The sequence below is a fragment of the Telopea speciosissima genome, chromosome 2, assembly GCF_018873765.1.
Source record: "Telopea speciosissima isolate NSW1024214 ecotype Mountain lineage chromosome 2, Tspe_v1, whole genome shotgun sequence".
Classification (NCBI taxonomy): Eukaryota; Viridiplantae; Streptophyta; class Magnoliopsida; order Proteales; family Proteaceae; genus Telopea; species Telopea speciosissima.
Window position 1 is genome coordinate 13,033,171 of NC_057917.1, and position 72,089 is coordinate 13,105,259.

At 43.8% G+C, this 72,089-nt stretch overlaps 3 protein-coding genes across 3 annotated transcripts; all 3 read right to left on the bottom strand.

Annotated features, from left to right (window-relative positions):
* Positions 1 to 18,425: 18,425 nt before the first annotated feature.
* On the bottom strand, positions 18,426 to 20,249 carry LOC122650465. The gene has a single exon (XM_043843880.1). The coding sequence runs from the start codon at positions 20,247 to 20,249 to the stop codon at positions 18,426 to 18,428; it is 1,824 nt and encodes a 607-aa protein (XP_043699815.1).
* A 12,846-nt stretch (positions 20,250 to 33,095) lies between these two features.
* LOC122650466 lies at positions 33,096 to 33,797 on the bottom strand. The gene has a single exon (XM_043843881.1). It carries the CDS (start codon positions 33,795 to 33,797, stop codon positions 33,096 to 33,098), a length of 702 nt encoding a protein of 233 aa, XP_043699816.1.
* Positions 33,798 to 62,802: 29,005 nt separating this feature from the next.
* On the bottom strand, positions 62,803 to 64,656 carry LOC122650467. Its single transcript, XM_043843882.1, has one exon. It carries the CDS (start codon positions 64,630 to 64,632, stop codon positions 62,803 to 62,805), a length of 1,830 nt encoding a protein of 609 aa, XP_043699817.1. The 5' UTR covers positions 64,633 to 64,656.
* Positions 64,657 to 72,089: the final 7,433 nt, after the last annotated feature.

The window sequence follows — 72,089 nt, forward strand, 5'->3', positions numbered from 1 at the left end:
TCCAGCCACTGGTGGACACGTGGCCGAGGCCATAAAGGCACCTCGATCGGGGCTCTTGCCATTTTGACTTTGCGACCTTTGACTTTCCGCCCTAGTACGACTGCGTGTCCGTGGGCATTATGAGGTCTAGGCTAGGCCTACCGTCGCTCGATCTCTGCAGTGACAAGGCATCCATTAGGACTTGGGCATGTGGCCTATGTGGTTATTACATCTCGGGCAGGTCCAGCATTAGTTTTCCTTTGCCCTACAATGGACTTGCTTTCCGATCGTTGGATCTGGACGCTCGCTCTCCCCCTCCTGGTCTATAAATAGGAGTTGTCTTCTTCCTTAGAACCTTTTATTGTCACTCCGCGATTTCAAATTTCCTGTTTTCTTTGCCTTCTGTTGTTGCTGTTTCCTACCACCGCATTTGCTCCGATGACTGCCACTTTTCGCAGCAACTCTCGAGCATCTTTATTGAAGTTCTTCCCTCGCGAACTCGTGCCGCGTAACTTGCTCGTGCTGCGCTTTCAACCCCGTTCTCACTTCCTATTTCTGTAACTCTTTACTAGTAAGTTTTCTCCAGTTATGTCTTCTTCTTCTTCGTCTCAAGCGGAGTCCAATAAGGGCTCCGACGAGGGTGCCGGCATGAGTGGGGGCTCTGACCTCGAAGTGAGTTCAGAGAGGACCCAAGAGGAGCGATCTGCACTCTTTGGGTCCAAAAAGTTTGCCGCCCAGGCTTCCTTTGCCCAATCTAGTGGGGGTATGCAGGCCTCAGTCGAGGGCCTAGCGGAGCGTACAGCCGTCGTTGATGGCGCTCCCGGCGTGGAGGAAGAGGAAGAGGTCTTGGTAAGGCCCACCGGTGTGGCTGTCTTTGAGAGCACCATGACCGAGGACTCATTAGCCGTTTTCAGGGCCCAATATGGCTTCCCCTCATGGGTGGAGACATGGATACCTACCAGAGCTGAGAGGGCGAACACCCCACAGCCTGACACTGTATGTCTGTACGAGGTTGCGTTCCCGTGCGGCCTCCGTTTCCCCATCCATTATTTTATTTTGGACGTGCTGCATCACTTCACGATCTCCCCCGGTCAGTTAGTGGCAAACTCCTGGAAGCAGCTTTTTGGTTTTCACTTGTTCTTCGCCCAGCTTGGTCGTAAGGCCTCGTGGGCGCTTTTCATTTATTTTTACCACTTGAAGAGGACCACCGATGAGTGGTTCTATGTGGTTCTGCGTGGTACGAAGGAGCCACAGAAGCCCAAAGCGTTCATATGCCATATGCCCGATTCTACAAAGAAGTGGAATTACCATTTCTTCTTCGCGCGCGTCAAGTCCGACCCCTTCAAAGCGGAGTAGGGGTTTGTGCGGATGAAGTAAGTGAATCAGGTCCCCATGTTGAGCTCATATGACTAGCGGTCTCTCAAACTCATCTCGCAGGGTGCGGCCTTCGACGTGAGCGATTTGGCAGATGAGGCCCTGTTGGTTAGGTACGGGTTGAGCTCAGCACGGGGTGAGTCCTTTTTCCTGTGATCTTATTTTCTTTGCACCGTATGGTCCCGAACTTGTTTCTGAATCGTCTTTATTTGTTTCTTCCAGTGGACTACGAACCAAACTTTGATGAGCTCCACGAAGAGGCGGAGGTGGAGAGGCAGAAAGTCTTGGAGAAGCAGCCCAAGCGACAGACCCGCACTTCCTTATCGGGCGTCACTATCAAGGATTCCGCGGCCTCCACCACTGGTCAGGAAAAGCAAGAGCTCCCTTCAAAAGGGAAGGAGAAAGTGGATAGGGGCAAGGACAAGGTGGAGAAGTCCAGCAAGGCCCTACCACTAAAAGTCCCCGAGAAGCGTTCTCGCGACGAAGTGGTGGTCCTAGACCCTCCTCCAAAGAAGGCAGCGTTGGGGGCAGGGTCCTCGGATAAGGCTCCCCCGGACACGAAGCAAGCCCCCCAAGATCCCGCAAAGGGGGGTACCGCCAAGGGCGAGAAGGGCTTGCCCCCTCCAAAGGGGAAGAAGCATCTTCATTTTTAGTGGGAGGTCTATGAGGGCGAATCATCTTTTGATTTTCCCCAGGTCGCTAAGGAGTTGATGGATTATGGCCTTCCTCAGGACATGGCCGTCATTCATGCCCCATCTAACGACGAGCTTATGGACTCATTCGCAATGGACTTTGCCAGGGTGAGCCTCGAACTTGGCTTTTCCCATGCTTTCTTTACTAGCCATCCCTTAACGTTGCCCTATCCTTTGTAGGTTACTCGTGGGGCGAGCGAACTCCGACGGAGGGTGGTGAGCTTGTCTGCCTCCTACGAGGAGGAGAAAAGGATGAGGAAGGTCACGGAGGAGCAGGCGGTGATTACTGGGACCACAATTTCTACTCTGGAGGAAGCGGCCAAGGATCACAAGGAAATGGTCTCGTCCTTTACTGACCGCCTAGTGTAGCTGGAGAAGTAGTTGACGGCAGTGGAGACGAAGAAGGAGCTGGAGAAAAGAAAGACCACCTCAATCAAGGAGGACTTTACCAATTTCTAGAACTGGCAGCCCCAGGCGATCGAAGATGCTGTCAAGAAAGCCCTAGAGGCCTTCAAAATTTCCTAGGAGCTAAGGGATCGTATGAAAGAGGTGAGCCGCAAGGGTTACCGGGGTGCTGTGAATGACACGATAAAGCACGTCCTCGAGAAGACCCCGAGCTACGACTTCTCGGGCTTTAAATATTACATCCCCAGTGTTCCTGTGACTCCCGTGGTGCCAGCGGCCTCCGAAGACCCTACTATCGGTAGCGATCTCTCTGCTCCAGTGCTTCCTCCTGTAGCTACTACGACCACAGTTGATGAGACTGCTCCTTTTGATCCTCCTCTGGTGGACCAAACTTCCAATAATCCTCCTCTAGCAGACTCGAGCTCGGCCCATACGGCCTTTGCCTTAGATCCACCAGCCAAATATTGAAGATTTCGTAGTTCTTCTTCTTCTTTTTTTTTTTTTTTTTTTTTGGTGCACTGTATTGATTCCAGCCCGTCATCAATGAAGAATATCTTTCTTAAGTGTTGGAACACGTTCCTTTTCCTTCGTCTGCCTCTTTCTTTAGATCGCTTGTTTTCGAAGTTGGATTCCTGCGTATGCCTTTCATGATGTTTGCTCTTCCACATGATGTAAGCGTCATCATGACTCTGGATCTTCCCTTGAGATTTCTTGGGGATTCCCTGCGCAAGCATTTATTGTCTTTCCTTTCTGATTGACATACGATTTATACCTGCCATTAATGGAATTGGCATTGAAGTTGAATTACCGCTTTGGTAACGGTGCCCTTTAGGTTTCTTGGAGAGGCTAAGAGCCAATGGGGCTCAGGCACGTGGTCGGGGTGTAATGGCGCTGGCATGGAAATTGAATCATCATCTTTGTGACTGCCTTTCCCAATTTTTTGGGGTGGTGCCAGACCAAGAAAGCTAGGACACGTGGTCTCAGACGTAACTTCCCCTCCACGTGGTTTTGGATCTCGAACCGTCGCTTGACCCTTTAAATAGGGGCTATGCCCTTTGTTCTATGTACCTTTCACAGATCCATGGATTCCTTTTCGTCATTTGGCTGGTTTTCTCTTGAAGGTTCATACCTTCTCCACCGCCCACGATGTCGACACCTTTCCAGATACAGGGGTTACAAATTTTGAAAGTCTTATTCATCCTGTTGATGCCTCTTTCGGCTTCAATTTTTGATCGACAGTGACCCTTACAACCTCAATCATCGATCGACATGCAGTGTCTTTTGGGTGACTAGCTGTGAGGGTTCCTCTCTGTGCAGCGTCCCATTGCCAACTCTTAGGAGTGGGAACGTTACATCAAAGAGGTGGAGAATCTTGAGGAGACTGCCCCTTCCCGATCTGACTGTTAAAGGACTTGGAAGGTTGTGATGTGGAGCCATCAGTGCGCTGGAGGACCCAAGCCAACAATATGCTCATGCTCTTTAAGCTCTACGCTCCCTTCGGAGGTAGGAGAGTAGAAACAAGGCTATTTTAGCGCTCTAGCCTTTTGATGGTGAATCCCACTTGGCAGAGCAGTCTGCTCTTGATTTTTGGGGTCGCTCCGTAACATGTGGCATTGCATCATGAATGCCGAGCTTAGTATCGTTCTATCACTGCTACTCCTGTTTCACACTTCGCGACCCCTGGTGCTTGTGCTTCATCAGCCTTCTTTTGTTCGAGAGCACCAAGACGCCCTTCATCGAACTTGCCTTGCTGGTGGGTTTTAGTTCACCACGTTTTCTCCCACAGTGAAGGGGAAATTGGACCATGAATTGATCTTTGTAACTGTTCTTGGATATTGTACTTTTCTCATGTACTTGTACTTTATGCTTTGAAATATTAATAAAAGAGCCTCTTTCTCTTTCACTTGAGTTTTTCTTCGTGATGCGATCTTGTTGTCTTTACTACTTTAACGTTGATCTTGAAGACCAGTTTTTAGTGCTGACCATAGAGGCTAGACTTTGGTGCTGACCTTAGAGGTCAGTCTTTTTTGCTGACCTTGGAGGTCGGTCTTTGGTGCTGACCTCAGGGATCAGTCTTTCGTGCTGACCTTGGAGGTCAGTCTTTCGTGCTGACCTTAGAGGTCAGTCTTTGGTGCTGACCTCAGGGATCAATCTTTCATGCTAGCCTCAGGGATCAGTCTTTGGGGCTGACCTTGGAGGTCAGTCTTTTGTGCTAGCTCAACGAGCTAGACTTTCGTGCTGATCTGTAGAGGTCAGGCTTTCGTGCTAGCCCAATTAGCTAGACTTCAAGAACAACCATTTTAGGTCACCACGAAACTGTGAACGCCACTGTAAACAAAACTATGACCAGGAACTGATATTTGTATTTGATTCACGAGCAACTTTTACAACGACCTTAATGACTTTACTAATAAAATTTTTTTAGATTCTCTGTCGGTTGAAGGCCTTGTGGGCGCTTTTCATTTATTTTTACCACTTGAAGAGGACCACCGATGAGTGGTTCTATGTGGCTCTGCGTGTTGCGAAGGAGCCACAGAAGCCCAAAGCGTTCGTATGCCATATGCCCAATTCCACAAAGAAGTGGAAAGTCCGTTTCTTCTTCTTGCGCATCAAGGGCGACCCCTTCAAAGCGGAGTGGGGGATTCTCTGAATTCTAGGGTCATGGTATCTTGTTGCCCCCCGGGGTCTTCAAGCGATAGGTGCCTGGCCTGATCGGCTTAGAGACCGCATATGGTCCTTCCCAGTTTACGTCCAGCTTGCCTTGGTGTTGAGGTTGGGAGGCGCTTACTTTGCGCAGCACTAGCTCACCAGCCCTGAACATCCTTTCCTTGATCTTAGAATTGTAGTAGCGGGCCATTCTCTGTTGATAGGCCTCGTTTCTCATTAACGCACCCTCCCTTACTTCATCCAGGAAATCCAGGTTTGCCCTCAGCCCATCCTGGTACGTCCTTTCATTAAAATTTAGGCTCCTGAGGGAGCCTGCTATTACCTCGACCGGTGTTAGAGCCTCAGTTCCGTAGGCTAGTCGAAACGGGCTCTCCCCTGTGGGTGTTCGAACTGTAGTTCGATACGACCATAAGACACTGGGGAGCTCATCAACCCATCTCGCTTTGGTCTCAGTTAACCTTCTTTTTACTCCTGCCAGCATGGTGTGGTTGGTGACTTTCGCCTGGCCGTTTGCTTATGTGTAAGCAACCGAGGTCGTTCGGAGCTCAATGTCGTACTGGGCACAGAACGCCCCAAACTGTGGATTGTTAAACTGTGTTTCGTTGTCTGTTACCAATATCTTTGGTAGCCTGAACCAGTAGATGACCTTGTCTCTGAAAATTTTTTCCATTTGTTGTCGCGTGATCTTTGCTATTGGCTCTGCTTCTACCCATTTGGTGAAGTAATCCACCGCGACCACAAGATATTTCCTTCCCCCTAAAGCTGGGGTGAAGTTACCCAGGATGTCCATTCCCCACATCGCAAATGGGATGGGGCTGAGTATGGACGCTAGCTTTGTGGCAGGCTGACGCGGTATGGACACGAATTTTTGGCACTGCTCGCACCTTCTCACATACTGGATCGCTTCCTTCTGCATATTGGGCCAGTAGAACCTTGCTCTGAGCACTTTATAGGCCAGATGGCCCCCCCATGTGACTGCCAGATATGTCTCAGTGAACTTCCGTCAAGGCATTTAGACCATGTGTGGGAGTCAGACACTTTAGTAACGGACCATAGATCGATCTTTTGTACAGCTCCCCCTCCACTATTGTATATCAAGCTGTGTGACCTTGAACTTTGTGCGCCTTGACCCTATCTTTGGGTCGAACATCGTCCCTCAGGTATGCGACGATGCGATCCATCCAACTAGGTTCGACCTCGATTGGCGTAACCTCTCAGACTTAGTGGGAGGGTTCAGATAGCTACTTAATGTATACTGACCCGTCGAGTTGAGCTAGTGCTTCTGTTGACAGGCATGAGAACGCGTCTGCTTTCTCATTCTCGTTCTGGGGCACCCGACTCATTTTGAATGCATCAAATGAGATCACCAGGCTCCTAGCGACTTCCAGGTATGTCGCCATATGGTCATCTTTATCTCCATAATGCCCGTTGACCTGGTTCACAACTAGTTGTGAGTCAGCTTGTATTGTCAACCTCTTAATTTATATGGCCTTGGCCGTCCTCAGTCCTGCACTCCTGCTATTAGTGCTTCATATTCCGCTTCGTTGTTTAAGGTTGAGAAGTTAAGGCGCAGCGCGAACTGCATCTTGAAGCCTTCCGAGCTCTTTAGAATGAAGCCAGCCCCCTGGACCTCTAAATTGCTTGACCCATCTAGGAACATGGTCCACGACGACACTGGGTTGGCCTCTACTTCCATCTGGTCCTCGTGCTCTGGCACATTCTCGTTCTGAGTACACTTGACCATAAAATCTGCCAGGGCTTGACCTTTTATGGCCGTCCTGGGCCTGTACTCGATCTGATACTCGCTTAGATCCATAGCCCACGCGGTCAACCTCCCAGACACGTCTGGCTTGTGGAGCACCTTCTTTAGCGGTTGATTGGTCATGATCGCTATGGGGTATGCCTGGAAGTATGGCCTTAGCTTACGGGTTGCCTTCACTAATGCGAACACAAGCTTCTCGATTTGGGGTAGCGAGTTTTTGCATCTAGCAATACGTGGCTAACTTAGTACACTGGTTTTTGTACCCCGTCTTCTTCTCGTACCAAGGTTGCGCTCACTGCTACAGGTGACGTGGCTAGGTACAGTAGCAATTCTTTTTCAGGAACTGGCCGCGCCAGCAGTGGCGGGTTGGCTAAGTATGCCTTCAGATCCTCAAAGGCCTTCTGGCATTCCTCAGTCCACACAAAGCCTTTGATGTCTTTTAGATTCTTCAAAGTCTTGAAGAACGGTATGCATTTGTCTCCAGATCATGACACGAATCGGGCCGATGCTGCAATCCTTCCATTTAATCTCTGTACCTCGTGGATGGTCCTGAGGGGGCTCATCTCTTAGATGGCCTTTATTTTTGCTGGGTTGGCCTCAATTCCTCTTTGGGATACCATGTAGCCCAGGAAATTGCCAGAGCTGATCCCAAAGGCACACTTGGCTGGGTTCAATTTCATTTGGTGAGCCCGTAATACTTGAATTGCTTCGTCCAGGTCGGCCAGATGATCTTGAGCTCTTATGCTTTTCACCAGCATATCATCCACGTATACCTTCATGTTTCCGCCAATCTGTGCTTTGAACAGCTTGTTCACCATTCTTTGATAGGTTGCCCCTGCGTTCCTCAGGCCAAGCGGCATCAACAGGTACCAGAAGTTCTCTTGGTCTGAGTGGAATGTTGTGTATATCTCATCTCCTTTCTTCATCAGGATCTGATTGTACCCTGAGTATGCGTCCATGAAGCTCAGCCTCTCGTGCCCTGCCATTGCATCTATCAGAAGGTCAATTCTGGGTAGTGGATATTCATCTTTGGGGCACGCTTTGTTGAGGTCTGTGTAGTCTACACACATCCTCCACTTCCCATTTGGTTTGGGGACCATTACTACGTTGGCAAGCCAGGTAGGAAACTGCTCTTCCCTAATGAAGCCAGATGCTTCAACTTCTCAATTTCCTCTTTCATCGCGGCCTATCGTTCTGGGGTGAACATCCTCCTTTTCTGCTACACTGGCTTCCTGGTAGGATCCACGTGCAGGGCGTGCTCAGCGATGTGGTGTGGTATGCCTGGCATATCAGCTGCTGACCAAGAAAACACGTCCTTATTTTTTTTTAGAGGAACGAGGTGAGCTCCCTCACTCTTCAGCAGTGAACCAATTTTCATAGTTCTTGTGGGATCTTGCTCGTCCAGCGGGACTTCAATGAGCTCTTCAACTGGCTCGCCCCTCTGATAGCATTTATCACCTTCGCCGTTATCCATGACTTCCACTTGGTAGGCTGTCCCCCTACAGTTGCCTTTGATACCCTTTAAGAATGCAGCATGGCATTCGTGGGCTTTCTTCTGTTTGGCACTCCCCTATGCCATTCGGGGTGGAAAACTTGAGCTTCAGGTGCTTAGTGGACACCACAGCTCCCAGCTCGTTCAGACTTGGTCTACCTAATATGACATTATAGGCAGTCGTAACTCGCACCATCATAAAATTAACTTTGATGGTCTTTTGACAAGGGGCGGTCCCCACTATCATTAGAAGTTCTACTGACCCCTCGATCGGGGCTGGTGCACCTGAGAATCCATATAATGGTGTGGCCTCAGGTTTCAACGTGCCTGGTTCAAACCCAAACTGTAGATAGGCGTCATAGGACAGCATGTCCACTGAAGCCCCTGTGTCCACCAGGATCCTAAGGATGGGTCGATTGGCTATCACTACCTGAACCACGACAGCATCATCGTGTGGCCAGCTTAGCCCCTCCAAGTCCTCATCTGAGAATGTGATCACGGGCTTAGTGTGCACCTTTTTCTTGGGTACTTTGCCCACTGCCACGAACCGCGCTTGTACCTTGGCCTTGCGTGATGACTCCTACCCTGGCCCTCTAGGATGGTGAGGATAGCAGGCGCCCTAGAGTTGTTGGCCTCATCCGGGTTTCTTTGGACCTCCCTGTGATCATTGCGCTGATCATCACGGTGACCTCGATCACCTCCTCTTCTATCTCGATCATCTGTCCTGTGGTCGTTTCTTGAGGCATCGCGACCCCTGGAGTTATCCTTCCCATCTTCCTTGACGTAACACCTCAGATGGCCTTTCTGTATTACGTCCTCGATTTCCCTCTTTAGCTGTCTACAATCCTCGGTGTCGTGTCCGACATCCTTGTGGAACTTGTAGAATTTATTTATGTTCCTGTCCTCAGCCCTAGAGAACATCGGCCTAGGCCACTGCAACAGACCTCGATCATACACCTCCATCAGGATCTTGGTCCTGGTGGTGTTGAGCGGGGTGTAGTCTAGGCTTTGGTCTCGGTCTGACCTCGCCTTCTTGGTGTCTTTCTTCTTCTCAACTCTCCTGCTCTCTTTTTCTCTGGAGCTTTTGCATCCACCGCCTTCCTTGTCTTCATGATATTGAACATATTGGCGTATGGGTAGCAGCGGTCCAGTAGCTATGGCATGGTAGTCACTGGATCCAGGGTGAGTGACTTCACTACGTCGTGGTTGGTTACCCCATTATGCAAGGCATGGAATGCCATTGCATCATTCAGGTCCTTGATCTCCAAGCTCTCCGCATTGAAGCGGGTGATGTAATCCCTGATGGACTCATCAGGTCGCTGTTTGACGGCCAACAGATTGGCAACGGTTTTCTTTTGCTTCACGCTGCTCACGAACTCCTTGGCCAACTCGGTGAAGCTTCTTATTGAGTTGGGTTTCAGCTTGGCGAACCATAATGCTGTTGGCCCCTTTAGGGAAGTGGGGAAAAAACGGCATGACACCACATCGGATCCTCCATAGACCGTCATCATGGCATTGAAGTAACTGATATGGTCATTGGGATCACCCTTGCCATCATAGGCCTCAAAGGTAGAAGGCTTGAAGCCCCTGGGGAGTTCAGCCCTCATGATCTCGGTCGTGAAGGGATGTTGGCTAGGTTTGAAACTCTCCTCGGGGACACTTCCTCTCTCCAGGGCTGCGATCTTTATATTCATCTCTCTGAGCTTACGGTCAAGCTCACTTTCCATGATCTAGTTGGAGATGGCGTCAGCCCTGGCACGTCGCGCGTTCAACTCATCTTGGAGATCACGCCTGGGTGGCCTTTACTGGTCAACCTGCTCAGTGCGTGTGTCTGAGGCTTTGGAACGACTTCTCTCGGTCCTGGTATGAGTCCTCCGGGCAGTGGACACCGATTGCTCCCCCCCTCGCAAGGACCTACTCCTGGTAGGCAGGTTCCCTATGCGAACGATCTCCTGAGGGGGCATCTCTCTCCTGGATGGGTGTGAGGACCTAGCCCTGCTCCTCGTTGCTCGCGTGCCATCTCTCGCAGGCCTTGGGTTCTTCTGAGTGTTCCTTGGGAGCACCGACACAGGTGTCGGGGGCAAGGCTAGTGCTGGAGGCAGGCCAGCGGCTACGACGGTTGCCAGATTGGCCACTCTCAATGCCTAAATTTCCCTAACCACGTCCCCAAGGAATTTGTTTTGGTGGAGTACCTACTGCTACAGGTCATGGATCTGGCCCACCTTGGGAGGCGCGTCAGGATCTGCCACCATAGGGGTGAACCCCTGAGGCAGCGGCGGTGGAGGTGGCAGTGCCCTGGTGTTACGACTGGACTGGCCCTGATCCTGCGTTGTAGTTTGGCCAGCCTCCATAGTCGCTGAAGGTTGGGTTCCTGCGGCTTTGCCTACCGTCGGGAGCTGAGTTCCGGAGGGTCCCGTATTTGGTCGCTGCAGGGTTTGTTTTGCCGTCCCCCCGCCACGAGTATTCTTCGTCACCCGACGTGTGTCTGGGTTCTCCACGATTGGTGGAACTTAAGTGTTGGGTGGAACGACGTTTTGTTCTCCGGCCATGATCTTAGATTGATTGTTTGGTAGAGGTTTGAGGCTTTGAGACTATCGTTCCCACAGACGGCACCAAACTGTTGTGTCAGAAATCCTGTGGAGCAAGCCCTGCCTGCAAAGCAAGTATTAGCAGAGAGGACCGGGCGTTGCCGGTGATCTCACTCTGATGCTTAAGTTAGATCTCTGAGCAGCAGTCAATTCAATGAGAATCCCCATAGTTTCGATATGTGTTACCTCCCTTACTTAAGGTGATTGAGAGGTAGAACTGTGCCTGAATAGGTAAGCTAGAATCTCGGAGTGGAGTGAGACCATTGTAGAGTAAAGTGTGGGGATAATGTTTATCCGTTACTTCCCACGCGCCGGATTAGGCGTGACGTGGGCAAAAGTCTCAGACCGTGTTGGCCCATGCTAAACTTGACGTTGTCTACGCAAGTTATGGAGGTCGTTCCTCATCAGCCAGGCTATGGCCTGGCTGCTGCCACTTATGGGCGAGCGCGTTGCGCCCTAGCAGTGCGGGCTGGGGTGCGACCTGCCGCCCAGCCCCATACGTTGTTCGTGACTTGGTCTTCTCTATGAGCTTGGGGAGCACTCCGTCTTGCGACCTCCTTGGCTCGTTCTTGCTATGCCAGGTTCTTTGTCCCATCAGTTTCCTTAAAGGAAAGGTTGGCACGATTGGACAAGATTTAGTTTTTAAGTTATACTCAATCTTATTCTCTATTCAATATCATCACAAGTTTGTAAACTTCTTGAGGGGTTCTTGTTGGGGTACAATATCTTGTATTCCGTTGTTTGCATTAGTGGGTTGATTCTCAAGAGCTATTAAGAGGGCGTAAGCCTCGAGGCCCACTCGAAGGAATAGGTCAAACTTATGAATTATCTTTTGTTATAGGTGGGGGCTCGAAAAATTGATTGGTCCATGCAGGGTTTGAGAGTGATAGTCACAATGAAAAAATAATTTAAGACCATATAGGTATTTCAATAAATTGCTTATATGTGGTTTCACAATAAATTTGTAACGAGAATTCTTTATCTGTAAGCAATTTGAGATGTGAGGACCAGTGATTATAATCTATTCTTTATTAATAGTTAAACCTATCTCATCTTACCGTGAACATAAGTAATCTTGTCAAACCATCTAAATCCTTGTGCATATTGAGTGATTGTTTGTTTATGATTTCTATTCTTTTCTGCATAATTTTAGATACTTGATTTTCTACGGTTCCCACCTTGCGAAGTGGATGTTTTAGTGTTTGATAGTAATTAGGCTGTAAATGGATAACCGAAAATCCAAATTTGATCTGCATCCGTATTTGTTTAGAGACATTCGTATTCGTTTAGAGATATCTGGGAAAAAAAATCCGAATACTCCGATAAAAATCTGTCCGGAAAAAAATATGAATACTTAATAATAAAAAATGGCTTCTAGAATATAAGGAAAAGAGAATCATGATCTAAGAGATATCGATTGATAGTGAATTGTATCCTAGGGGGAGGAAGGTCTGGGTTACTTACACAAGGCAGAGAAGCCAGAGATGTAAATAGATGATCAAAAATCTGAATTCCATCCGCATTAGAATCCATCGGAATCTGTTTATAGATATCCCTATTCAGTTGACAAATATTTGAATCCGATCACATCTAATCTATGTCCGAGCCGAATTCGATCCATTTAGAGGCCTAATAGTAATCCATCAAATGGTGAAATGAAGAAATAAAAGTCCCAAAATAGGTTACCGACATAGGCAATGACTTGAAGATCCCTTCCCAATTGTGAGAAGGGATATCGATAAAAAGACTGTGTGTGTGTGTATATGAGAGAGAGAGAGAGAGAGAGAGAGTCAAATGTGTTTTTGGGTCCCATATTTTAAAGCAATGACACACACCCCCACTCGTGGGATGTTAATCTTCATTTAATTTCCATATTTTATATTTGTGAAAACAAAGAAGTCTGAGTAATCATGGAGTCAAGTCAACCATGTGTGATCCTCTCTACCAACTTCCAAGGGAGGTTGGAATGGAATTGTAGGCCGTAACCCATTCAGACTTTGAATCTTAAGAGAGAGAAGAGAGTTCCCTGTTCAGATTACAGAACCCCAATAACTTGCACTTGTTCTTTGTCTCTGTCTCTGTCTCTGAACCTTTCTTCAGTATCAATCTTAATCTTTATTAGACTCCTTAGGTCGTCAAAAGAGCCAAATTCAAGACGCAAAACAAAGAGAAACCCAGTTCAAAAGGTAAATTAGATTTGGAATAATGGAACAATTCTGCTTTTTTTTTTCTTTCTGAGGAATAAAGTTAGGGGAATTGGGTTCTTTAGGTAATTAGGGATCCATCAAAGAGGTAAGGTATCTGTAGGAAAGTAGGAAAGAAGGAAAGAAATCTACTTTTCCTCCAATGGAAGGTTCTATTGTTGGGGTATGATGTTTTATATTCCATCGCTACATAAATGGGCTGATGCAAGCGTGCTTAGTCTGAAAATCTGTTAATAAGGCTTTTGACCTCGAGGTTATATTAGTATTTCAATAAATTATTTGTATTGAGTCTCGCTATAAATTTAACTTATAGCAAAGGAGCGTACATAAGAACAAGCAACGGTAATCCTATTCTTCATTGATAAGAAAGTAAATCTCATCTTACTGTCCTCGTAGACAATCTTGTCAAACCACATAAATCATCTTATATACGTATTCACATTTTTTCTCCACCTATAATTCAAAAAGTATGTAAGAGTGGTCAAAAGCTTAAAACCAAAAAGGGTTTCATTCTCCCTGTCCTGATCATATCTAAGAAGTTGGCATATCCTTATGTGTTAAATTAATAAAAGACCGATCACATGCACTGAGCCTCCACGGGAAGAATGTGCCTTTCCTTCCCACATAATAGAATGGAGCCAAGCCCCCATCACCAATCTCTCCACCCACCTATCACCTATATATGCTTATCATTTACCACATGGAACCAGAAGTTGGGGAAAAAGATTAGGCAAGAGAGAGAGAGAGAGAGAGAAAGTGGTTTACACCGTGGAGTCACTTTCTTGGAAGGAACAATGCCAAATTCCTACATTAATAGTGACCCAATTCAAGCAAATCACTTCTTGGTGAAACATGGGTGGACATGATTTAAATTTTGAAGCTGTTGAAAGCAACTGAACTCCATATCGAACCAGCTTTACTCTTAACAGTTTCCCTCTTAGCTCTTTTGTTAATTTGTGGGTTGGGCTAGAGCTCAGCTTGGCCAAGCCCAATATGGAGTCACTTTTTTGGAAGGAACAATGCAAATTCCTACATTAGCACTAGTGACCCAATTCAGGCAATCATTTCTTGGTGAAACATGCATGGGTGGGCATGGTTTGAACTTTGAAGCTGTTGAAAGCAACTAATATCCAGCTTTGCTCTAACAGTTTCCCTCTTAGCTCTTTTGTTAAGTTGTGGGTTGGGCTAGAACTCAATTTGGCCAAGCCCAATGGTTCAGAGTAGTGATTGGATCACCCATCCAGGACCATCTAGGAGCATATATGATTAATTGCATTAGATACCATTTTTTCCGATGGATCAAGTTTTTCTTCATCCACAGTGAAGTAGTAATCCCCTCAACACCATAGTTCAAAATCTTGTCGAAATTTTGAAAATTTTGGATATTTTGTCTAGGTCGAAACAAGATGCTATGTCAAAATAAAAAATGCAATATTTTAGAAATTTCAGTCTAAAAAATGCATAGTTTCGTCAAAATTTCAGTTATTTAGTCATTTTGTTTGGTATTTCAGTCATTTCAGCATTTTACATCTAGAAATGGCCAATTAAAACTCAAAGGAAAATACAATATTTCGATGAAATTTCGTAATATTTCGAAAATTTTGATCCAACCGAAATGGCCTTACGAAATGAGATTTAATACTATGCTCACCACTGCCATATTTGTACAAGTACAATACGGGGTAGGAGTTTGTGATGACACATGAGTCCAATCACAAGATAAAATAACTAGTATTGAGGTGATTCTTCTTCTCCATGGGTCAAAATAAAATTCTTACATTTCTCCGCATTGACGTTATCAGGTGAATCAAACATAACTGTAAGGTTTTGCAAGCCCGATAACGATCATGATTTGGCACCTAACCGTTTTATCTGAACAATAGACATGGAATCCTAGGCATATTTTAAGAACTTTATAAGGGTATTCATCAACTTGAACCTCATTCTTCTGCAGTTGATGTTACGGATCAGCCTCACTATTTAGGCCAGTAGCTTTGCCCAACATCTTCTGTTGATTGTCCTGTTAAGCTGACCTCAGAGGATTCCCAGGGTAGTTCAAGAGTTTACATTTAGGACATCTGCATCACTCTTGTACCCAGGTCTAGTGACTACTAAGCCATATCTTCCTGTGTTCATGAATAAGTTTTAGTACATATATTATGGGAAAAGGTTCTTTGAGCCTTCGGGCGGGGTATGTCAGCACCTCTATGTCTATCTCTCTCGTCCTCACATGAAATGATTTTACTGTCCTCTTATTTGTGGTACCATCTTATTGCACATCATTGGTGCGCTCCCCTATACCACTTGCTTAGAGAACCTTCTCATAATATTTTATTTTTTATATCAATATAGGGTTGATGTTCTCTGTGTTGCAATGTAGCCTGCACCTAGACACATGGGTTTGCCATTTAGGAGCCAGGTTCCCCCCCCCCCACCCAGCATAGAAAACATTCTCCCATCAATATAATATGGCATATATTTGGCTAAACTATTCGGGCACTAAAAACTAGAAATGCCCAAAAGCCAAGGAGAAGATGTCCATCAAGAGATGCTTCTTTTGGTACTTTGGTTTAGAGAAAATTTTCCTAACAATATGTTTTAATTCTTTTGTATAGAGGATTTGAAAAGAAAAGAAAAGAAAAAAAAAGTGATTTTCTTATTGACACTTTTTAAGGTGTCTAATAATTTGAAACCTTTTTTATCAAATAAATAAATAATTTGAAACCTTACTTTTTTGTCTCTTTAGTTTAATATATTTCTTCTTTTTTAATAAGCGCAAATCATATTATTTCACATATGCATTCGAAAAATATACAAGATTATGACAACTTTTGTTAATGACATAATGATATTTAATTTCTTTTAAATTATTTTTTACCCTATTTTTTCTCAACATAAAGAATCTTTGGGAATAAGACAAGGGACAATCAAAGATGTCAAGTTCTAAATACATCTATAGAGGTGCTATTTAAAGAGTAAAAACAAATGAGTAGATGAGAATCTACTTTTTCCGCATGACAAGATAAATGAAATTGAAACTTTTATGGATTGGTAAACCTCAAAGCATCCTACTCACACGTTAACTTCAGTCTAAATGGAATTAGCCATGTGATAAAATAAAGTATTAAAAATTATAGGGCAAATTTCACGGATACCCCTATAACTATTCAAAATGGTAAGTACACCCTAAATTTTGCAAAAATATCAAAGATTACCCCTATTTCATGAATATTTATCAACTTAGTCAAGTCTGTTAGGTTTTTCCAGTTAAGTTACTGTTAGTTTTTCGATAATGGCCAAATTGCCCTTAAGGAGTGAGAAACTTACCTTAATACCCTCAAGGGTAAAACCCCCAACCTTTTCCCCATTAATAAGCTAATTTCTTCGAAATCAAAGTTTAGTTCTGAACTTCTCTCTCTGCTTAAAACTCTAATGGTGGAACTCAAACCCAAAGATTATTCAAGTACATATGTTTCCCACTATGTATTATAGTTTCGTGTTCTTCCAATCGATGGAGTTGCAGAAGCTCTTATACTACCTAACATTCTTCTTTGTTGTTCTTCTCGCCGGGAAAGTGTCTCCGGCGTCGCATGACGGAATTACGAGAGATGCTCAACTATTGCTTTAGAGGCTTTTTCTATGGTTGTAAAGTCAACTGCAGATTGGCTCATAGTTCATACTCTGTTTGATCAGTTAGGGTTACGTGTTGGATAGTTGTGCATCTGTGGTGTTACGGAAGCTTTTACTGCGTTTACGCGTCTATCGGTCTATAAGCGATTGATGTATTGCTGGGAGATTTAAACTTCAGAAAATGGAGATTTTGACTATTTGTTGCTACTAAACCATGTCAGTACCATAATAAATTTCAGGGCTCAACTAGTCGGTTTGAAGATTGTCACAGTTATTTATGCTGTTTGTTTAAATCTGCAAATTTTCTGCTAAAAAAACTTGCCTTAAAGTTAGATTTCCATTTTTCTTTTTTTTCAATTTTCTTTTGGGGAGTTCCTCTTTCCCGCAAGGCGCATCGCATCCCCTTTGGAGCTAGGTTTAAGCTATGGCGAACCAAAACCTAAACAGAATGATGAGCTTTGGTATATCTGATGTGGCTCTGGAGACACTTTCCCGGCGAGAAGATGGAAATGGGTTTCGGCGGTGGTGGTGATGCTGGCGGTGGCAATGATGGTGTTGCTGGCGGAAGAAGAAGAAGAAGAAGAAACACAGAGAGGAAGAACAGGAAATGGGGTTTTGGGGTTGAAGATGAAATGACAGTTTTGGAAGACGAGGCACTGGTGACCAACATATAATTGCAGATCGAGTTGCTGCAACTCTGTAAGACAGATTCCCGCGATGAAACTGTGCAGAGCAACCGCACCGAATACGGTTAGGGTTTTAATTTGTAGAGTTAGGATTTTTATGGGGTTGGATTGCTGAGAGCATGGTCGGGCGAGGGAGACTGGAGAGGGTGGTGGCGGGGTTGCAGGGGAGCAAGAGAAGGAGGCTGCAGGGGGTGGCGGCGGAAGAAACAGCAGAAGGAGAAGAAGAAGGGCAGAAAAAAGGAATAAAAAAAAAATATTAAATAAAAACAAGGGCAAAATTATCATTTTATCTTTAGGGGTAACCTTGCTTAACATCAGGGGGAAGATTGTCTTTTTGACAAAATTTAGGGTGTACTTACCATTTCGAATAGTTACATGGGGTATCTGTGAAATTTGCCCAAAATTATAAGATTATCAAAATGGACATATGATCAATATAAATCATTCTACATAACTCACGATTGAAATTACCACATCAGCCTTTCACATGAAATTTTTTTTTAATTTTATAAAAATTCAATCTAAAAGGAAGGGGAAGAAAGTATTAGTCTTCTTACCCTAATTATGCTCCTTCGTTTGAGAGTGATAGCCAATTCTCACTATATGGACCACATTGTTGAAAACAGGGTACCTTCTTTTACAATTCTCTTCATTTTGAATTTAAATTGTTTGTTCAACCGACTTTTTCGTTTTTTTTCTCTCTCTTTCTCTCTCTCTCTTATTTTATTTATTTATTTCTCTGTCGGTTCTTTGTTCAATCCATTCACACCCTTCTTTTTCACAGAAGGTGACGAAGGAATACTATCACCACTACCTCACCCTCTCTTCTTCCTCTCAACCCCGCCTCACCCCTTCTCTCTTTTTTTGTTTAAATAGGTACATAAAATAGAAAATGAAAATTGAAATTTACCCTCCAAACTCACATCTAATTACAATCCCACCCACTCTACTCTATCCTCCTTCCATCTCCATTCACTTCCTCCTCTTTCTCTGTCTTTGAGACAGTGGAAGAAGAAATCTCGTCGCCTTTCCCGTTAGAAGCCAGAGCCATCTCCTTCTCCGTCGCCGCCGCCTCCTCTCTAAACTTTCTGTAAATGTCACTCTGGTAGAACTTCCTTGTCCTCAGCACAAGAATAAAGGATACCGCACAGCCAAACAATGTCACCGCCGTTATTATAATGAAGGAAAGCTTGTAACAAACCACACCTGTGCAGTTCAATCCTTTCCCAACCTCCCTAGTCTTCCCCAACCCCGCCAACTGTTTCCTCGCCTCTTTATCATATAAGTGCCCTGCAAGCCTCACGTTCAAAATGTATAACCCAACTGGGCTCGCACTTGTCCCAAAATTGTACAAAGTGGCGTAATACTTTAGCCCAAATAGCTCCGATATTATGGCCAATACAAGCGGCCACTGTGCCCCAAAACAGAATCCGATAATCACAGATGCGAAGTATAGACCATTGGGAACTCCAAAGGCGATTAAGAGGTGGCCGGCGCAGGAGATGAAGAGGACTAATGTGAGCATAAGTGTACGTGGGAATTTGTATTTCTTTAGGAAATATTCCGACAAGAAACCCGCCACCACTCGTCCGAGATAGTTCCATATACTCACTAGCGACACAAAAGTGCTTGTATTCCGAGCTGGGTAGCCGAGTGAGAGACCGATTTGTCCGAGATTGTCGATAGCCGTCAATGTTCCTCCAATCCCACATGTCGTGGCTATGAAGATAATCAACATGTCCATACTAAATAGGGCTTGTAATATGGTGTAGTCTTCACCCCTATCAGGTACCCTGCATATGTTGGCACAGCAAGACACTGGCTTTGGTGGTGGTGGTGGTGGTGGTGGAGGTAATACTATTGGCGCGATTGGCTTCTGAACCGTAATTTCCAACTGCGGCGGCGAAGAAGAAGAAGAGTAAGGTTGGAGAGATTGTATCTTCTTCTTCCACATGATAATCTCTTCCTTGAAAACGATGGCGAGGGGGAGGAAGAGCAAGACAACAACAGTGGTAGCACTCAAACTGTACCCAACTCGGTTATCCATCCCCTGAAATTGCTTCTCTAAAATGATTATGATCATGAGGAAGGCAGCAAGGGCGAGTGAGATGTAGAGGAAATTATAAAACACTTTCAGCTCATTGGAATGTCGAATCACCTTCATGAATCTAATGGTTCGAACGAAAGCGAAAGAAATAACAGCAGGAAGCCAACCAATAAGAAGGATAAGAGATTTAGGGTTATTATTTCCATAGATGGCAAGGTAGATTTGAGTCATGATAGCACCACTAAGACCCAAAAAACCTTTTAAAAGCCCTAAAACCAAACCTCGGCTTTCAGGGAAGTTTCTTACACAGGTGACAAGAGCTCCTGTGTTGGCGAAAGATTGGGAATTGGCACCGAGAAAGATGTAGAGACACATTTGCCATACCTGGGTTGGTGAAATGGTACCTTTCACGGAAAGCCATATCATGAAGTAGCCAAAGAAATTCATGACGGCGCCGATGACTAGCACCACCCACGGTGGTGTGACTTCGTTGATTAGGCCGGAGAGAACGCCGACGTTAGCACCCACATCTTTGAAGAAACTTAATAAATTGAGAGTGGTTTGATCGTAACCAAGAGATGTTTTGATCTCGTTGGAGTAGAGACCAAACAAGTAAGTTGCACCAGCTACAGACATAATCAAGAAAGATGCGAACACCATGAACCATCTTCCTGATACCACTTGGTTTGTTAGGCTCTTCATGTCTCTCCATGACCCCCCCATATCTCCTGCTGCTGCTGCCATACCTAATCTTTCTCACTTCCAAGAGTTGGAAATTTCAATTTTGGGTTTACCAACTTCTCATTGACGAGAGGGACTATTTATAGATGATTGAGGAAAGACTTGATTGGTTGACTAAGAGAGTAAGAGGTGGTGCAAAGTGCAAGTTTTTTGCGACCCATGTGTAGAAACCACGAGGGTCGTGTGGAGTACACTAATTCATAAGAAAAACCCATGTCCCTTCATAGTGCTACCACTTAATTATGAGTAAGCTAATTAATCCATTTTTAAAGAATGGGAGAATGTTCTCTATGCCAGGGGCACACGTTGCACCAGACATATGGGGGTGGGCGCAATGACCACTCTACCCCCTTGAGTGGCATGCCCATGTGTCTGGGCGCAGCCTGCGCTGCAGCACAGAGAACATGAACCCTTAAAGAATTAATAATAAGGAAAATAGAATGCTACCCGATCGTGCACTTCGATCCCATGCCTAGACACAAAAGTGCATCTTGGACGACTAGGATTTTCCACCTTTACATGATGGCAATACGGTAATTTCCAGGCGCCCAAAGTGCTTATGTATGTCTAGATGCAGGAACCATGCAAGGTGCATGGGATCTTTATCCTCTCTAATGGGCAGTGCACCTCACTTGTGCATCTGACAATGCAATAGGCAGTGCACCTTTAAAGTTCTTCCCCTGACTCACATGGGGAAAATTATCTCCTCTAGTTCCCTTCCCAGCCCAGTTCCCCAATGCCTCTAATAAGGAGGGTGGATCCCACCTGAGCAGGGTTAGGGTGGTCATTGTGTCTCGACCCCCTTGTTAGAGGCATTGGGGAACTAGACCGGACCAGAAAATTGGAGGGGACAAAGATCCGTCACCTGGCTACTATCGAATGCACAAGTGAGATCTAGTGGATAATGCACTGCAACTTGAGGATAAAAATTTAGGCGCAAGACCAGGTCGCATCAAAGGGAATCAATTCATCTTGATGTACCTGGTGCTTTAATGGGCAAAATTTGAGTTTCACGTGATACTCCAGTTGTGAATTGTGATAACAATTTATGGGAATTAGATCTAAAAGGCCAAGGGGGGGTTGAATCGAAATTCACCCATTTGCTTAATTTAGGATTTAGGCTCTCGCATGTTTTCCCTTTGGAATCTCAATAAATTGGGACCATTTTTATTTCATTTTCATCTGTCAACTACCACAACCTAAGAACTCACTTTTTCTTTTTGTTGTTTTTTGATAAAACCAAAGAGCTTACTATTGAGTCATGAGTCGCTAGCAGTCTAACACCTTCCTCTAAATAATAATGGAAATTAAACTCAAAAAACAAAACAAAAATTTATGGTAAAAAGTCAACATGATGGACAGTGGACGTTCAACAAGTTTATACGTAAAAAAAATATATATATATATATATATGGAAAATTATATGATTAACTACTTTTGGATTTTCATTTACAAAACTGTCCACCCTATATTTGAGTTAATAAAAATAGACAAAAACAAATTTAATTTTATAAAATTAGACAAAACAGTGACTCTCCTTCCTTCCTCGGCAGTTCCCCTCTAAAAAAATCTCTTTTTTTTTTTCCTCTGTTACTTGGGATAGCAGAGAATGGCGGTGATTGGGACAAGGGTAGGGTTGCAGGGAACATAGAGGATGTCTGGGCGAGAAGGCAATGACAGGGGTAAAAATGTCTAAAAAAAGTAAGTGTGGGAGGGAGAGACACTATTTTATCCAGTTTTGTAAACCTTAACTTGTTTTTGTCTATTTTTGTTAACTCAAACATAGGGTGAACATTTTTGTAAATGAAAACCCAAAAGTAGCTAATCATGTAATTTTCCCAAAAAATTATACAAGTTCCTAATGCCCAGACCAGTCGGATCATCGAAATACAGTGGAGGAAGCCGGAATTTAGTTGGAGAAAGCTCAACATCGATGGATGCTCGATGGGGAACCCGGGTCACTCAAGCGCTGTTGGTATTTTTCGAAATTTCCAAAGGCAGCCAGAAGGAAGCTTTGCTCAATATCTGGGAATCTCCACAAATTACACCACCGAGTTTTCGACTTTCTTTATAGGTGTCCAGATGGCAAGAGAAAAAAACATACAGCCGCTGTGGATTGAGTGTGATGCAGAAGCAGTCGTGACATCTATAAAGAACGGCAACATCCCTTGGAAGTTCAAACAATCTTGGCTCGGAGTGGCTAGCTACGTCCAAGGCATTATGTGAGAAATCACTCAAAGCTACAGAGAGGTTAAAACAGTTGCTGATCTCCTAGCCAAGAGGAGTGCTTCCACTCAGGCTTCTCAGCGGTGGGCTGAAGCCCCTTCTTACGCCCACAACGAGATCGAATGGGACATGCAGGAAAGGAGTCGATTCCGTTTTTGCTAATAGATTGTCTTGCCTTTTAGGTGCTGGATAAGGTCATTCTCCCTAGAGCTCTCCCTGATGGCAATGCCGAAGGTGGGACTCATGGGAAAAACCTCCTAATTTTTAATTTGCTCCTTGCAGGCTTCATGCCGACGAGGAGATGGTCTTCTTTTTTATTTTGTGGTCCCTACTTGGGGATCCCTCTAAGCTTGTATTATATCAGTTATTTTAATACAGACTTTGCTGACCTTTAACAAAAAAACAGAGTGCGTGCTGGTGACTAACTTCTCACCATGAAATACATTTTATAGTATAAATATAGAATTTGAGAAATGAAAATGTAAATCTCACAGTCAAAGATTAATCACATGTTAGGAAATTAATTAGTTTTAATGTAATTATGGTCCCTACTTTACGGAATTTTATTTCATTCCCAACATATCCCATGTAACGTTTTAGGACAGGGATTTGAGCAACGTCTGAGGTTGTATATGTGAGCTTAGCAAATCCTATTGAGAATATATATATAAATTGGGAGAGATTGTGGACACACCTATATCATTATCCGTTGGAATTTTTTTATTTTTTTTGGATAAATAAATTATATTTAAAAAATAAATATACAAAATAGAAAATCACCTAGAACCCCTTTAAAATAGGCTTAAAGAGGAAAATGGGAGGCCCCTAACTAAAATGGAATAGGTCCTGCATCAATCAAAATGTCAAAAACAAAGAAGTTACAACCAATAATAGATACAAAAATCAACATCTCCCTTAATCAATTTATAAAGTTCCTCCTAAAAATCAACCGGTTAGAATTTCATATTATGAAATCTAACTTGAAGCAGTGAAGACAAATGGGCCATTGAAATAACCCCAATCGAGTTGACTTTTTTTTTGGTTTTGATAAAACAATCGATGTGACTTCAATCTACTCTTAAGGGTAGATAGATATTAGGTGATAATTAATCTTATAATAAGGCAAGTGAGTGTTCCTCTCTATCAACCGACTATAGGATTCCCAATTATGTCGTACACGATTTCTATATCTTATATATTTTTGCTAAAAGGTTGTGTGTATTAAAAGAGAATAAAAAAATTGAGTACAAATTATTATAAAAGGATTACGGGCAGAACGATATAAAAATATAAGCAACAATATGAAAATGTAATATATGGTATATAATCAAATATATATACTTACTCGTAACTGGCAGTTTATTGCAAATAAAGACAGAAGTTGGATCGAGTCGTATTAGTATGACAATCTCCTTAAGGTCTTTAATCGCCCCTTAATAGTACAGGCTGGGTTGATAAACGATTATACCTTCAAGATGAAACAATCCGCTAATCACTTAAGGTAGCACTCCTAATGTGATTACAGAAGGGATTCAAAAGTAATACTCAACACTCCTTGTTTGACATGAAAAAGAGAAGCAAAACCAAAGAAGGAACAATCTCTGATTCAAGGAAAAAAAGAAGGAACGTATTATGTTTCAGAGGTAACAGGTAACAAAATACGTGATAAGCAAAATACTCTCCTTGAGTTGCAGTAAAACAAGCAGAAGAGAAGTGATTTTAACTTCTGTCAACACTCATGTATTTATAGGATACGTAGAGGTATGTTCCAATAGGTACTGTATGTATACAAGCATCCTTATATACGTACAGGTACTTTAGGTGTCCCCCTTCGGCATGCGTGCACTTGATTTAAAAGAATCCTGAACCAACCCCCATACAAGTGAGAAGATAAGCTTCTCTCTAAATTAAGAACCCTATGTCTCTTAAGGACTCATGAATACATATAAATAAGCTCACATCCTTGAAACTAGCCAATGTGGGATTAAATATTCTTGGATTCTTTAACAAGTGCAACTCAAAAAAGAGGGAAACAAAAAATTGAATTTGAACAAAAAGTAGACATCAATAAAGACAATGATATGGCCTTTTCATTTTAAATCTTTGAATCCAACACAAATAGATCGAAAAAACCAGAAACAAGCAACAGAACCAATTAGAACGACCCCCACCTACGACATTGCCATCAGCAAGACAGACGACTAGTGAACATAAGACATAGGGACAAAAAAAAACCAGAATTTAGTCAGCGTACCCAAATTCTCAGTCTTCCTTGAGCATCAACTCTAAGTCCCTCTACAACTATGTACCTTACAACTATGCTTCAGGAGATAGTCCTAGTACGTATAGGAATCCAAGTTTTATATCTATTTATATCTCTTCAGTCGTAGAGGAGTTTAATGAATGAAATAAGTTTTTTAAGAGTTGCTATGGTATCAAAGCAATTTCTTTTTTGGCTCCAACGAGCCTAATCATCCTGGCTTCTGCAATGCTGCCCTCACCATCCAACTGGATTTCTCAGCTGTTCGGTTTTCTCAACTGGATTTCATACTCAATTTCTCTTTCAAGTGCTGCTTGCCACTCATCACCGCTACTGCCGCTACACCTTCTCCCTCTTGTGTTGCACACTGCGAGCACTGTTTCTCTATTACGCAATTATGTTGTCACTATCCACCACTAATATGCTAAGTTCAATCCGCTATGTTCCACTGCCGCAATCCACTTGCGATCTCACAACATTGCCATCATTTGAAGAGGTAACCCACGAATAGATTGGGCAGGCGAATTTTGCACTCTCCCTCACTACTTTGCTAATCTTGACATTTCTCATCGCTTGGCTTGTCCTCACACCCATGAACAACAAGGCTCTGTTAAAAGGCATCATCGTCATATTGTGGAGACAGGACTCACCCTTCATTGTCATTGCATTTACATTGCTCGTCATGTTCGTTTTGACGAATCCTCATTTTCCTTCGCCAAACCCTCTGTTCTAGGTTCACCCCCACCTCTACATCAGCCCAATCATCACCATGGGCTACAGCCCCCTTTTTCCAGCTCCCCCAACCTTACCATCATTGAATCTCCCCCCTCTCCCTTCCCCTCTGCGGCCACCCTTTACTTCCCCACCCTTGGTCCATTCCCCCACCATTATCTCACGTAGGGTCTACGACCACCCTTTATTCATGATTTAAACGCTTCTCCCCAGCATTCTCCCCTATCTCCCCACCCCCCACAACCATTATCTATCCCCCTCACCCATCCGCACTTAGTGGTCATTCCATTACTTTACGACTTCATACCTAACCGCAGGCTTATACGACCACCGGTCATCTGACTTCCAATTACAGGTATTTACTAATGTCGACTAGGCTAGCAACTCTGATGATAGAAAATCTACGGGGGTTATGCCATTTTTCTAGGCAGTAATCTTATTTCCTAATCTTCAGGAAAGCAGAAAATTATTGCACGTTCTTCAACTGAGTCAGAGTACAAGATTTTGGCTGACGCATCGGATGAAATCACTTGACTCCAATTCCGATTACATGAACTCAGGGTTCCACAATCTACACCTCTTATTCTTTGGTGTAACAATATTGGTGTGACATATCTCTATGCCAATCCGTTCCTCCATGCTAGAACGAAACACATTAAAATTGATTTTCACTTTGTTCGTGATAAAGTTGCTAAAAAGGAAATGTTGGTTCAATTTACCAAGGATCAACGTGCTGATATTATGACTTGCCAGTTTCTTTGTGACAAGCTGCACATTGGAAGCATCGAATCCCCATCTTGAGGGGGTGTTATCAACCGACTATAGAATTCCCAATATATTAGGAGTCCTAGTATGTATAGGAATCCAAGTTTTGTACCTATTTATACCTCCACAATTGTAGAGTAGTTCAATGAATTAAGTTTTTTAAGAGTTGTTACTCTCACAAAAGGTTCTTTAGTTTTCATATAAGAAAATTTTTGATTTATTTTAATATAAAAGGTGAAAAAAAATATTGATTAAATAAAATAAAATTTGGACCCAATTGTCCTTAAGCCCTGGTGAAGGATCATTGATTGCTTTCGTTGGATTTGGATGAGTGTTAGGGAATAGTGAAGGGCATATCAGACCTTCACATAGAAACATAAACATATGCACGATGCAGAATACACAACGTAACAGACAAAAAAACAATTGAACAACTATTATGTAAGGATATGCATTGTTCAGCCCAATACCTACACCCATGGTGAGATTGGAATAGTCTTAATTAACAATGGAGAAAAAGGTTACAAGCTTTCTTTGTCATGCCTCTTTGTATTTACAAAGAATTCCTTATAACCTTAACAATCCCTTCATTATCAATTTAAGGCAAAAATAAAGAGATACAATTTTCTGAAATTATCAAAGGCAACCCACAACACAAACAGCAAAATACAAGACATCAACCCTAAACACTTCCATCATATAGATGGAATAAATGATGATTTTGGATTTATGGTTCACTCCTTCACCTACGGTAAAGGAAATCTTTGTGGAAAAAAATTTACATAAATACAAATTTCACGTAAAATACCATTTGCATGAAAGAAAGAAAAATATATACAAAAAGGGTATAAAAAGATAAAGAACAATGGAGGTCCAGTAGATGGGTCGGTCCCCCATTGGGTTGGAACATTTTATGACCAATTGGCTCGGATTAAGTCAACATTGACCAATCAAGTTGAGGGAGAGGGAGAGATCTCATGTAGCTTATAATTAATTACCTGCGTTTGTCTGTGAAGTGTTGAGGTGGCGGGAATTTTTATCCTCTCAATTTGCCTGTCCGTATTTGACGTCAAGTACATCTAATAGAGGGAGGTGGACCCCACCTTCGATAGTGTGTTTGAACAAGGGGTAGGATAATCATTTCCATGCCCTCTGTTAATTGTACTTGATGTCAAGTACGGGCAGGCAAATTTAGAGGATAAAGATCCGGTGAGATGGTACTTCAAATATAAAGCAATTGGGATGATCAGATCAGGTGGGAGAAATTATTTTTTTTGTTTTGATAGAAATCAAATGAGAGATTGATCTTACAATTAGAGTCCAGACAAGCTCATCTTCATCTTTTCACTTTGCTCTATAACTATTGGACCTTCCACCAAAAAAGGAGTGATGGATGAATTTTTTTCCTCTCCTGTCCGCTGTCTGGACAGGATCGTGCTATCTCCTCACATGGGGATAAAAAATGATGACCTAACCCTTTGCCCGAACTTTTTCCTTTAATTGGTAATCAAGGAATTGTTAAGGTTACAAGGAATTCTTTATGAACATAGGGAGGGGTGACGAAGAGAGTACAATTTTCTGAAATTATCAAAGGCAACCCACAACGCAAACAACAAAATACAAGACATTAACCCTCAACACTGCCAACATATCGATGCAAGAAATATTGATTTTGGATTTATGGTTGAATCCTTCACCTATGGAAAAGGATAATTTTTTCTGCCAAAAAAAAATTATATAAATAAAAATTGGATGTAGGTTTTGGTGCAGGAGCGCATCTAGAAACAGGTTGCACCCAGATACATAGGGCGAGACAGAGGCAAGGTTTGCGTCATTGGGGGGCAGGCTGATCATTACGCCCACCCTCCATATGTCTGGGCATAACCTGCTGCACCCCCGTGCGGAGATTTTTATCTCATAAAAATTTTATGTAAAATACCATTTGCAAGAAAAAAAATTACAACAAAGGGTGTATAAAGAGAAAGAACTATGGAGGTCTAGTAGATGGGTCGGTCCCACATTGGGTTGGAACATTTAATGACCAACTGGCTCGGATTAGGTCAGCATTGACCAATCAAGTTGAGGGAGAGGGAGAGATCGATCTCATGTAGCTTAATTAGCTGTTGAGTGTTGATGTGGTACTTCAAATATAAAGCAATTGGGATGATCAGATCAAATCAGATGAGAGATTGATCCTACAATTAGAGTCCAGACAAGCTCATTTTCATCTTTTCCCTTTGCTCTACAACTATGGTAAGTGACTAATCTAATATATATATATATATTTTTTTTTTTGATAAAAAAACTAAAATAATATTATATAAGCCAACTATTGGACCTTCCACAAAATAACGAGTGATGGACTGTAATCCAATTGTGTGGCTATTAGAATATTGATGTGATCCTTAAAAATGTCTATTTTGATTGATGATGTATAATAGGACTTTCCATCCACAATCTATCTTTAATATTCGATGATTCTGATCGGAATCTTAACGTACTTGGAGGATTTGGCATTATCAATAAATAAAGGAATTCCTCCGTGTTAACGAAATTATGTGCATATCTATACCACACGTATACTATGTTTTCAAACCCTTTTTTTTGTAACTTCTGTGCTAAGGACATCTTTGTCATTTTATCATATATATTTATTACAGAAAAAGACCATGATGACGATGGAATGCGGATTCTTCTCATACTTTTTTCATAATTAATATTCTCTTTCTTTCTGATACTTTCTGAGTCTCATGGGTTAGTTATTGATAAAACCGTGCGTACTTTCCACCATACATTGATTCGTGTGACTTAAGATATTTCCTTGCCAATATTATTAGTCGGAAAAAAACAAAAGCTTTGTCCAAACTCCAAAAGCATGGCTTATGTTAGCGCTCTCATATGTCTATCTCTCCTTTTTTATATGAAAAGATATATCTACCCTTATTTTGGGGAGGAGAAATAGACAAATGGAGTGTTGACATAGGGTACTCTCTCGAACACAGAAAAGGGTTTTCGATGTCGCCAATACGAAAAGAATCTTCAAAACTATGACAATTGAGGCATGGATGGGAACTATTTTATTAATAAAGAGCCACATGATCGAGGAGGAGAGAGAATGTCGGGATATGAGAGTTTGTGGAAACGAGTTTGATCATCTCGATCCACCCCTCATTGGTGTGGTTTCCCAGTCTAAACCTATGCTTTAAATAAAACACTTCATAAACAAATACAGTTCAATCTCGAATTACATAATCTAAATCCTCATGTAATTGTAAGCGCCTGAAAACACATCGTAATTATAGCCCATACAATAGGATTAATTAATCCTTTTTGCATTAAAATCATTGTATTCGATTCTCCTCCAACCATGACGAGAGCTGAAGGATCCAACCCATAAAAAATAGAGGTGTTTGGATCATTTCCAGCCGGGTCCAAAATCTTTAGATGGCCAGGCTACAAAAGACAAATCTGTGTTCAAAGGTCTTAAACCTGGTTTGCTGGAATAATATGATCAGATAAGAGTCAGAGCCGCAAAGAGGCATTTGAGTAAAAACATGATTTGTTGACTCAAGCTTCAACTTTATACATACGATGGCATGTTTTATTTGACCATCACAAATACGGAACTAAACAGACAATTTATTTGGGCTTCTGGATTGGTTTCTGTTGGACTTGGTATTACATCACTATCTGTATCAGTGCCTTGTAATCTAGAGAAATTGTGACTAAATGATGACATCAATATGATATTATAAGCATTTATTGTTGATGATCGAATTTTTCTCTCTTTCAATTTTAACCCTTTTTAGAAGAAAAAATTTGATTTCCAATGTAACCTTTTGTAGTGAGTGAATCTCATTTTAAAGTGAGTTCGTTCCCATTTAAGTGAGTGAGTTCCCATTTGAATTTATGATCTTTTTGTTATAAGTTATTATTTTTTTGAATTTGAGGTCTTCTTGTGGCGAGTGAGTTATATATTTAATAGGTCCTACTGTAGTGTATAGGTATTAATAGATAGCGTCAATCTAATATGGGATAGGTTAAAGGGTTTGATTTAATGTGTTCCATCAACTCTGAAACTTTTGACGTATCGATCAGTAACTAATATTTGATATCAAATACAGTCATTATGTCACGAGTTCGAATCCCAAAAAATACTACATAGAAGAAAAGCAACCTGAAGTTGAGTAATATCCCGAAACAGAATGGATTAGACCAACTTACTACAAGTTAGAATAAAACTATTCTTTCATTTTCTATCTTATTAGCATTTTTGTTTTGAGCTACACCACTAAATCATGCACGCCCACACACGCACTCGCAGTGATGTAGACTTATACTGGTTTATAATACGACTTGTCAATATATAGAGAGGTAGACTTCTCCTTTTACAATTCTAGGGTAGGGATTGATAGGTTGCCAAGTGTTAGTGATAATGAGAAAAAGTATTATTAAAAGTAATACATATCTCTAAGGAGTCTTAACTTCTAATTGCTTCTGGTCCCTCCTAACCTAGTCAAAGCACACAGACACTCAAAGTCTGAGGGAGGGAGGGAGCTCCGAAGAGAGGAAGAAGAAGAAAATGAAAATGAAAATGATAGATGTGAAGGATCTTTTTCAATAGAGACAAAGAATGGCGGGGGAATAGGGGCATTGACCCATTTTTCTCAATTATTTCATGCTGGTGGGAGCTAGAAGAGTCGATTTGGCCCCTATCCTGTAGTGGCAGAAGCTAGAGCGTTTAACCCAGCTAAACCACAACAAAAATAGGGGTGGGGTGTGGTCATTTCACAGGTGGGTCCCACTTAAACCCCACATATGCAATGACCACCCCACCCTCTGTTTTTAGGTGGTTTAGTTGGGCTGGATGCTCCAGCTTCCGCCACTACAGGACAGAAGCCAAATCCTAGAAGAGTGGAAGGAATCCATGTGGATGTTCATCTGGTCAAATTAACTTACGTTACGTCACATCACAACAGTTCGGTATTAATTCCTTGTTTATTAATTTTATAGTTTTCTCATAAAAAAAAATCATATTTTTTTAGGTTGTTAATCTCCCAACATACTCCCCTAGAGCATATGATTGGTGACGGGTCAATGAATACATTGGCTGTATTTGATGTGCATGAGCAATAAAAATCTCTTATAAATTAATGTTAATTCCGAGTTTCTTGCTTGCTTAGAGAGTCATTACAGTACTAGTTAATGAAGGAAGGATACAAGTCATCAATTTGCAGGTGGATTTCCAACTTATCAATTTGTTAAAAAACGAAAAAAACAAAAACAAAAAAAGTTTCCTTAAAGGAAAGGTTGGCACGATTGGACAAGAGTTGGTTTATAAGTTGTCTCAACCTTCTTGATCTCTCTATTCAATATCATCACAAGTTTGTAAACTTCTTGAGGGGTTCTTGTTGGGGTACAATATCTTGTATTCCGTTGCTTGCATAAGTGAGTTGCTTCTCAAGAGCTACTAAGAGGGCGTAAGCCTCGAGGCCCACTCGAAGGAATTGGTAAAACTTATGAATTATCTTTTCTTATGGGTGGGGGTTCGAAAAATTGACTGGTCGATGTAGGGTTTGAGAGTGGTAGTCACAATGAAAAAATAATTTAAGACCATATAAGTATTTCAATAAATTGCTTATATGTGGTTTCACAATAAATTTGTAACGAGAATTCTTTACTTGTAAGCAATCTGAGATGTGAGGACGAGTGATTGTAATCTATTTTCCATTAATATATAGTTAAATCAATCTCATCTTACCGTGAACATAGGTAATCTTGTCAAACCATCTAAATTCTTTGTTCGTATTGAGTGATTGTTTGTTTACTATTTCTAATCTTTTCTGCATAATTTTAGATATTCGATTTTCTACAGTTCCCTACTTGCGAAGTAGATGTTTTAGTGCTTGGTAGTAATTAGCTAGGGCTATAAATGGATAATCGAAAATTCAAATTTGATCCACATCCATATCCGTTTAGGGACATTCTTATTCGTTTAGAGATATTTGGAAGAAAAAAATCCGAATACTCTGATAAAAATTCGTCTGAAAAAAAAATCTGAATAATTAATAAATAAAAAATTAAATAAATAATAATTTTGAGGGTTTTTGAAGATTCAACAGGTTCTAGAATATGAAGAAAAGATAATCATGATCTAAGAGCGATAATGAATTATATCCTAAGGGAAGGAAGGTCCGGGTTACACAAGACAGAGAAATCAGAGATGTAAACGGATGGTCATCAATTCGAATTCGATCTGTATTTGAATCCGTTTAAAAGTATTCGTATTCAACAAAAATATCTGGATCTGATCACATTTGATCCGTATCTGAGCTAAATCCGATCCATTTACAGGCCTAATAGTAATCCATCAAATGATAAAATGACAAAATAAAAGAGTTCCAGAATAGGTTACCGACATAGGCAATGACTTGAAGATCCCTTCCCATTTGTGATAAGGGATCGGTAAAGCAACCTAAGACTGTGTGTGAATATGAGAGATAGAGTCAAATGTGAATTTGGATCCCATGTTTTAAAGCAATGATCGACACAGACCCACGCGTGGGATGTTAATCTTCATTTCCAATATTTTATATTTATGAAAACAAAAAGGTCTGAGTAATCATCGAGTCAAGTCAACCACGTGTGATTCTCACTTCCAAATTCCAAGGGAGGCTGGAATTGAAGGCTGTAACCCATTCAGACTTGAATCTTAAGAGAGAGAGAGAGAGAGAGAGAGTTCCCTGTTCAGATTATTTTTTTTTTGTGTTTTTTGGTTGAAAGCAGATTCATTGAAAATCAGAGTCATTACAAGCAGTGGCCTTTTTCTCACAAAGATTTAGAAGTCACAGAGTGGAAACTGGCCAATCCATCGATGACTCAACCGATAGGGCCGACCGGGCCAAGGAGTCTGCAACCACATTAGACGACCTTGGAATAAAGCAAAAAAGACAAGCAACAAAAGAGCTTTGAAGCTGAAGAATATCAAAGTCCACAGCATCAATCTCATAGTCGAAGCTTCTTGAATTCAGTTGTTGAATTAGGCTTAAGCAATCCGACTCCACCACAATATGAGATAAATGGAGTTTAGCCGCTTGAAGAAGACCCGTTCTGATAGCAAGCGCTTCAGCGTAAAGACTAGAATCACAGGAGGTACCTGAAGAATAAGCATGTATAAGAATCCCCCGATGATCCCTGATGATGACCCCTAAACCTCCTTTACCAGAATTTTTTACCCATGCTGCATTACAATTGATTTTAAGGAAAGGCTCATTAGGGGGAGTCCAAGAATGGGAGGAAGGAAAATTTTGCTCTTCAACTTCAACAGAGACTGAGGGAGGTTTGCAAACCACCGAAGAGAATTCTTGATGAGCTTTCTCAGCCATGGAAATAACTTGCTGTGGTGACCATTGCTTATTGTTGAACATCAAATCGTTACGCGCCTTCCAAATGAACCAAAGTAAGAAAGAGGCCAGGGAGAATCGTTCTTGAGCCAGCTTTTTATCCCTGCTGAAAATAGGATTCCAGCACTGCAACCAATCACTCATCTTATTGAAAGTAGGCATAGAGGTTAAGTGAGATAAGGATGAGCCAAACCAAACTGCTCTAGCAAAGGGACATGTAAGGAGTGTGTGACCAACTGTTTCCAAACTATCCCCACATCTGAAGCAAGCCGGATTAATAGGAATTTTCCTGGCTATGAAACCTTCTCCAACCGCAATTCCATCTGCGCAGCATCTCCACAAAAAAACTTGATTTTCGGCTGGGTTTTAGCATTCCATATTCTTTTCCACAATTGATCTGTCATGGACATATGATTCTTATGAGCAACTGACGAAGAGGAGGATTGGTTAGAAATCTTAACCTCCTTCCTATTTTTCAGCATGTGATACATGGACTTGACCGAGAAAAGTATTACAGAACCCCAATAACTTGCACTTGGTCTCTGTCTCTGTCTCTGTCTCGGACCTTTCTTCAGTGAATTTTTATTCTCTCAATTTACCTGTCCGTACTTGTCACATCTAATAGAGGGAGGTTGATCTCACGTGGATCCCACTTCGGACAGTGTGTTTGGATAGGGGTAAGATAGACATGGAGGTGGATCCCATGTGGACCCCACCTTGGATAGTATGTTCGGACAGGGGGTAGAATAGTTATTTTCACCCCCTCTATTAGATGTACTTGACGTCAAGTACGGACAGACAAATTGAGAGTATAAAGATCCTTCTTCAGTAATGGGTTTCGACGTATCTCTATAGAAATGATATCCCACATATCTATTCTATACTATGCACCTAACCGGTGTATGCATATATGATGTTTGATAAAAGTATTTATCAATCTTAATCTTTAGATGCTTTTGGTTGTAAAATCTAGGGTCGTCAAAAAATGGATGCTGTAAAGCACAGAAAAGAGCCAAATTCAAGACGCAAAACAAAGAGAAACCCGGCCAGTTCAAAAGGTATATTAGATTTGGAAGAATGGGACAATTTTTTTTTTTTAGGAATAAAGTTAGGGGAGCTGGGTTCTTTAGGTAATTAGGGATCCATCAAAGAGGTAGAGTATCTGTAGGAAAGAAGCAAAGGAATCTACTTTTCCTCCAATGGAAGGTTCTATTGTTGGGGTATGATGTCTTTATATTCCATGGCTTACATAAGTGGGCTGATGTAAACGTTTAGTCCGAAAGACTGTTAATAAGGCTGTTGACATCGAGGTTATATAGGTATTTCGATAAATTATTTTTATTGAGTCTTATTATAAATTATTAGCAAAAGTGTGTACATAAGAACAAGTAATTGTAATCCTATTCTTCATTGATAGAAAGTAAATCTCATCTTATCGTCCACGTAAACAATCTTATTGAACCACGTAAATCATCTTCTATACGTATTCACATTTTTGCTTCACCTATAATTCAGAAAGTGTGTAAGAGTGGTCAAAAGCTTAAAACCAAAAAGAGATTCATTTTCCCTGTCTTGATCATATCTAACAAGTTGGCATATCCATGTTTTAAATTAATAAAAAAACCGATCACACTGAGCCTCCAAGGGAAGAATGTGCCTTTCCTTCCCACATAATAGAATGGAGTCAAGCCCCCATCACCAATCTCTCCACCCACCTATCACCTATGTATGCTTATCCTTTATCACATGGAACCAGAAGTTGGGGAAAAAGATTAGGCGAGAGAGAGAGAGAGAGAGAGAGAGAGAGAGAGGTGGTTTACACTATGGAGTCACTTTCTTGGAAGGAACAATGCCAAATTCCTACATTAATAGTGACCCAATTCAAGCAATCACTTCTTGGTGAAACATGGGTGAGCATGGTTTAAATTTTGAAGCTGTTGAAAGCAACTGAACTCCATATTGAACCAGTTTTACTCTAACAGTTTCCCTCTTAGCTCTTTTGTTAATTTGTGGGTTGGGATAGAGCTCAGCTTGGCCAAGCCCAATATGGAGTCACTTTTTTGGAAGGAACAATGCAAATTCCTACATTACTACTAGTGACCCAATTCAGGCAATCATTTCTTGGTGAAACATGCATGGGTGGGCATGGTTTGAACTTTGAAGCTGTTGAAAGCCACTAAAATCCATATTGCACCAGCTTTGCTCTAACAGTTTCCCTCTTAGCTCTTTTGTTAATTTGTGGGTTGGGCTAGAACTCAACTTGGCCAAGCCCAATGGTTCAGAGTAGTGATAGGATCACCCATCCAGAACCATCTAGGAGCATATATGATATAATTGCATTAGATACCATTTTTTCCGATGGATCAAGTTTTTTTTTTTTCCTAAAGATCAGCAATGTATGTATTGATGTAATGAATAAAATGAACAAGTTACAAGGAAACGAAAAGCTAGACTATAAAATATTCTGGACCTCCTTGGGAAGTTTTTCTTCATCCACAGTGAAGTAGTAATCCCCTCACCATCATAGTTCAAAATCTTGTTGAAATTTCGAACATTTTGGATATTTTGTCTAAGTCGAAACAAGATGCTATGTCGGAAAAAAAAATGCAAAATTTTAGAAATTTTGGAAATTTCAGTCTAAAAATGCATAGTTTCGTCGAAATTTCAGTTATTTCGTCATTTTGTTTCGGTATTTCGGCATTTTGCACCCAGAAATGGCCAATTAAAACTCGAAGGAAAATACAAAATTTCCATGAAATTTCATAATATCTCGGAAATTTCTATCCGGCCGAAATGGCTTTCTGAAATGAGATTTAATACTATGCTCACCACTGCCATATTTGCACAAGTACAATAAGGGGTAAGAGTTTGTGATGACACATGAGTCCAATCACAAGATAAAATAACTAGTATTGAGGTGATTCTTCTTCTCCATGGGTGAAAGAAAATTCTTACATTTCTCCCCATTGACGTTATCAGGTGAATCAAACATATCTGTAAGGTTTTGCAAGCCCAATAACGATCATGATTTGGCACCTAACCGTTTTATCTTAACAATAGACATGGAATCCTAGGCATATTTTAGGAACTTTATAAGGGTATTCATCAACTCGAACCTCATTCTTCTGCAGTTGATGTTACGGATCAGCCTCACTATTTAGGCCAGTAGCTTTGCCCAGCATCTTCTACTGATTGTCCTGTTAAGCTAACCTCAGAGGATTCCTAGGGTAGTTCAAGAGTTTCTATTTAGGACATTTGCATCACTCTTGTACCCAGGTCTAGTGACTAGTAAGCCATATCTTCCTGTGTTCATGTATAAGTTTTAGTACATATATTATGGGAAAAGGTTCTCTGAGCCCTCGGGCAGGGTATGTCAGGACCTCTATGTCTATCTCTCTCCTCCTCACATGAAATGATCTTACAGTCCTCTTATGTGTGGTACCATTTTATTGCACTTCATTGGTGCGCTCCGCTATACCACTTGCTTAGAGAACCTTCTCATAATATATTATTTTTTATATCATTATAGGGCTGATGTTCTCTGTGTCGCAGCGTAGCTTGCGCCTAGACACATGGGCCTGCCATTCAGGAGGCAGGGCAATCATTTTGCCCACCCCCATGTGTCTAGGCACAGCATGCGCCCCCAGCATAGAAAACATTCTCCCATCAATATAATAGGGCATATATTTGGCTAAACTTTTCAGGCGCTAAAAACTAGAGATGCCCAAAAGCCAAGGAGAGGATGTCCATCAAGAGATGCCTCTTTTGGTACGTTGGTTTAGAGAAAATTTTCCTAAGGATATGTTTTAATTCTTTTGTATAGAGGGTTTGAAAAGAAAAAAAAAATAAATAAATAAATAATTTGTAACCTTACTTTTTTGCCTCTTTAGTATAATATATTTCTTCTTTTTTAATAAGAGTAAATCATATTATTTCATATATGCATTCGAAAAATATGCAAGATTATGACAACTTTTGTTAATGACATAATGATATTTAACTTCTTCTAAATTATTTTTTATCCTATTTTTTCCCAACATAAAGAATCTTTTGGGAATAAGACAAGGGGCAATCAAAGATGTCAAGTTCTAAATACATCTATAGAGGTGCCATTTAAACAATAAAAAAAAAAATTGAGTGTTTTATGTACATGAGGGGCACATATGGAATCATGGATGGGAATCTAATTTTTCCGCATGACAAGATTGATGAAATTGAAATTTTTCTGGATAGGTAAACCTCAAAACATCCTACTCACAAGTTAACTTCAGTCCAAATGGAATTGACCATGTGATAAAATAAAGTATTAAAAGATATAAGATTATCAAAATGGACAAATGATCAATACAAATCATTTTACATAACTCACTATTGAAATGACCACATCACCCTTTCACATGAACAAAATTAGGTATACCCCCTCCAAATTTTTTACTTTTATAGAAACTCAATCTAAAAGCAAGGGGAAGAAAGTATTAGTCTTCTTACCCTAATTATGCTCCTCCATTTGAGAGTGCTAGCCAATTCTCACTATATGGACCACATTGTTGAAAAAAGGGTACCTTCTTTTACAATTCTCTTCATTTTGAATTTAAATTCTTTATTCAACCGACTCTTTCTTTTTCTATCTTTCTCTTATCTTATTTATTTATTTCTTTATCAGATCTTTATTCAACCCTTCCACACCCTTCTTTTTCCCAGAAGGTGACGAAAGAACATTATCACCACTACCTAACTCCCTCTTCTTCCTCTCAACCCCGCCTCAGTGCTTCAACCTCTCCCTCTTTTTCTTTTTTTTTTAGGGTAAAATACAGATCACCACCCTGATTTTTTTAAAAACTCAAATCATTCTCTGGTTTAGATTCCAAAATGTCAAATTAGTCCCTAACGCTAGTTTATGGTGTTAAGTGATGATCTCACCCAATTAAATAAATTTAAATCCTTAAACTACCCTTGATCAGTGTTGATTTACGATTTTATCCTTATAACTAAAAACCCCAAATTTGATATTCTTCCTCACACCTGCAACTCAATCTCATCGGAGAGAAGAAAAGCATGAACTAACTTGTTACGATCAAAACCACGAACTTGGGACCCTAACACTATCTCTGTTATGGATGGGTGGAGAAGAAAACGGTTTTTTGCTCTTTAGTATTTTACCGAGAATTTTGGTGGTGAGTTTAATATGCCAAAAAGTTGGAGATTCAAAGGTTTGATAGATCTCAGAAGTGGGTTTCATTCCAGGAGATTTGTGTGACTTTTATTCGACGAGATCAGAGTGCATTTCTGATGAAATTTTTTTTTTCATGGATTTTGAGCTTTTTCCAAGCTTTTTCTTTTATTTATTTTTTCTCTCATTTGTCTGTTCTTTCTTTCTTTCCCCCATTCGTAGTCTCGTGAGACGTTGGGGTGCCATTTTTGTCAAAAAACAGAGCAATCCCTGCAGTACAGGCTATTTCAACAATGGACATTTGAATTGTGCCGGATTGGTACAAGGTCGTGTGACCTCTCTCTCTCTCCAGCGACATTTTCCCTTTTTCTTCCCTGTTACCTGTGATGTTGTTGGGTTGAATACAAACTGCTAGAACTCGGAATCTTCTGAAACAGTGCAACCTAAGACGATATCTCTACTTCAGTCTCCTATTCTGCTTCTCGATCTCTCAATTTTGCACATTTGTTTTCCTTATTTGGCTAGGGTTAGTGGATGTAGTTCACTGGGAGTTGGAGAATCAAGGTGTTGGATGCAGTTAAGAAAGTAGAATTAAATCCTTCCAGTAACGGCGATTAGATGCTTTTAAAGTTTTCCACTCTAAAAACCCAGTCCTCCATTGATGAGGGCATTGAGTAGCCAACACTAGGTTCGGGTTGAGATTGAGCCCCTCTTTGATGGGGTTGATATTTCTGAGTCATTAGCGAGGGCAAGATTCGAGGACCTAAACATGGATTTGTTCAACAAGACAATGGATCCAGTGAAAAGGCCTTGGAAGATGCAGGGTTGAAGAAGATGGACATCAAAGAAATTGTGCTTGTTGAGGGATTACCTGGATTCCTGAAGTCCAACAGCCTTTGAAGGACTTCTAATTCGAAATTAGAGATTGGTGGCAGACACGATCTGTGGAATCATGGCTTCGAGTTGATCCCAGCGTGAAAAATTTGACACAAGAGGATCAATCGATGGGCAATTTGGTAGGTTTCATAGAAAACTTTGAATCAGAAAAAGGTAGACTTTTATAAAGATGAAAAGGACGGATTCTCCTGCAATTTGAAATCACTGATCCAATCCCTTCTTTAATAAAGTTTAAAGATTCTCTTTATTAGAGGGTTTCGAATCTTGGGAATTTTACGTCTGGGCATTATGGATTGATGGGTTAAGTACTAACAACAGAAACAACCATTGGAGTAAACTCAGGCTACAGATCCAGTGAACAATTTTCGATTTCCGAATCAGAATCCGTTAATCGAAGGAGGGATCAAACAGAAAGATTTCAGAAACGAGAATAGAAGAATGGTCATCTTGCAGTGACTTCGCCTGAGAAACCCACCTCCGATAGTTACAAGAGAGAGAGATAGAGGAGAGATGGAGAGGGTAGTATTGTAAATTTCATTCTAATGTTTTAGTACAAGAGTAAAATTATCCTTTCACACCAATAACTAACAGCAGACTAACACGGTTACTGTAGAAGGACTGATTTGAGTTTTTTCAAAAACCAGAGGGTGATCTGAGTTTCGATTGAAAACCAGGGGGTGATCTATAATTTACCCTTTTTTTTTAATAGGTAGTCACTCTATCCTATTCTATGGTGGTGGAGGGAGGAGACATTATGTCACTACTATCCCACCCCCCTCTTCTTCCTCTCAACGTCGTATCACCCCATCCTCTGCAACCCTGCCTCACCCTCTCCCCCTTTGTTTTAGGAAAATTTATGAAACACCCCCTGAAAATGGGTCGAAACTCAGATCACCCCCTGAAATTTGAAAATACTCAGATCACCCCCTGCATTAGAGCCCTATACTCAAATTAGACCCTACCGTTAGTTAACTGATGAAGTTAGCTAGTTAAATTTTTTAAAAACCCTAAACTACCCTTGAGAAGAGTAAATTACTATTTTACCCTTAGATCTAAAAACCCAACATGTATTTTTTTTTCTTTAATTAAAATAAGGAATGGGAATATTCTCTCTCCTCTACAACCACCATTGCCCCAGCAACTGCCGCCGCCGCCACCACCACCACCACCACCACCACCACCACCACCACCATTACCGTCGTGCAGCCCCATCCCACACCATCCTCTTCCCGTGCAATCATCACTACCCCCTCCCCCTCTCTTTCTCCACCCTTTCCTCTCTATTTTGCTGCTCTTCTTCTCCTCCTTCCTGTTGCCACCGCCACAGCCAAGATCAAAACCATGGCTGGGCTTGAAGGAAGATTCAAGATTGTCTAGTTTATTGAACTCATCTTTCAGCAAAAAGAACACCTGCAACTTTTTTTTTTTTTTTGTCAAACACCTGCAACTCAATCACAAGGAATTCACCAGAGACAAAAAAAGAAAAAGAAGAGCTTTAAATTTTGAGAACCACATGAAGTTCTTGGGGAGGGATAGTGGCTCCCTAATGGAAGATATCAAAATTTAAGTAACCCCATTGCACCGCCACCGGCATCTGTACCCTCTTTCTTTCAACATAGGTTTTGGGTCGAAGGAAACCCCCTTCTACGATCAAGTTCCTGGAATTTCATCCCTGAAATCATCCGCTGTTATTAGATTTACACAATTCATTTTTTTTAATAAAGATTTTTTATCAATTGGATTTTGAAAATCTTATCGCATACACGTTTTCAAAATCAATGGGGAAAAACAACAAAAATTAATTGAAGGAGAGCTCAGAGATCTGAAACTAAACATTCTTTTTTGTTTTTCTGGCGAGGAATTCATCAGAAGCATGCAAAGATCCCCTTGAATCAGATTAGGGTTTTGTTGCTACAAATTAAAAGTTCAAATCCTTGGTTTTCAGCATCAGGCCTGCTCATCCCACGGAGAAGACGAGAGGAAATTGGGAAATCCATGCTTGGAACTTGTTCGATCCCGAACCCTTGTGTTAGTTTGAGAAACCAAATTATTCCTTCCATAGAGTTCCATGGAGATCGAGCATGGGCTAGCGGAGATGGCGGTGCTAGGGCAAAGCAGAGGCGGCGGTGGCGGAGTTGCAAGGAAAGGGGTGGGGTATTTTAGGTTGAAGATGAAGGAAGGGTAGTATTGTAAATTTAATTCTAATGATTTAGTACAAGGGTAAAATAGTCCTTTTACACCAATAACTAACAGCAGACTAACACCATTAGTGTAGAGGGGGTGATCTGAGTATTTTCAAATTTCAGGGGGTGATCTGAGTTTCGACCCATTTTCAGGGGGTGTTTCGTAAATTTCCCTTTTTTTAGTAGGTACCTACTCTATGCTATTCTACATATGATGGTGGAGGGAAGAGACATTATGTCACCACCATCCCAACCCCCTCTTCTTCCTCTGAACATCGTCTCACCCCATCCTCTGCAACCCCGCCTCACCCCTTCCCTCCTTTTTTTAATAGGTGCATACTCTATCCTATTGTATGGTGGTGGAGGCAAGAGACATTATGTCACCACTATCCCAACCCCGTCTTCTTCTTCACAACATCGTCCCACCCCTCCTCCTTTTTTAAATAGGTACCTATTCTATCCTATTCTATGGTGGTGGACGGAGGAGCCGTAAGGGTGTCAAAATGAAATTGAAACCATTTATCAACATTGAACCAAACCATTTACATCGAAATCGTAAAACTGTTTAATATATGGTTTGGTTTTTATTTTAAAATTGAGACCGTTTAGTTAAACAGTTTAAATCGAACTGAACCCTTTAGACCGAATGTAAACCGTTTAAACCAAAACAAATATTAGTAATATGTAATGGAAATAATTAAGCATTAATGGTAACTGTTGCGTCAAGAAATCGTCGAGCGGTCCTGCGAGTGCCGTCACCTGCAAGTGGACCAAAGGGGTCAACAGAGAGAACCGGTGTGGTCCCGGCCTAGGGCTCTCCGATGCCAAAGTTAGATCTCCTGGCGCAAACAGATGAATAGTGATTATTCAGTATGAGTTTAGATGTCCCCTGATGGGGTTGCGTACCTTGCCTTTTATAGTAGCATATGGCGGTGTATGGCGGTGTGGAGAGTCCCCGTTTGATGGCGATTGTGCCGTTGAGTGGATAGAGGCCCTGGGTAACGGGGCTCTATCCTGATTGGCCATCTCCCCGTGGGAGGGAGTGTCCTGGTGGCATCAGGATCCTTGGTGGATAGATACCCGCGTGTGGTGACAACGTCCTTGGTGCTTGAATCCGTCGGATGACGTGACCTCTAAGCGGCGGTCTAGAGTCCTGGTAGTGACATGAGTCTTAGCGATACGATCGGATCGTAGATGGGTGGCCCCCACCTCACGTGCCACGATGTTGTGCCTGGGTGCAGTGCGCTGGGTGAGGCTGCGCTGGATGTGTGGTGTGCCTAGGTGAGGCCGCGCCCAAGTGGTGGCGCGCTGAGTGAGGCCGCGCCCTGGTGAGGAGGCGCGCCACGGGTGAGGCCGCTCCCGGTGAGGAGGCCGCGCTGGGTGAGGCCACGCCTGGGTGAGGAGGCCGCGCCCGAGGGGCGCGCCGAGTGGTGGCCACGCCCCGAGTGGTCTTGGGACCGGTTCGTTCCCCTTAGCTATGGAGCGGGTAAATGCGTGACACGTGGCGGTCGTTGATTGGCCGGTGAATATTGGATGTATCATTTGCCCCCCACTCTCTTGGGATAGAATGTCCAAGAGAGTAGGTGTCTTTGCATATTGAGGGGTCCGCTGCGAATAGACTTTCCTGTGGGGTTTGCCTATAAATCAACTAATGAGGTAGGAGAGGTTGGGGGTTCAAACCTTACCTCCTACACTTTTTCTTTTTGTTTTTTGTAGGTATATGTTCCTTCCTCTCCCTTCTTCTTTCACTTCTCATTTCTCTTTCTTACTTTTTGTCTCCCCTTTTGCTCTCCTTTAATTCCCCCTTTTTGTCTTTTGTCCTCTCTTTGGTGCCCACCATGTGCTTGTTTTTGGGTCACCTCCACTAGTATCCACTTTGCTTGATTTTGGGTCCTTATGTTTGGGTTGTGTTCTCTTGGTGCCTTGGTTTGTTTGGAAGGCTTGAGTGGTGCTTGGCTTGAGTGCCTTGCCTCTTGTGACCTCTAACCCTTGATTGTGCCTCGTGGTGTGGCTACGTCATCGCCGTGTGCTTGCCCTTCCGCGCGGTCACCTTTTTTCTGAGGTAAATCAATCCCCACCTTTTTTTTTTTTTTGTATGGTGTCTCCTCGGTCTCGGTGAGGCCGCGCCTGCTGCTGTGGCCGCGGTGAGGCGGCGCCCTGTGGATGTAGCCGCGGTGAGGACGCGCCTGCTGGTGTGGCCGCGGTGAGGCCGCGCCCTACCGGTGTAGCCGCGGTGAGGCCGCGCCTGCGGGTGTGGCCGCGGTGAGGCAGCGCCTGCGGGTGTGGCCGCGGTGAGGCCGTGCCCTGCGGATGTGGCTGCGGTGAGGCCGCGCCTACTGGTGTGGCCGAGGTGAGGCCGCGCCTACTGGTGTGGCCGAGGTGAGGCCGCGCCTACTGGTGTGGCCGAGGTGAGGCCGCGCCTGCTGGTGTGGCCGTGGTGAGGCCACGCCCTGCGGGTATAGCCGGCGGCGAGGCCGCGCCTGCGGGTGTGGCCGCGGTGAGGCCGCGCCCTGCGGATGTGGCCGCGCAGGGGTGGCCGCGCCTGAGTGTGGCCGCGCTTTGGTGTGGCCCGTGCCTTGCGGGTGTGGCCTCGCCCAGCTGGTCGTGCCTAGGTGTGGCTGCGCCTTGCTGGTGATGCCCCGCCTATGGTGGCCGTGGCGTGGGTGTGATGGACCCTCGCTCTTCTTCCCTGTTCTTCCTCTTGTATGTGATGGATCTGCTGTTTATATTTCGCAGGTGGCATTCTTTTCATTTTTCTTGCCAACTTCGGGGAGATTGCTTTCTCGAGTAAGTAGTTCGTTCCCCTCTTGTCCTTCATGTCTTTCCCGGGTAACCTTGGCCCTGCTTCAGTCGAGGTTGGATCTTCAGAGGAGCGTTCCCCCGGATCGCCTTCTTCTGTGGGTACTCCCTCCTCTATACCCTCCCCTAGTGATACTGATGGAGGAGTGGGACCTTCTAGTGTCTCCGGTCCCCGTAGGGATCATCAGCCCTCTGGGGCGGCATCTTCAGAGCCGGTCCTGCTGATAGGTTAGGCCCTGTTGCTAGCATCTTGTCACCTTCTGACTTGGTTTTCCTCCGTGAGGAGTTCCATATTCCCGCCGAGGTCATGTTGCATGCTCCAGGGCCTAGAGAGTATGCCTTCTCTCATCGTGCGGGGGAGATCTATCTCTACCATTCATTTTTCCTCCAGGGCCTTCGCCTTCCTATCCCTCGCTTCGTCGAGTTAGTATTAGAGCATTGGCACCTCACCCCTGGGCAGGTGTTGCCCAACTCTTGGAGGGTGATCTTGGGTTTCTATGTCTTCTTCGCCCGCCTAGGGCGTGCCGCCACTGTTTCCCTTTTCTCCCACTTTTATCTGTTGAAGAAGGGGAACCATGGATGCTATCACTTTGCTCGCCGCGTGCTCAAGGGGCCCTATGCCTCTGTGGAGCTTCTCACGGGGATCACTAGTCACGTGAAGTATTGGAGGGATCGCTTCTTTTTTGCCACGGTCCCCCGATGCCCATTACGGACTGTTAGGGAAGTTATTGACCTCAAGAGGGTCAATCAGGGGCTTGAGCTGAGTGATTTTGAGGGTGACTCCCTCAAGCTGTGCCTGGGTCGCGATTCGTTCCACGTCAAGGAGTTGGACTCGGAGGCCTTCCTGTCTCTCTGGAAGCTGAGTCCTGGTAAGAGCATTGTCTTTTGTACTTGATTGGCATGTTGGTATTTGAATGTATGTGTCATCTGATTGGTTGGTCGATCTATGCAGTGGATACGCGTCCGGACTTCAGTTTGCTCCGCGGCAATCTGCGGAGGAAGGCCGCTTCTCGGGGTGGTCCATCTCGTTGGAGTGACCGATGTTAGTGGTGCTTCGCGCTTGTGGTTGTTGGAGCGAAGGCGAAGGGTGGACCAGGACATGCCCGCATGACGAGCTCCGGCGTGCGGGTCCTCCTTCCCCGTACTTCTCCTGGTGACGATGGCGTTCCGGGCTCGTGCCTCTGCCTCCCTCTGTTGTTCCTTCGGATCTTGATGTGCCCCTTTCCAAGGGGAAAGGTGTGAGTTCCTCGGCGTGTATCGCCATCGATCTTCCCACATGGGTGAGTCCCTGGTGATCACCTTGGCGTGCCGAAGGGGCTCGACCTTGGCCGGGCCGGCGTGTCGTGGGAGTGGGTGGATAGGGGCAGGCTCCCTACCTCGAGGATGGCCTTGCAGAGACTTAGCGATGCTTGTCTGGCTCAGACCCTCTACCATGACATGGCTTCGGTGAGTTATTCCTTTTCTGTCTCATCATGTCCATTACTCCATTTATTTTTACATTATTTTATCGCTTGCCATGTTGATTGTAGGTCCATCACCGTATTGCTGAGGCGGTGCTTCGACTGGAGGGTCACGCTTCTCGTGAGGTGCGATACAATGCACCCTGTGTGACGTGGAGAGGGAGCTCCAGGGTCGGTCGATGCTCGTGAGAGGGCCGAGGCGACGCGAGAGGGTGTCGGGGAGCTCGTTGTGGCGTCAGGGAAGCTCCTAGAGGTGTCGAGGAGCTGCGTGTGACCTCTGCTGGTGCGGCCGAGAGCTCGGCTAGGGTTCTTGCTTTGGAGGAGGAGTTTCATTCATTGAGGGGAAGGCATGAGGTGGAGCTGGCATCTGCAGGTGAGCGAGCTGTGGCTGAGTTCCAGGCATCCTCTGCATTCTTGACGCTGTATCAGGCGCAGCTTCAGCCCGCATATGAGGGAGGGGTCCGGGACTTAGCCGCTTGTGTCCTGGAGGTGACCCCTGACTATGACTTCTCTGTCTTGGGGTTCTCTGAGTTTGCTGCGGCGCTTCCGGGTGTAGCTGTGGTGGAGAGCGCTTCGGTGTCAGAGGTGGAGGCTGCCCTGCCTAAGGCGGACATGATGTCTCCAGCTGGGTCGGAGGTGACCCACCACTCTGTGATCCCTTGACCTTACGGTCGTCCCGATCCTGTAGACGTCTCAACCTTTTTCCTTCTTTTTTTTTTTTGAACTTGAGTTGTAACTACTATGACTTTTCTATGTGATCGCTTTTGCTTTTCTTTGATTGCCTTGTCTCTTGGTGATTATTTGCGCGTTGATGCTCTCTGACCCTTGATAGTTAACGCCTTAGGCGTAGAGCCTCAATGGTGGCATGGCGCCTTAGGCATGAAGCCTCAGTGTTGGCATGTTGCCTTAGGCTTGAAGCCTCGGTGTTGGCATGTCGCCTTAGGCATAAAGCCTCAATGTTGGCATGTTGCCTTAGGCACGAAGCCTCAGTGTTGGCATATCGCCTTAGGCACGAAGCCTCAGTGTTGGCATATCGCCTTAGGCATAAAGCCTCAATGTTGGCATGTTGCCTTAGGCACAAAGCCTCAGTGTTGGCATATCGCCTTAGGCACGAAGCCTCGATGTTGGCATATCGCCTTAGGCACGAAGCCTCAGTGTTGGCATATCGCCTTAGGCATGAAGCCTCAGTGTTGGCATATCGCCTTAGGCATGAAGCCTCAGTGTTGGCATATCGCCTTAGGCAGGAAGCCTCAGTGTTGGCATATCGCCTTAGGCATGAAGCCTCAGTGTTGGCATATCGCCTTAGGCATGAAGCCTCAGTGTTGGCATATCGCCTTAGGCACGAAGCCTCAGTGTTGGCATGAAGCCTCAGTGTTGGCATCTCGCCTTAGGCATGAAGCCTCGATGTTGGCATGTTGCCTTAATGTAGTGGCCGTGATTCGATTGAGTGGTAGGAGAAGACAAGTATTCTTGCAACATTTCTTTATTTTGACTGAAATTCACATTGTCCTTGATGTCGTCTATCGCTCCATCGTCTTATTACTACCACTAATGCTATGCTTCTATTGGTAGTACTTCTTCAGATGTTACGAGTTCCAGTACGGTCTACCTTCTTGCCTTTCTTTATTTTGACTGAAATTCACATTGTCCTTGATGTCATCTCTCGCTACTCCATCCCATCGCTCGTTATCACTACCACTACTGCTATGCTTCTACTGGTAGTACTTCTTCAGATGTTCTGAGTTCCAAGTACGGTCTACCTTCTTGCCCCCTGGAGTCTTCAAGCGGTAAGTCCCTGGCGTATCCGCTTGGAGACTATGTAGGGTCCTTCCCGTTGGGTGACAGACTTCCCGCCTTCTGTGGCTACGATGCACTTGCCCTCCGTAGTACTAAATCTCCCTGGTGGAATAGCCTTTCCTTGACCCTGGCGTTATAGTACCTGGCAGTACGTTGCCGGTAGGCGACGTTCCTTAGTAGTGCTCTTTCGCGGACCTCATCTATAAAGTCTAGGTTTGCCCGCAGTCCGTCGACATAGGTGCGTTCATTGAAGTGTAGAACCCTATGGGACATAGCGCAGACCTCTACCGGCGCCAATGCTTTAGTGCCATATGCTAGGCGGAATGGGCTCTCTCCTGTGGGCGTTCGTACTGTAGTTCGGTATGCCCACAGGACGCTTGGTAGCTCTTCTACCCACTTGCCTTTGGCTCCTTCTAGCCTTTTCTTGACTCCTTCCAGTAGCGTTCTATTGGTGACCTCCACCTGACCATTGGCCTGTGGGTATGCTACCGACACAGGCCGATAGTCGATGTTGTAGCTGTGACAGAATGCTTGGAATTTAGGGTTGTTGAATTGTTTTCCATTGTCTGAGACGAGGATCCGTGGTACCCCGAACCTGTAGATGACGTCGTCGCGGACGAACTTCTCCATCTCTGTCTCTGTTATCTTGGCCAAGGGTTTAGCTTCAACCCACTTGGTGAAGTAGTCGATCGCGACGACCAGGTACTTTCTGTTTCCTGGTGCTGCGGTGAAGTTGCCTAAGATGTCTAGTCCCCACATGGCAAAAGGTATGGGGTTGAGGATTGATGTCAGCTTGGTGGCGGGTAGATGGGAGTCTGGGCGAACAACTGACATTGCTCGCACTTCTTGGCATATTGGATGGCCTCCTCTTGCATTCGTGGCCAGTATAGTCCCTGGCGGAGGATTTTGTAGGCTAGGGCTCGTCCCCCCATGTGGCTTCCACATATCCCCTCATGGACTTCGGCTAGGGCGTACTCTGCCCCCTTGGGTCCTAGGCACCGGAGTAGTGGTGCTGTTGCCCCCCGCTTGTACAGTACCCCGTCTAGGACGGTGTACTTTGCAGCTCTCATCCTAATCTTCCTTGCTTCGGCCTTGTCTTCTGGTAAGACATCGTTCTGGAGGTAGTTGAGTAGAGGGTCCATCCAGCTAGGTCCCTCCGTGATCTCGTTAACCTGCTTTTCCTTATACGTTGGCTCATGCAGGATCTCAACATAGACTGCGCTAGCCAAATTTCGGAGTTCCTCATTGGCTAGCCTGGATAGGGCATCAGCGGTGGCGTTCTCCTCCCTGGGAACTCGAACCATCTCAAACTTCTCGAAACCCTCGATCAATGCTTGAGCGCGTGCTAGGTATGATGCCATCCTCTCATCTTTTGCCTCATACTCTCCATTCACCTGATCCACCACGAGCTGGGAGTCGCTCCGGGCGGATAGGTGTGTGACTTGGATGGCTTTGCCACCCGGAGTCCAGCTAGTAATGCCTCGTACTCTACTTCATTATTGGATGCTTGGAAGGTGAACCGGAGAGCATATTGGATACGAAATCCCTCGGGGCTGGTTAATATGAGCCCAGCGCCGCTTCCTGCCGCATTGCTCGACCCGTCCACGAACATGTCCCACGATCCGTGATCCTTCTCTTCGGGCTCCCCTGTTTGTGACTCGATCTCAAACTGGGTACACTCTGCAATGAAATCTACAAGAGCCTGGCCTTTGATGGCTGTCCTTGGTTGGAACCTGATGTCATGCTCACTTAACTCCACCGCCCATGCTATCAATCGTCCGGAGACGTCCGGCTTGTGCAATATCTTCTTCAAGGGTAGGTCTGTGAGGACTTGTGATGGTATGGGCTTGGAAGTATGGTCGTAGCTTCCTGGCTGCCATTACCAATGCATAGGCTACCTTCTCGATCCTAGTGTACCTGGTCTCTGCATCGATCAGGACATGGCTGACGTAGTAGATGGGCCTCTGGACTTTGTCTTCTTCCTTCAGCAGTACTGCGCTGACCGCGACAGGGGTGGCGGCCAGGTAGAGCTGTAACTCTTCGTTAGGTTCCGGTCGCCCAAGCAGGGGTGGGCTCTCTAGGTACTCCTTCAATTCTCCGAACGCCTTTTGGCACTCTTCCGTCCATGTGAAGTCCTTAGGGCTTCGGAGGTTCTTCAATGTTTTGAAGAATGGTAAGCACTTATCACCTGATCGTGACACGAACCTAGAAAGGGCGGCAACCCTTCCATTCAACCCCTGCACTTCCCTGACCGTTCGAGGAGGTGCCATCTCTTGGATGGCCTTGATCTTAGATGGGTTGGCTTCTATTCCACGGACTGAGACCATGAACCCCAGGAATTTTCCTGACGTTACACCGAAGGCGCACTTTGCAGGGTTTAGCTTCATCTGGTTCCTCCTCAGTACTGTGAATGCTTCCTCTAGGTCGGTCAGGTGTTGGTTGGTGTGGACGCTTTTCACGAGCATGTCATCCACATATACCTCCATGTTGCGCCCGATCTGCTCCTCGAACATCTTATTGACCATTCTCTGGTAGGTGGCCCCTGCATTCTTTAACCCGAACGGCATGACGTTGTAGCAGTAGTTCTCTTTGTCCGTCCGGAATGCGGTGTAAGACTCATCATCCTCATACATGAGGATCTGGTTGTATCCGGAGTAGGCGTCCATGAAACTCAGCATCTCATGGCCGGCGGTGGCGTCGATCAGTAGGTCGATCCGGGACAGTGGGTACTCATCTTTTGGGCATGCCTTGTTCAGGTTGGTGTAGTCGACACACATCCTCCACTTCCCACTTGGCTTTGGTACCATGACCACGTTGGCGAGCCAGGTTGGGAACTTCTCCTTTCTGATGAACCCTGATCGGTTTAACTTCTCGACCTCCTCCTTGATTGCTGCTTGTCGGACGAGGGCGAAGTTACGCCGCTTTTGTTGAACGGGCTTCCTGGTTGGGTCGACATGTAGTCGGTGTTCTGCTATGGAACGTGGTATTCCTGGCATGTCGGAGGTCGACCATGCGAAGACATCCATGTTCGCTTGGAGGAGGTGTGCAAGCCCTTCTTTCTGTTCCTTGCTTAGCAGCGAGCCGACCTGAACGACCTTGGAGGGGTCATCCTGGCTGAGGGGCCATGGGATGAGGTCTTCCACTGGCCTTCCCCTTCTCTCTGTCAGTTCATCTCTCTGGTCACTGATCATGCTCTCTAGGCAGAGTGCCATTCCACGGGTGTTGCCATTATTCTTTTTCATGAAGGTGGCGTAGCACTACCTTGCTTTCTTCTGATCTCCTCGGACTTCGCCTACCCCATTCTCGGTGGGGAACTTCATCTTCAAGTGAAGTGGTGATATGACTCCTCTAAGGGCATGGTGATGGTCGCCCTAAGAGGCCGTTGAAGGACACCACGGACTTGACTACCATGAAATTTACCATGATGGTTACTTGTTGAGGGTGTACCCCGAAGGTGACGGGTAGCTCTATGGTACCTCTGATGGAGGCGGTGGCACCTGAGAATCCATGGAGATAAGTGGGCCCTGGTTTGAGCTGGTCGTCCCCGAACCCGGCTGTCGATAGGCATCCAAGGAGAGTACGTCAACGACGCCCTGTGTCTATCAGTACCACGTGTAAGTCGATTGGCTACCTCCACTGTACTACCAAGGCATCTTCATGCGGGAAGTTTAGTCCTTCCGGTCTTCATCGAGAAGGAGATCACCGCCTCGTCTTGGCTATCTTCTTGGGCTTCTCTCGCCACTCCCACGAACCTGGCATGAGCTTTAGCCTGGTGGACTCTTGCCCTGGTCCTCCAAGTATGGTGAGGATTGGAGGTCCCTTGGTGCCACTAGGTTCTGTGGCATCTCTCCGCTCTTCTGGGCGGTCTCTCTCTCGATCTGTTCTTCTTTCTTCTCGTCTCGGTTCCACTCTGTCTCCGTCGCGACCTCTATCTCCTTGGCCTGAGCGGTTGTCACGTCTCCCCTTCACATACTTGTTCAAGCTTCCTGCTCTTACCAGTTGTTCTATCTCTCTCTTCAATTGATAGCACTCCTCTGTGTCATGCCCATTCTCTTTGTGGAAGAGACAATATTTGTTAGGGTTTCGCTTCTCTGGCGCTGCTAGCATGGGTCGTGGCCAATGGAGTAGGTCACGGTCCTGGATCTGCATGAGTATCTGGGACCTGGTGGTGTTCAGTGGTGTGAACTCAGGGGTGCTTGCCCTCTCACTTCTCTCTGGGCGGCGGTCTGTCCTCCTAGATGGGCGGTCGCTCTTCTCTTGTCGGCGCTCTGTCCTTGACCTCTTACCTCTTTGCGATCATCAGGTGCTGACCTCTTGTTGTCCTGTAGCTTGGCCTCGATTATTTTTGTTCTTGCTTGTAGTACCTCGGCCATATTTGCAAACTCGTTGCACCGCTCCAGGAGCTCTTTCATAGTCCTGGTCTCATGACGTGCCAGGTCCTTGATCAAGTCCAGGTCCCTAATACCTCCTGCAAGGGCTGCATGCTGTGTCTGGTCATCCAAGTCTCGAACCTCCAGGGACTCTTTGGTGAACCTGGTAACGTACTCCCTGAGAGATTCCCCAGGGTTCTGTACCATGTTCAGTAGATTGACGGTGGTCTTCTTCTGCTTGACGCTGCTTTGGAAGCGGGTGACGAACTGTTCGCATAGCTCTGCGAACGAGCATATAGATCTCGGTCGTAGCCTGGAGAACCATGATGTGGCTGCTCCCTTGAGGGACGCAGGGAATGCCCGACAGGATACCACGTTCGACCCCCCATACAGCGTCATCATGCCATTAAAGTAGTTGATGTGGTCATTAGGGTCAGTGGTACCACTGTAGAGTTCAAAGGTGGGTAGTCGAAACCTGGAAGGTAGTGTGGCTGACATGATCTCTGCCGAGAAGGGGTGTTGTCCAGGTATGGAATGTGTCTTGCCTTTGGTCTGCTTCTTCAACCCTTCCAGCTTCTCATCCAGGTATGGAATGTGTCTTGCCTTTGGTCTGCTTCTTCAACCCCCACTCGTCCCGTGTCTGCCCCCCACGCCTAGCCGGACGTTCGCTGCGACCCCGTTCACGCTCTCTCCTAGATGTCCCCTCCCGCCTTGAGTGTTGGCGGGATGGTGAATGGTCATGCCGTGATGAACCCTGTCATGAAGGTGAGGGGCTTTCTTCTCTGCAGGTCCGGCTTCGTCGTGGTATGTGACCTTCTTCCAGTCGTCCGTCAAACACAGACCTCCGGACCGATCTCTGCGGGCTAGACACCCTCTCCCTGGGTGTTGGCGTCCTCCCATGTTCTGACCGTGGCGAGAGGTCTCTTGTTCTCCTGGGATGCTAGGAAGGCTCCCCCCGCTGCGGAGTGGGGGTTGCCTGTCACGCAAGTCTCTCTGATCTCGCGCCCCTGGGAGATGATCTCCTAGGGTTTGGCTCTTGTTGAGGTATGGACTCCACCCTTGCTGATGGTGAAGTCCTCCGATGGTGAGATGTCGCACGCTGCGTCAGGTATTCTCGAAAGAGTCGTTGTTCATCGAGGATCTGTCGTTGCAGGTCGTTGATCTGACCCACAGTGGCTGGAGCATGGGGGTCAGGTGTCACCTCCACCACCACATCGTCGGCCTCGTCCTTGTTGGGCTCGGCGATCACGAACTGGTCATTAAGGGGGATCTCCTCCTCTAGAGTGACATGGTCCTAGTTGTTGGCTCTGCGGCGAGAGCACTCTGGGGGTGGTGATCCATTCCTTGCTCCGTTGTTGGTGGTGGTAGTCTTCCTTCGTGCCATTGAATGAGTATGGAAGCGAGCTAGTAGCTGTAATGGCTAGCGTCGTTCCCACAGACGGCGCCAATCTGTTGCGTCAAGAAATCATCGAGCGGTCCTACGAGTGTCGTCACCTGCAAGTGGACCAAAGGGGTCAACAGAGAGAACCGGTGTGGTCCCGGCCTAGGGCTCTCCGATGCCAAAGTTAGATCTCCTGGAGCAAATAGATGAATAGTAATTATTCAGTATGAGTTTAGATGTCCCCTGATGGGGTTGCGTACCTTGCCTTTTATAGTAGCATATGGCGGTGTATGACGGTGTGGAGAGTCCCCGTTTGATGGCGATTGTGCCATTGAGTGGATAGAGGCCCTGGGTAACGGGGCTCTATCCTGATTGGCCATCTCCCCATGTGAGGGAGTGTCCTGGTGGCATCAGGATCCTTGGTGGATAGATACCCGCGTGTGGTGATAACGTCCTTGGTGCTTGAATCCGTCTGGATGACTTGACCTCTAAGCGGCGGTCTAGAGTCCTGGTAGTGACATGAGTCTTAGCGATACGATCGGATCGTAGATGGGTGGCCCCCACCTCACGTGCCCACGATGTTGTGCCTGGGTGCAGGCCGCGCCTGGGTGAGGCTGCGCCTGGATGTGTGGCTGTGCCTAGGTGAGGCCGCGCCCAAGTGGTGGCCGCGCCTGAGTGAGGCCGCGCCCTGGTGAGGAGGCCGCGGCCTGGGTGAGGCCGCTCCCTGGTGAGGAGGCCGCGCCTGGGTGAGGAGGCCACGCCTGGGTGAGGAGGCCGCGCCTGGGTGAGGCCACGCCTGGGTGAGGAGGCCGCGCCCTGATGCGGGGCCGCGCCCGAGTGGTGGCCACACCCCCGAGTGGTGCTGGGACCCCGGTTCGTTCCCCTTAGCTATGGAGCGGGTCGTCTGTGACACGTGGCGGTCATTGATTGGCCCGGTGAATATTGGATGTATCAGTAACAATAAATAATTAGTAAATATGTAATGGTATAAATAAACAATTATTTAAAGAAAACATATAAGAATTCAATTTATACTTTCATTTAAAATTTAAAAGACGTAATGGAAAGTAGCCGTTTGAATAAAAAAAAGTAAAAAAAAAATTAATATAAACAGATTAAACTGAAACTGATTATATATGGTTTTGGTTTCAACATATGAATTTTGGTTTTACCAAAAAAAAAAAAACCTTGTACCAAACCGTTTAACTCCCTTAGGAAGAGGAAGGGGGAAGATGAGAATCAGGAGGTTTAAATTCAAGACCTCGTTGTAGGGTGGGTTATACACATGACACTCTACCAACTGTACGTGCTAGACTGTGCTATTATTGGAATTCTTTTTGGAATACAAAACCCATCTATAAATTATCGTGTTTGAATATAATTTTCTCTTATTAAAAAAAAATAGCAAATTACATGCATCCCCTGATGTTTGAAACAATAAAAAACCACCCTCCGTTGTTTCACATTTTACGTGCACCCCTTGGATGATTGGATGGCTTACAAATAAGCCCTTACCGTTAAATTTAAACTGTTAGCTGTTGTTAAACTAATGAAAATGGCTATATTACCTTTCTATTTTTGCAATGGACCATTATACCCATATAGAACATAACCATATCCCAAACCCATCTCCCCTTATCCCTTTCTTCTCCGGCGAACTGACTGCTGCTATAAATTTGCCGGTGTTGAAGTTGTTGCTGCTATAAATCATTGTCGGTGCTGCAGCTGCTGTTCTCCCTTTTGTTCTCCTGCAAGTATACAACCATTATCAATATATAGTTTCTAATTAGATATTCCTTTTTCTCTTGATTAATTACGTTTATAATCGGTTACAGATTAGAGAAAACGAGAGAGAGAATGAAGACGACGATGAAGAACATGATAGGACCACGTCATCAGAGGTTCTTAGATCTGTAACAAACCAAGTGCACAGCTAAGCATAGTCACGTGGACAGTTAGACTCTTATGTAATATATTATAAATATCTGTAATCTGTTGTTATTGAAATGAATGAAATCAAACTCTTTCATGGTAATCAGAGCCACTTTTTGCTCCACCGAGCTCTTGTCTCTTCTTGATTTTTTTTTCTTGATTTCCATTTTTTTCTCCTGGTTTTTCTTCTTGCGTTCCTTTTTTAATGGCGGCTTCTGCGTCTCCTTCTGATTCTTTGTCTGGTACTAGTTCGCTAGTTATGGCTAATGTTTCGCCTCAGCTTCCATTGAAGCTCACTGCTTCGAACTATATGCTGTGGCGCACTCAGTTATTGCCACTGTTGCGTGGCTACAATCTGCTGGGATATGTGGATGGCTCGTTTCCACGACCGTCACCGGCTGATTCTTCATCAGATCTGTCTTCTCCGGCAAGTTCTGTGAGTTCTGCTGATCTTTGGGATCGTCAGGACCAACTCATTCTGAGTTGGATTGTTTCTTCTTTATCTGAAGCGGTGATCTCACATGTCGTTGGTGCCTCTACATCATATGAGGCTTGGCAGACTCTGGCGAGGGTGTTTGCACCATCAGCTCGCACTCATGTTCTTGATCTTAAAGATCGGCTCTCTAGGATTCAGAGAGGCACTGATTCTGTCACCAACTATCTTGTGGCTGTTCATTCTATTGCAGATACTCTGGCTGCGATAGATCAGCCGGTTTTCAATGAAGATCTCATTCTTGCTACACTTCGCGGCCTAGGATCGGATTTCAGGAATTTTGCAACATCGATACGACTTCGTGCCAATTCGATCTCTTTTGTTGGGCTTACTGGACTTCTGATCAGTCATGAGAGTTTTATGAAGTCCTCTGAGATTGTAACACCTATATCCACTGCGAATGTTGCCTCAAGCCAGCTTGCTTTTCGCAATCGCAATCGTGGTTCTGGCCAGTCTTTTTCTCCAGGCCTTGGTTACCGTGGATCTTGTGGTCGTGGCTATGTTAATCGTGGACGTGGTTATCAGAATCAGAATCAGTCCTCTGGTGCCTATTCACAGCAGTTCTATGATCGTGGACCAATTTCTGGCAACTATAATGGATCGGTCTCTGGATCGAATTCTCGTGGATCGGCTCCTGGTTCTCCTTCTGGTGACTATGCGACTCCTTCCTTTGTAAATCAACCTCACTCCACTTGCCAGATCTGTGCTACTCCTGGTCACTCTACCTCTCACTGTCCTCAGAGGTTCAACCATGCGTTCTTGGGTATAGCTTCCTCTTTTCCTTGTTTTTCTTCTTGGTTATTAGACTCTGGATCTAATAATCACATTACTGCAGATATTAGCAACTTAGCTGTGAGTTCTCCTTACAATGGAACAGATCAAATCATAGTTGAAAATAGCCGCGGTCTGTGTATTTCCCATTCTGGTTCGACTGATTTTGTCACACCATCCACTGTATTTCATGCTTCCAACATTCTCTGTGTTCCATCTAGCCACTATAATCTGATCTCTGTCAATCGTTTTGCTATTGACAATGATGTGTTCTTTGAGTTTCATGCTGACTTTTTTGCCATTAAGGATCGCAAGATGGGGAGGATCTTATTCCAAGGCCGGAGTGAACACGGCCTCTATCCTTTGCCAAAGCATTTTGTGCATTCCAGCTCTTGTGCTCTTACTAGTGTTCGTGCTCCTACCATCAACTGGCATAACCGGCTTGGTCATCCCACTACCAGAATAGTACATACCATCCTGCAGCAGTATAACCTTCCTTTTACTAATTCTACTACACATCTTTGTGATGCCTGTCAACGCTCCAAGAGTCATCGGCTTCCCTTCCAGCCTTCATCTTCAGCTAGCTCTGCTCCCTTGGAGCTCATCCACTGTGACTTATGGGGTGCAGCCCCGGTTACTTCTATAGATAATTTTCGCTATTATACTTTTTTTGTAGACGACTATAGTCGTTACAGTTGGTTGTATCCACTTTCAAAGAAGTCTGATATGCTGTCGATCTTTGTTACCTTTAAAGCTCATGTTGAGAATTTTTTTACTTGTAAAATCAAATCTCTACAAACTGATGGTGGAGGTGAATATCAAATGTTAGATTCCTTTCTTCAGTCACATGGTATCTCTCATAGACTGGCGTGTCCTCACGCACAGGCCCAAAATGGCCTGGCCAAACGGAACATAAACATTTGGTTGAAACTGGTCTGGCACTATTATATCATGCTCATTTACCTACCCAATTCTAGTCATATGCCTTTCTCATTGCCGTTTACTTAATTAACCGGCTACCATCTCCTGTGACTGCCAATATCAGTCCTTTGCAGCGCTTGTTTGGGACTGTCCCAGACTATGCATTTTTACGGACTTTTGGGTGTGTGTGCTATCCTTGGCTCTGGCCATATTCTCCCAACAAGCTGGCTCCTCGCTCCACTGCTTGCATTTTTCTTGGTTATTCTCTTACACACCGTGGTTATAAGTGCTATGACTCCGCTACACGCCAGATGTACATCTCGCGTCATGTTGTATTTGATGAATCAATATTTCCATGGTGTTCTACTATACGTGGTTCGGTGCCTCCTATTTTCCCTTCTCTGGATACTTGGTTATCCTCTGTGCCACCATTTATTTTACCTTGTTCTTCATCATAGCCCACTACTGTGGCTCCTACGTAGGTCCGTGTGGATAATTTGTCGCCTAATCAGGTCCAGCCTATTGACCAGGCCCATATTGGGGCACCATCTTCTTCTGCACCTCACAATGGGGTTACTACACCCACTGACGTTCAGGCCCATTTTGAGGATCAACCTTCTTGTGATGTTCAGGCCCACAATGGGGTTCAGTCTTCATGTGATGTTCAGACCCATGTTGGGGTTCAGCCTTCTTGTGATGTTCAGGCCCATAATGGGGTACAACCTTCATGTGATGTTCAGGCCCATGTTGGGGTTCAGCCTTCGTGTGACATTCAGGCCCATGCTCCTTTACGTCCTGCTTCTGGGTGTGTGCATCCTATGACCACTCGGTCTGCTACTGGTACTCTACGTCCCTTGCAGCGCCTCAATCTCACTGCCACAAAGCATCCGCTACCATTATCGGATGAACCAACCTGCTATACCCAGGCTATGAAATCTGCTCCATGGCGGGCTGCTATGCAAGAAGAATTCAATGCTCTTCTTCGAAATAAAACTTGGATTTTGGTGCCACCTTCTTCTTCATATAATGTCATTGGCTGCAAGTGGGTTTTTCGCATAAAACGGCACTCTAATGGCACTATTGAGCGCTATAAGGCGCGTCTTGTAGCTAAAGGGTTTCATCAGCGACCGGCCCTCGATTTTGCTGAGACATTCAGCCCAATTATTAAACCAGCAACGATTCGAGTGGTTCTCTCCTTGGCTGTGACTCATGACTGGCCTTTGAAGCAACTTGATGTGAGTAATGCCTTTCTCCACGGCACCTTGGATGAGGCTGTCTATATGATCCAACCACCTGGCTTTGTAGACACTACACGGCCTGATTTTGTTTGCTGCCTCAAGAAATCATTATAAGGTTTAAAACAGGAGTCGAGGGCCTGGTACATGAGGCTTAGCTCATTCTTGTTATCACCGGGGTTCAAGTCCTCTAAATCAGATACTTCACTCTTCATTTATAACTCCAAAGGGATTATTTTGTATTTTCTGATATATGTTAACAATCTATTGGTCACTGGAAATTCATCTTCTGCTATTGAGGCCTTGATCAAGGCTTTGTCATCATCCTTTGCATTAAAGGATCTGGGCCCATTACATTACATTTTGGGTATTGAGATCTCACGTTCTTCTACTGACCTGCATCTTAGCCAACGTAAATACATCACAGATCTACTTCTTCACACAGACATGGCTGGTGCAAAGCCGGTGTCATCTCCTATGTCTACTACTCCTCTCACAGTGGCTTCTGGTTCACCTTTGTCTGATGGGTGTGACTATCGTAGGGTCGTTGGTTCACTGCAATATCTCTTAATTACTCAGCCGGACATTAGTTTTGCTGTGAATAAGGCTGCACAATACATGCATTGTCCGATGGATGCTCATTGGTCCGCAGTGAAGCGCATTCTACGCTACCTCAAGCACTCTGCCTCGGATGGTTTATTCTTTCATCGGCATTCGACTCCAAGTGTGGTGTTTGCCTTTTTTTATACGGATTGGGCTGGTTGCTCAGATGATCGTCGCTCAACCACTGGATTTTGTATTTTTCTTGGGCCCCATTTGATCTCCTAGTGCTCACAAAAGCAGCGTATAGTTTCACGCTCTTCCACCGAGGCTGAGTATCGTGCTATTGCAGCGGTGGTTGCCGAGTTAGTTTGGGTTCGTTCCCTTCTTCGAGAAATTGGGGTACATCTGGCCCAAGCACCAGTTGTTTGGTGTGACAATATTGCGGCTATGTATCTCACTGCGAATCTAGTTTTTCATTCTAAAATGAAACATGTTGAGATTGACTACCATTTTGTTCGAGAAATGGTATCCTCACGGCAACTGAAGGTTCAATATGTTTCCACAACGAATCAAACTACAGATATATTCACTAAGAGTCTCTCTCGGGTGCGGTTTCTGTTCCTACGTGGCATGCTGACTGTTGGTTCTCCCCCTATCAGCTTGAGGGGGCCTAATAGGACCACGTCATCAGAGGTTGTTAGATCTGTAACAAACCAAGTGCACAGCTAAGCATAGTCACGTGCACAGTTACACTCTTATGTAATATATTATAAATATCTGTAATCTGTTGTTATTGAAATGAATGAAATCAAACTCTTTCAGAACAACACAATATCAGAAGAACCCCAAATCCAGCATCCCGTGGCGGTTTAAGCATCGGGTCAAATCACCACCACTCAATGCCTCTCCATGCTTCCGCCACTGCCACCGCCAAACCCAAATCCTCCACTACCCGAAAACGGCCAGAATCTACCAATGACGATGATCGTGGTGTTTCTTGCAACAAGTGCCATCCCACCTCACGCGAGAAGATCTCCGTTGTCCCCCTCAGCATCAATGGCCACTCCAACGCTAGCCCTAACGGCATCTTCAAGTCCATATTGTTATCCCTCACAATGAAAAGCCCTAAAACATCATCATCATCAGTTCTGTCATCCACCTCCGCCAGGGAAGAATAGTGGAAGCTCGCCATCACTGAGCTCTCTAACAAGCTCATCCAAACCAGACGAAAGAGAAATGAAGCTCTTCTCGAAGCTTTCGGGCTCAAGCATTCCATGGCAGAGTTGGAGAAAAAGCTCAACAAATTTATGGATACATTCTACAGTTAAATGATGTGTAGAAAAAGCAAAAAAATGAGTTCAGGGGAAGAGAGAGAGAGAGAGAGAGAGAAAAGAATGAGAATAAGGGTAAAATGGTACTTAAAATAAGTCACTAAACTAGAAGGGTAAAACTATCTTTTTTACTTTCAAAACTAACAGCGCACTAACACCGTGAGCCATCAGGGGGTTGTACGTAAAATGTAAAACAATGGGGGTGGTTTGTTATTGCTTCAAACACCAGGGAGGTGCATGTAATTTGCTCTAAAATAAATCAAATGTGTGTACTTCCAGTTCAGACCTTAGTTAGTAAGTTCAGGAACGAAAATGTTCGGCAATTAAACAGACTAGACAGCAATAGTATTTTTCAAAAACCCGATGTAATAAAACGCATACGACAATAATATGATACATGTTTAATACGTGTTTAATATAGCCACTCATAAGCAAAAATACGAGCATAACATATATTCATTATGTAATAGACATGCACCACCTAATAAACAAAATAATAGTATATAGACAATGATTTTATCAAAAAGAAACCTCCCATAAGTAAAATAAACACAATATAATATCCCCTATTACATCTCATATGATTATTATTTAACAAATCAAAATATCAATAAAAGTATCTCATCAAACATTAAAAAAAAAGTTAAGACATAATGTGTTCTACAAATCATCTCTAAGATGAACTAACATCACCAATGGAAGTTCATGTACCTTAGTAGCAGGTTAAAAATTTATATAGTTATATGTAGAGCTGAGATGACATGCTGCCAAGCTTGTTCTTAATGGTCTACTACTTCACATGGCATTAGAATTATAGTCAACTCATGTTACTTGAATCATATTTGTTTATGAAAATTTTGTTCCATTAATTAAACCACACAAAGATGAAGCACGAAAAGAAAAAGAAAAAAACAGAAAAAACAGAAGAGGAACGACTAGTTCAAGAATTCATTGTTGAAGAATAGTCGCCTTTCCGTCCCTCCTTGGAAAGATTCTTCCACCTTATTATTGAATGGAATCACACGATTTCACTATTGATTGCGGAACATGAGAGATTGGCCCCCCTCCCATTTCAAGATTAGAAGGCATCTATCAAACCAATATAGCTTGCTTTCCAGTTTATCTATCTTGGAGAGGAATGGAGAATCGTAGGTTACAGAGTCGAAGAAGAGAGAGCCTCAGATTGAGTGTTTCCACCAAGCCACCACTGCAATCACTGCTGCAACCATTTGGCGAATGAAGATGGAGAAGAAGAAGAGGAACAGAGCTTGTCCGCCTTTGCAATCACCGATTTACCCAACTGCAATTAACCAGCTACCTGAACTGATATGGGAACGGATAATAAGAAGGGGATAGGGGGTATTCAACCTCAAAGGATGTCTCGCCAACCACCTAAACTGAAATGAGACTGGAGATGAAGTCGATGAATGGAATGGCGGCAGTCGGCGGCTAGAGTTCGAAGAGAAAAGGACAAAAATCGTATTATGCGAGGGTTTTGTTTTGCGTTTTTTCTTCTTTAAATTTTGACTCTTTTTTTTTATAAAAAAAAACGTAAACTTAAGTTAAAAAGTATTAAACGCGTTTAATTCGTGTTTAATATGTGTATAACACGGGTGCACTTAAAAAAGGAGTTTTTTTTTTTTTTTTTATCATATATACGGAAATATATAGTAAAATATGTTTTTTGAATTAAACGTTCAGATATGCGTATAATACGCGTTTAATACGCGAATTTACTAACTAAGGTTCAGACACTTTACATCATGACCTTGTTTTGGATTATCAAATTAGTTAAATTACATAAAATAGAAAATGAAAATTGAAATTTACCCTCCAAACTCACATCTAATTACAATCCCACCCACTCTACTCTATCCTCCTTCCATCTCCATTCACTTCCTCCTCTTTCTCTGTCTTTGAGACAGTGGAAGAAGAAATCTCGCCACCTTTCCCGTTAGAAGACAGAGCCATCTCCGTCTCCGCCGCCGCCGCCGCCTCTCTAAACTTTCTGTAAATGTCACTCTGGTAGAACTTCCTTGTCCTCAGCACAAGAATAAAGGATACCGCACAGCCAAACAATGTCACCGCCGTTATTATAATGAAGGAAAGCTTGTAACAAACCACACCTGTGCAGTTCAATCCTTTCCCAACCTCCCTAGTCTTCCCCAACGCCGCCAACTGTTTCCTCGCCTCTTTATCATATAAGTGCCCTGCAAGCCTCACGTTCAAAATGTATAACCCAACTGGGCTCGCACTTGTCCCAAAATTGTACAAAGTGGCGTAATACTTTAGCCCAAATAGCTCCGATATTATGGCTAATAGAAGCGGCCACACTGCCCCAAAACAGAATCCGATAATCACAGATGCGAAGTATAGACCATTGGGAACTCCAAAGGCGATTAAGAGATGGCCGGCGCAGGAGATGAAGAGGACTAATGTGAGCATAAGTGTACGTGGGAATTTGTATTTCTTTAGGAAATATTCCGACAAGAAACCCGCCACCACTCGTCCGAGATAGTTCCATATACTCACTAGTGACACAAAAGTGGTTGTACTCCGAGCTGGGTAGCCGAGTGAGAGACCGATTTGTCCGAGATTGTCGATAGCCGTCAATGTTCCTCCAATCCCACATGTCGTGGCTATGAAGATAATCAACATGTCCATACTAAATAGGGCTTGTAATATGGTGTAGTCTTCACCCCTATCAGGTAACCTGCATATGTTGGCACAACAAGACACTGGCTTTGGTGGTGGTGATGGTGATGGTGATGATGGTGGTAGTAATACTATTGGCGCGATTGGCTTCTCAACCGTAATTTCCAACTGCGGTGGCGAAGAAGAAGAGTAAGGTTGCAGAGATTGTATCTTCTTCTTCCACATGATAATCTCTTCCTTGAAAACGACGGTGAGGGGGAGGAAGAGCAAGACAACAACAGTGGTAGCACTCAAACTGTACCCAACTCGGTTATCCATCCCCCGAAATTGATTCTCTACAATGATTATGATCATGAGGAAGGCAGCAAGGGAGAGTGAGATGTAGAGGAAATTACAAAACACTTTGAGCTCATTGGAATGTCGAATCACCTTCATGAGTTTAATGGTTCGAACGAAAGCGAAAGAAATAACAGCAGGAAGCCAACCAATGAGAAGGATAAGAGATTTAGGGTTATTATCTCCATAGATGGCAAGGTAGATCTGAGTCATGATAGCACCACTAAGACCCAAAAAACCTTTTAAAAGCCCTAAAACCACACCTCGGCTTTCAGGGAAGTTTTTAACACAGGTGACAAGAGCTCCTGTGTTGGCGAAAGATTGGGAATTGGCACCGAGAAAGATGTAGAGACACATCTGCCATACATGGGTTGGTGAAATGGTACCTTTCACGGAAAGCCATATCATGAAGTAGCCAAAGAAATTCATGACGGCGCCGATGACTAGCACCACCCACGGTGGTGTGACTTCGTTGATTAGGCCGGAGAGAACGCCGACGTTGGCACCCACATCTTTGAAGAAACTTAATAAATTGAGAGTGGTTTGATCGTAACCAAGAGATGTTTTGATCTCGTTGGAGTAGAGACCAAACATGTAAGTTGCACCAGCTACAGACATAATCAAGAAAGATGCGAACACCATGAACCATCTTCCTGATACCACTTGGTTTGTTAGGCTCTTCATGTCTCTCCATGACCCTCCCATATCTCCTGCTGCTATAGCTAAATCTTTCTCACTTGCAGGAGAGTTGGAATTCAATTTTGGTTTAATAAAATATCATTGATGAGAGGGACTATTTATAGATGATAAATAGCTGTAAAATGGATAATATTATAGAAAGACTTGATTGGTTGACTAAGAGGTGGTGCAAAGTGCAAGTTTTTGCGACCCACGTGTAGAAACCACGAGGGACATGTGGAGTACAGTAATTCATAAGAAAAACCCTAGTCCCTTCATAGTGCTACCATTTAATTATGAATAAACTAATTAATCCATTTTTTAAAGAATGGGAGAATGGGCGCTGGTTGCGCCAGCCACATGGGGTGGGCGCAATGATCACTCTGCCCCCCCCTGAGTGGCATGCCCATGTGTCTGGGCGCAACTTATGCTGCGGCACAGAGAACATGAGTCCTTAAAGAATTAATAACAAGGAAAATAGAATGCTACCCGATTGTGCACTTCGATCCCATGCCTAGACACAAAAGAGCGCCTTGGACGACTAGGATTTTACACCTTTACATGAAGGCAATACGGTAATTCCCAGGCGCCCAAGGTGCTTTTGTATGTCTAGATGCATGAACCATGCAAGGCGCAAGGGATCTTTATCCTCTCAAATAGGCAGTGCACCTCACTTGTGCATCTGACAATGCACTAGGCAATGCACCTTTAAAGTTCATCCTCTCACTCACATGGGGAAAATTATCTCCTCTAGTTCTCTTCCCAGCCCAGTTCCCCAATGCCTCTAATAAGGGGGGTGGATCCCACCCAAGCAGGGGTAGGGTGGTCATTGTGCCCTGGCCCCCTTGTTAGAGGCATTGGGGAACCAGAGGAGATAATTGATATGATTGGAAGAACTCACCCTCATAAACCGGTCTACAAGGGGAGGGAACCCAATATTATATATGCCCACATCCAATCCCTTATGGGACCGATGTGGGACTATTGCACATAACAAACTACCTAAGAGCTTACTATTTTTTCTTACTATTGAGTCATTGACTTGGAATCATTATCGTCTATGGTTTCCTGAGCGGTACAGTTCCCTAGTTCCTCTCACAAGAGGTGGGTGGGACCCACCCGAAGCACCTGTTCGAACACTCTACCCGGGTGGGGTCCACCCCCCTCTTGTTAGAGGCACTAGGGAACTGCACCGGTCAGGGAACCGCATAGGAAAAAAATTCCATTGACCTGCTTCGCTAATCGCTAACACCTTCCTCTAAATAATAATGGAAATTAAACTCATAAAAAGAAAAAAAATACTTTTTTTTTATGGTAAAGAAAAAAAAAGAAAAAAAAATCAACATGATGGACAGTGGACGTTAGGGGTGTCAATGCTAGGCCCGCACCGGTAGACCCGACCCCACCCGGCCTTTTAAAGACCGAACCGGCCCGACCCGATTAATAAACGTGTCGGGCTTCAACCCGACCCGTTTATAAACGGTCGTTCTCAGTGCTAGAAGTAACACCGTCGGGTGCCCGACCGACCCGCCCGTTTAAAGGCCCGACCGAGCCCGACCCCCTTTGCCCCGTTTAAACCCGACCCCCTAAGCCCGATTATTATTACCTATTCTACCCCCAACCCCAGAGAAAATTCCCAAACGTAAACACGTTCCAACTTCCAACTCCCTAACAAGTAACAACCCAGGTAACCTAACCCTCCTAAATGACTAACCATTAACCCTAATTATTTACCAAAAAAAAAACCATTAACCCTAACTAACCTTCCAAATTCCACTTCTTTTTTTTTTTTTTTCTATTCAATCTCACAAAATCAAAATTTTAGTCTTTGAGTCTCACACAGTTACACGGCAAAATTGCACTTCTTTTTTCCTTTTTTCTATTCAGTCTTGCAAAGTCAAAATTTCAGTCTTGGAATCTCACAGAGTCACACGGCAAAGGGAGAAAAGAAGAAGAAGAAAGACGGGACAGAAGAAGAAGAAGAAGAAGAAGAAGAAAGAACGGGAAAGGTAATAAACTAATCATGACTCTATTAATTTTTATAAAAAATCTATTATTCTAATAGATCGTTTTGTCATCTAGTATTCTAGTTCTTTCACTTTTTAGTTTTTATCTTCATCTCTCTGACTCTCTCCCACATGGTTCTAAATGCTACACTGCCTATATCTGTGATCCATCATATGCTACACCACATGGTTTATATTTTGTTACTTTTGACGTTATAGTTTGTGGACATGGGGCATAGGAAATGGGACATGAGATTTTCCTACATTACTTTTATATTTTGTTATCTTTTTTTTTTTAAATAGGACATGGGACATGGGACGTTATAGTTTGTGGACATCGGAAATGGGACTGATATTACTTTTCACACCGTTTAGTGCCCGTTTAGAGTTAAATAGGCCATTAGCCCGACCGAGGCCCGTTTAAGACCCGTTTACCTTGAATAAGGCTATCCCGATTAAAGACCGAACACCGACCGACCGAAATTAAACAGTACCATGTCCGCCCAATGCAAGCCCGAACACCTAAACGGTCGGACACGGTGCAGCCTATAAAATTGGTGAGGCCCGTCTAGGCCCGACCGAGACCGACCGAACCCGACCGGTTGACACCCCTAGTGGACGTTCAACAAGTTTATACTTAAAAAAAAGGGGAAAAGATCTTTGTCCGGGAGTGTGGCCTACGCCAGCGTTCCCATGAGTCTATCTCTCTCCTTTCCATCTGAAAAGACACCTCTGCCCCCTTGTTTTAAGGAGGAGAGAGATAGACACATGGGAGTACTGGCGTAGGCCACACTCCCGAACAGAAAACTGCTTCCCTAAAAAAAAAATATACAAGTTGAGTGCGTGCTGGTGACTAACTTCTCACCATTTACCAAAAAAAAACTTCTGACTATGAATTACATTTTATAGTAAAAATACAGAATTTGAGAAATGAAAATGTAAACCTCATAGTCAAAGATTAATCACAAGTTAGGAAATTAATTAGTTTTAATGTATTTATGTTCCCCACTTTTCGGAATTCTATTTCATGCCCAACATATCCCATGTAACGTTTTAGGACAGGGTTGTGAGCAACGTATGAGGTTGTATATGTGAGGTTAGCAAATCCTATTGAGAGTATATATATAAATTGGGAGAGATTGTGGACACACCTATATCATTATATATCCGTTGGAATTTTTTAACCTTTTTTGGATAAGTAAATTATATTAAAAAAATAAATATACAAAACAGGAAGCCACTTAGAACCCCTTTAAAATAGGCTTAAAAAGGGAAATGGGAGGCCCCTAACTAAAACGCAATAGGCCCTGCATCAACCAAAATGTCAAAAACAAGAAAATTAAAACTAATAGTAGATATAAAAATCAACATCTCCCTTAACCAATTTAAGAAGTTCTTTCGAAAAGTCAATCGTTTGGAATTATATATTATAGAATCCAACTTGTAGCAATGAAAATAAATGGGACATTGAAATGCCCCCAATCGAGTTGACTTTTTTTTTTTTTTTGATAAAACAATCGAGGTGACTTTTTCTTTAGGAGTAGGTAGATATTAGGTGATAATTAATCTTATAATAAGGCAAGTGACTGTTCCTCTCCATCAACCGACTATAGGATTCCCAATTATGTCATACACGATTTCTATATCCTGTGTATTTTCGCTAAAAGGTTGTGTGCATTAAAAGAGAATAAAAAAAAATAGAGTGCACATTGTTATAAAAGGATTACGGGCAGAATGATATAAAAGTATAAGCAACAATATGAAAATGAAATGGTATATAATTAAACGTATATATTTACTTGTAAACGGCAGTTGATTGCAAACAAAGACAGAAGTTGGATCGAGCCGTATCAGTATGACACTCTCCTTAAGGTCTTTAATCGCCCCTTAATAGTGCAGGCCAGGTTGACGAACGATTATACCTCCAAGATGAAACGATCCACTAATCACTTAAGGTAGCACTCCTAATGTGATTACAGAAGGGGTCCAAAAGTTATACTCAACACTCCTTGTTTGACACGAAAAAGAGAAGCAGAACCAAAGAAGGAACGTATTCTGTTTCAGAGGTAACAGAATACGTGATAAGAAAAATACTCTCCTTGAGTTGCAGTAAAACAAGCAGAAGAGAAGTGATTTTAACTTCTGTCAACACTCCTGTATTTATAGGATACGTAGAGGTATGTTTCAACAGGTACTGCATATATACAGGCATCCTTGTATACGTACAGGTACTTTAGGTGTCCACCTTCGGCGTGTGTGCGCGTGATTTAAAAGAATCCCAGACCAACCCCCGCACAAGTGAGAAGATACGCTTCTCTCTAAAGAACCCTATGTCTCTTAAGGACTCATGAATACTTATAAATAAGCTCACATCCTTGAAACTAGTCAATGTGGTCGGGACTAAATATTCTTGGGTTCTTTAACAAGTGCAACTCAAAAAAGTGGGAAACAAAAAATTAAATTTGAACAAAAAGTAGACATCAATAATGACAATGACATGACCTTTTCATTTTGAATCTTTGAATCCAACACAAATAGATCGGAAAAACCAGAAACAAGCAACAGAATCAATTAGAACAACCCCCACCTACGACATTGCCATCAGCAAGACAGACGACTAGTGAACAGAAGACATAGGGGAAAAAAAAACCAGAATTTAGTTAGCGTACCCAAATTCTTGGTCTTCCTTGAGCATCAACTCTGAGTTCCTCTACAACTATGTATCTTACAACTATGCTTCAGGAGATAGTCCTAGTACGTATAGGAATCCAAGTTTGTATCTATTTATATCTCTTCAGTCGTAGAGCAGTTCAATGAATGAAATAATTTTTTTAAGAGTTGTTATGGTATTAAAGCAATTTCTTTTTTGGCTCCAACGAGCCTAATCATCCTGGCTTCTGCAATTCTGCCCTCACCACTCAACTGGATTTCTCAGCTGCTCGATTTTCTCAACTGGATTTCATACTCAATTTCTCTTTCAAGTGCTGCTTGCCACTCATCACCGCTACTGCCGCTACACCTTCTCCCTCTTGTGTTCCACACTGCGATCGAGCTCTGTTTCTCTATTACGCAATTGTGTTGTCACTATCCACCACTAATATGCTAAGTTCAATCCGCTATGTTCCATTGCCGCAATCCACTTGTGATCTCACAACATTGCCATCATCTGAAGAGGTAACCCACAAATAGATTGGGCAGGCAAATTTTGCACTCTCCCTTGCTACTTTGCCAATCTTGACATTTCTCATTGCTTGGCTTGTCCTCACACCCATGAACAACAAGGCTTTGTTGAAAGGCATCATCGTCATATTGTGGAGACAGGACTCACCCTTCATTGTCATTGCATTTACATTGCTCGTCATGTTCGTTTTGACGAATCCTCATTTCCCTTCGCCAAACCCTCTATTCTAGGTCCACCCCCACCCTCCATCAGCCCAATCATCACCATGGGCTGCAGCCCCCTTTTTCCAACTCCCCCAACCTCACCACCATCGAATCTCCCCCCTCTCCCTTCCCCTTTGCAGGCACCCTTTACTTCCCCACCCTTGGTCCATTCCCCCAGCATTATCTAGCTCACGTAGGGTCTACTTCTTCTCCTAAATCATCTCCTCCATTAAAAACTAGGGGTATTCAAGATTTAAACTCTTCTCCCCAGCATTCTCCCCCATCTCCCCCCCCCCCCCCACAACCATTATCTATCCCCCTCACCCATCCACACTTAGTGGTCATCCCATGACTTTACAACCTCGTACCAAACCACAGGCTCATACAACAACCACCGCAATGGCCATGAGTACTTGGTTTCTTGTCCCCCACATCATCCACACATGAATCTAGTAGGTTGTTTATGGGTGTATAGAATAAAAAAGATTGCTGATGGCTCCCATGAACGTTACAAGGCCCGGATAGTCACCAAGGGGTTCCATCAACAACAAGGTATTGATTTCACAGAAACTTTCAGTCCGGTGGTTAAACGCATCACAATCAAAATTGTTCTCTCTCTTGCCATCTCTCAATAGTGGTCTGTCCGACAATTGGATGTTCGGAATGCTTTCCTTCATGGCTTATTAACTGAGGACGTATATCTGGCTCAATCCCCAGGCTTTAAGGACAAGAACTACCCTAACCACATATGTAGCCTTCAATGCTCCTTATATGGGCTCAAACAGGCTCCCCGTCCATGGTTGCACCACCTCTCTGAATTTCTTTTGCATTCAAACTTTAAGGCATCTCAAACAAATCCTTCATTATTTATTTATCGGCAACGTGGTGTTACTACTTATTTTTTGGTTTTTGTTGATGATATTGTGGTTACCCATAGCAATTCGTCTCACAATGATGCCCTACTACATTCTCTTTCTACGAAGTTTTCCATCAAGGATTTAAGACCTTTCAATTACTTTCTTGGTATTGAAGTCGTATATCATTTTGGCGGTCTATTATTATCCCAACACCGGTACATTGTTGATTTGTTAAAACCTGTTGGTATGACTTACTGCAAGCTTATTCAGACACCAACCTCTAGTACTGGATCACCATCGGCCACAGGGGGCATGCCAACGGCCTTTCCTGATGCCACAAAGTATCGCTCCATTGTTGGTGCACTCCAGTATATTGAACTAACTCATCCTAATGTTGCTTTTTTGGTAAACTGTGCTTGTCATTTTATGCATGCTCCTACAGAAGAGTATTGGTCCTTGTTAAAACGCATCATGTGTTATCTCAAAACCACTAGTACTCACGATCTCCTTCTTTTGCGGTCATCTGACTTCCAATTACAGGTATTTACTAATGTCGACTAGGCTGGCAACTCTGATGATAGAAAATCTACGGGGGGTTATGCCATTTTTCTAGGCAGTAATCTTATTTCCTAATCTTCAGGAAAACAAAAAACTGTTGCACGTTCTTCAACTGAGTCAGAGTACTACGCTTTGGCTGACGCATCGGATGAAATCACTTGACTCCAATTCCGATTACATGAACTCAGGGTTCCACAATCTACACCTCCTATTCTTTGGTGTAACAATAATGGTGTAACATATCTCTATGCCAATCCGGTCCTCCATGCTAGAGCAAAACACTTTAAAATTGATTTTCACTTTGTTCGTGGTAAAGTTGCTAAAAAGGAAATGTAGGTTCAATTTACCAAGGATCAACTTGCTGATATTGTGACTTGCCAGTTTCTTTGCGACAAGTTGCACATTGGAAGCATCGAATCCCCCTCTTGAGGGGGTGTATCAATCAACTATAGAATTCCCAATATATTAGGAGTCCTATAGTCGGTGACTCTCCATACAATGAGATAGAGTACATAGCTTCATGAAATAGCGTCCTAGTATGTATAGGAATCCAAGTTTTGTACCTATTTATACCTCTACAATCGTAGAGTAGTTCAATGAATTAAGTTTTTTAAGAGTTGTTACTCTCACAAAAGGTTCTTTAGTTTTCATATAAGAAAATTTCCAATTTATTTTAATA

Excerpts from the sequence above, each read along its gene's own strand:
- LOC122650466 (XM_043843881.1), bottom strand. The coding sequence starts at position 33,797 with ATGAGTGATTGGTTGCAGTGCTGGAATCCTATTTTCAGCAGGGATAAA.
- LOC122650467 (XM_043843882.1), bottom strand. The coding sequence starts at position 64,632 with ATGGGAGGGTCATGGAGAGACATGAAGAGCCTAACAAACCAAGTGGTA.
- LOC122650465 (XM_043843880.1), bottom strand. The coding sequence starts at position 20,249 with ATGGGGGGGTCATGGAGAGACATGAAGAGCCTAACAAACCAAGTGGTA.